Below are 60948 nucleotides of genomic sequence, written 5' to 3'. Positions count from 1 at the left end.
TAACAAAACAAAAAGCAAAGCAAAACTACCAAAAACACCAGCATAACTGAAAAGCTAAATCAAACCAACAACAACAAAAACAATAAGGAAATTGCCAACAAATGCAAAAATCCAGTGGGCAAAAGTATAAAGGGCATCAGGACATTTATAGTCTCAGAATATTCCCTTATAGAAGAATAACTTATTATTATGGAGGACGCCGTGTGTCTTTGCTAAGGTTTTATTGCTGTGAAGAGACACCAGGGCCATGGTAAAGCTAATGAAGTACAGAATTTAACTGTGGCTGGCTCACAGTTTCGGAGGTTTAGACTATTATTGTCGTGGCAGGAAGTATGGCAGTGTGCAGACAGACAGACAGACATGGTGCTGGAGGAGCTGAGAGGTCTACACTGAAGACTGCAGATTACATACTGCACTGGGCAAGGCTTGAGCGTAGGAGACCTCAAAGGCAGCCCCACAGTGACACAGTTCTCCTAATGGTGTCACGCCTTACGGACCAAGCATTCAAATACATGAATAGGAGGCCATTCCTATTCAAACCACCACACATAGACAGCACATGCCTATAATCTCAGTACTAGGGAGTTGGAGGTATATTCAAGAGCTCAAGGGCAGCCTGGGTCACACTGAGTTCAAGGGGAGTCCGAGCTACACACAAAGACCCTGTGTCAAAACACCAAGGGGAGTAGTTCATTTGGTAGAGAAGTTGGTTGGCGTGCTCAAGGCCCTAATCATCACCTCAGTACTGCAAAATAAATACACAGAATATTGAGATAAGAGGAAGAAATCTTCCACAACTTAGCCCAAGCCAGCAAAGCCCATTACCACCAATATCAGGGAAAGATGGTAGGTACCCTGATAGTATGTCCAGGAAAGGATGTAGGGATTCTGCCAAAGATGCATAAAGTTAATCTTGTAGAACTTGCAGGTCATCTATCTGAGAGGCATCCTTTCACAACTAAGGCAGAGGAACAACTTTGGTTGAAGATCTGGGATCCAGTTCTGGGTCAGCAAAGAAGCTATAAAGGGTGTTATTGGGAATAACCAGAAAACCGCCGAATATAAACTTGAGTGAGGGGTGACGATGTGGTTTCATGGCAGAGTGCCTCCTTAGCATACTGGAAACCCCAGGTTCCATTCCCAGCATCACAAAAATCAGGCATGGAAGCACATGCCAGTCATCCTAGCCAGAAAGATTGGGACTTGTGAGTTTTTCTGGTTCCAGTGCATTCCAGGCCAGTCTGAGCTGCCTGAAAGAACACACACACACACACACACACACACACACACACACACACACTAAAAATTGTATTCCTGGCTGTCCTGGAATTTGCTATGTAGACCAGGCCGGCCTTGAGTTTGCAGATCTATCTATCTGCCTCTGCCACCGGAGAAGGCATGCACCATGACACCCTCCCCAATTAAAAAAAAAAAAACACATTTATTTATTTATTTATTATGTATCCAGTTCTGGGCGGTGGCGGGGGGGGGCGGGGGGGGCAATGTGATTAGAGGTCAGAGGCCAACTTGTGAAGTTGGTTCTCTCCTTCCACCACAGGAGTGTCTGTGTATGCCCTTCCAGGATTATGTGAGTCCTCTGTCCCAGCCCTGAGGTTTCCCAGCGATGGGGATGTTCAAGAACAGCACCCTCCAACCAACTCTTGAGATTTCCCCTACCGGACCTCTAGAGTTTCCATTCTCACTCCAGACAGAGGAGGCTTTTAGAAGCCTTTGCAGGTTGCCTGGTAGTAAAACTCAATTAGTTAATGAAATGAGAGGCCTCATGGTAAAAACCACGTAGAGTGTGGGGTGTGCTAGGAGCTGGTGTGGACTTTTAAAAGTGTTTTATCTTACTTCTTGCGCTTGCGTGTGTGTGCGTGCATGCGTGCGTGCGCATGCTTGTATGTGAGTGTGTGTTTGCAAGCATTTGAGCACAGTGTGTGCAGGAGCGCATGTATCACAGGGTGCATGTGGCAGTCAGAAGACAATGCATGTGTGCTGGTTCTTTCGTCTTACCATGGGAGTCTCAGGAATCGAACCCAGGTGTCCGCGGTTGGCAGCAAGCACCTTTCCCTCTAAGGTAGACCTTTGTGATCCCCAGCCACACAGTGGGAAAAAGGAGACTGCTTCTTGGGAGAGTTGTGCACATGCATGAGACTCCTGGCCAGAGGATAAATGCTGCCCCGGATTTATGGCCAAGTTGGGCTTGAGTTTAGTCCCCACGAAACTTCTACACGGTTTGCATGGGTGCGGCAGCGGCTACTTGTTTTTTAGCTTCTCTACAACTAGGTGTAGAGGGTTTGGAGTCCGGAGTGTTTGCGTTTGTGTCATGGCTCTGTTTGTGTGCCCTGGCTTTGGGTGTGTGCTGGTGAGTGAGGATGGGTGTGCTCTCGAGCTGGATAGTTGTCTTGTCACGCACGTTAAGCCTGCATCTCTTGTAGCGGACGTGAGAGTACCAAGGTCCGTAACTCCCAGGCTTGGCGGGTAGAGGGGTCGGACCCCAGGAGGCCGGGCAGGGGGCGGGGGCGCTCAGAGCCGGCCCCGGGGCGGGGCGAGCGGTCCAGGCCTGGGGGCGGGGCGGTCCGACAGCCTCACTTCAGCGAAGTTGGCGGCGCGGAGGCTGGCCCGGGACGTGCCCGGAGCCCTGGGAAAGAGGGAGGAGGGAGGAGGGAGGGTCGCGGCTGGCCGCCATGGGGCTGGGGGCCTGGGGCCGCCGCCGCCGTCGTCGCCTGATGGCCCTGCCACCGCCACCACCGCCCATGCGGGCGCTGCCCCTGCTGCTGCTGCTAGCGGGGCTGGGGGCTGCAGGTGAGGGATCAGGGACTCGGAGGGTGGGACTGGGTCTGCAGGGGCGGGGAAGCAAAAAAAAAAAAAAAAAAAAAAAAAGAATATATATCCTAAGTTTGGAACTTAGAGGACCTGCCACCCCAGGATTAAAGCCGGGGCAGAGGCGCAGCAGCTGGGGGTTGTATACCAGTCATAGGGTGCGCACAGATTCATGATGGGAAGGCAGGGTCCTAGAGGCCGGAGGAATCGAGACCCTTGAATGAATCAGGAGTCCAAGACTAGGAGTTGGAGTTGTGGGAATCTGTGGCTGAAATTCGGAGGCGAGGTGTACCAAAAGTTCCAGGCTCACCCCATTCTACTTCTGCCTGGAGTCCTGGGAAGGTTAGGATGGGGGCTCAAGGACCCCCAAGGCCTAGGACCCCTTGCACAAAAGCGCCTCCCCTATCCCGGCGGGCCGTGAAGGGGGGGGCGAGGAGGGGGCGCGAAGTTCTCGGAGCTCTGAACTCAGAGAAAACTTCTCAAGCTGGAGCGCTGCAAGACCCGGCGCTGGAGCGGGAGAAGCAGGAGCTGGAGCCCTTGCGGAGCCCGCGCCCCCTCCCCCGCGTGCCGCCCGATCTCTCTTCAGGCCGCCGGGATCCCACAGTCTCGGGACCCCGCCTCTGTGCCGGGAGGAGAAGGGGCGAGGTCCACGTGCTCATCGCGGGCTTCTGGGCCCCCCTCCCTGTGGCTGGAGCCCCTCCTCAGCCGGCCTGGGGTCCCCGCCTCTCCTCCTCCTCTCTGAGCTCCCCTCCCCCTCTCGGGACAATGGCTTCGCCGTCTAGACACCCCCTCCCCCCCGGCCGGCCTCGCGCTTTCTTTGCCAGACAAAGCGGGACCCACGGAGGGCCTGAGCTGGGACTGAGGGGGCGCCCCCACCCCTGCCCCGGGAGGCCTGATCAACGGGGGAGGGGCATGGGCCGTTGGCTGTGGCCAGGGGTTCTAGGGCGCCCGTGGTAGGACTCAGTGCTGGGCCGGGTGAGAGTTGCATAGAGACCGGCGTCCCTAGCTTAGCCTCTAGGCTCAACTAGGCAGGACTGGGCAAGAACCACCGCCCCCGCGGGGCCAGCGCAGACTCATGGCCTGTCACACATAGAATGGAAAAAAAATGCTTGTGCACAGGTTTAGCACACCTTAGATGCACATACCTATGTGTTTGCTGCTCACTTGCTGATGTACAGGATCAAATATGATCACACAGGCGTAGGTCACCCAAGACTGGGTAGGCATTCATGTTCAAGGTCGCATTTATAGCTGCCAATACATGACCCATACAGGCACGCTAGTGGCCACACAGCTGTGTGCTTGGATAATGCTGTTCATATAGGTGGATGCACAGTGCATGCAGCTCTTGTGCACATGGAATACACGCCTATGCTGTTTAAAGATACCAGCATGGGAACATGCACTTTCACTATTAGTCACACTGTGGTCTGATACTCTCAAGTCTTCACACAGACTGTCACACCAACTCACAGGCATATTACACACCACACACACACACACACACACACACACCACACACACACACATGCCCCCCACACCACACACACACACACACACACAGGCCACACACACACACACCACACACACACCCCCCCACGCCCCCCCACACCACACATACACACACCACACACACACACACACACACACATACACACGCGTGCGTGCCTCACATGGTTGTGTCTCCCCTAACATAGCTTCCAGTGTGATGTCATAAAAATGAATAGGTCCTTCATTTTTAATTCATCCTCTTACAATCTTTCTGTTTTTCTTTCCTCCTTGCAGTTTCTGTCCGTTCCCAGTTTCCCAATTCTCCCCAGTCCCCCTTCCTTCTCTCTCTGCGGAACAAAACTACAGGGGCCCACACCTGTCTGAGCACATTCTCCACTAGCTCAGACCTGGCCACACCTCTCACCCATCTGGCAAGACTGCCACACCCAAAGTGGGATACAGCCCTGAGGGATGGGGACGCTGGAGGGCGGTACCCGTTCTCGCTCCCTTACACTACATGCCCTGTCCATCTAGTACCCAGAGCCATCTCTCTCTTGCTGCGGTCAGTTCCTCCTAGGTGCATGCTTTGCCTACTCTTTCAAGAGCTAGCAGGGACTGTAGACACAGAGGCCCACCATCTTTGCTGCCATCCCCTTTAACACTCAGCGCCCTGACTTCCTTCTCTGTACCCCTTCTCTGTTACGCACATCCTCATCAGGGTAACTTCCTGAGCCCCCACATCTGGCACAAGTCAACTCCCCCTCCTTCCCACCCCTGCCTTGTGGTTCCCAGGGCTTGAGCTGGCAGGGACAGCTGCAACCTCAACAGCTGGAGCTGGGGCAGGAGGGGGGCGTGGGAACTGTAGATAGGGGGCCTCTCAGTACCACAGATACCCTTCTAGCCCGGTGCAGCTGTTGCCTGGCAGACAGGAGAGGAGGGTCTGTCCTTAGGGGTTGGGGTTCTGGGTGCCCATCTGACCTTCCCACCTTCTTTTGCCCCCACACAGCACCCCCTTGTTTGGATGGAAGCCCATGTGCAAATGGAGGTCGGTGCACGCACCAGCAGCCCTCCCGGGAAGCTGCTTGCCTGTGAGTGTCTGGTCCAGTGGGCCCTGCGTGGGGAGGGAATCTGTCCTCTTCCTCTGCCTCTGAGTCTCCTGGGGAATGCTGGTATCACTTCCTCCATGTGTGTGGTTTGAGTAACCTCCTGAGTTTCCTTACTGGGAATGAGACAGCTTTAAGAATGGAGGCTCCGGGGTCGTTCTGGCCTGAGTTCAAATCATACATCATCTTGCTAAGTGACTGAGACTTACACCAGTTAGTTAAGCCACAGTATTCTTGAATGAAAGATTGATTTCCAAGGCCAATGGCAGTGGCTTGACAGTGATAAGGACATCCACACCCTCCCAAATGTGCCTCTTTTTACCGTGTTCTGGTTTGTGTGACCTTTGGTTAGTCATTTCTCTTTTCTGAACCTCACTGCATCTGTGAAACAGGAATGCTTTCCCTGGCATGTGAACCCAAGAGTTACTTGGGAAATGCAGGTTAAGGAAGAAGAGGACGGTTTGGGAAAGAGCCACCAGAGACAGACCGAGCTCTAGATTCTGTGACATCTGGGGCAAGTGCTGGGGACCTTCCCAGCCACTTTTGCATCTACAATGGCTTTTCTTTCACCAAGTTGGCTGTGAATATTTGAAAAGAACCTTTAACTGGGTGGTTTACATTGTATTTCCCAGCTGAAGCAGGAGGACTGCCTTTAGTTGGAGGCCAGTTTGCATTCCATAGAGTTCCAGGGCAGCCTGTGCGAGGTTGTCTCAATGTTTTGTTTTGTTTTCTAAAGCTTGCGGGGGTGGGAGGGGGGCACAGCTAGAAAGCTTAGTAGGTAAAGGCATTTGCTGCCAAACTTGTCAACCTGAGTTAAATCCTGGGAACGCAAAAGATGGAAAGAAAACCAATCTGCACAAGCTGTTCTCTGACCTCCACATGAATACACACACACACACACACACACACACACAAAGGTCAATGTAATAAAAATTAAAACAATGTTTAAAAATAAGAGAAAGTTTTGAACCTTTTGAGAGGTGGGGATGTTCAGTAGTGTTTGTTCAGTACATACAAATATACGAGTTTTGTGGGTTTATTGGTTGTTTTCTCTGTAATAGTAATAGCACTCCATCCCGCAGTTATTAATTAGTTCGTTCATCGATGTGTTCGATTACTCAATACCGTGTGGGTTAGCCAGTGGATCGGCCTCAAGCTAGGCGGGAAACAGGATGACTTCGGATATAGGAAAGCCCCCCTTTGAAATTACAATGGCTGGAATCCCATTTAGCTTCATTTGGGAGTTACTGCTCGACCCAGGGCATCCCGAGGCTGAGGGCTTACAGAGTGTGTCCTTACTTGGAAGCAGTGACTTGGAAGGGAGGCTGAGCGGCGGGGCGGGGCGCCTGCGCAGTGGAGCTACACGCCTGGACAGATGCCGACAGGTGAATTTGCCCGAGGCTGCCCCGCCCCTCGACAGGTGAATCACCGGCTGCGGCGGCCTCCGGGAGCCCGGATCGCGCGGAGTGGAGCTCGCGAGCCCCACAGTAGAGAGCTTTTGGGGAACCTCACCCTATGTCCCTCTCATTCCAACCAACTCCTTCAGTTTCTCAAATCCTCCTGTCCTCTTAGGAGTGACTCCCCCCCACTTTCTTCCACAGAACCCCCCCCCCCAGTCCCCCAAGTTTTCCTGTCGGGAGAAGGCTCCAGAGTTTTCGGTCGCTTGGTCCTTGTCTGTCTTGCTGGTCCGTTCCCTCCTTGGAAGTTGCTCCCCCCACCCCCGAAACTCCCCTCCACCCCGCTACGTCTCCCCTAAAGCTAAGGCCGCGGGGCGGGGCGCGGGGCCCGAGCTGGAACCGGCCCGACCGGTCGGCGGGGGCGCGAGGCGCAGAGCGTGGGAACCCGCCCGCGGCGCGGGGAGGGTGCGGCGCCCAGCCTGGCGAGGATACCCGTGGTCCCCAGCGCCCTGCACGCAGCGCCCCCTCCTGGCGCATCATTGTCGCGGCCTTGCAGGTCTTTGGGGAGGGGGGCTGAGAGCATCACCTCCCAGCTTAGAACGCCACCCACACCCAGCAGGTCTGAGCCTCGACTTGTTTGTCTGGGAACGGCATTTTGTGTGTATGTGTGTGTGGGGGGAGTGATATTGTAGGGTGACGCTAAGAACCTCCATTGCGTGCTGCCCCTGGCGTTCGAGACTAGACTGAGCTAGGAGATCCGGAAGGGTAGGGCAGAGGAGAGGAGGGCTGAAGTAGGTTGTGTCTTTGCAGAGCCAGGATCTTTTGACTTCACCAATCCTTTTCCTTCGCTCTCCTCACCTCTGTCCGTGGAAAGGTTACACACTTAAATCGTCTTTCAGTTTTTGTTTTCTAACACTCAGGAGTACCCTGATGGGTTTGGGGAAGGGGCCGCAGGCCCTCCTTCCAGCATGAGGGCTGAGGTGCTCGTGCCAAGCCCCACCCAGTCCATGGGAGGAGGGTTGCATATGTTTGGGAGAAAGGAGTTTATGATTTATGGCTATCTTCCTGCCTCTCCATGTGAGTGAGAGTTTCCCATATTCACGTGGGAGGCTGTGGCTTGGTGTCTGCCAGGCCAGTATGCCCAGTTGTATGTGTCCATGTGGTTTCTGGGTCTTTCTGGGTGTGTCCACCCCCTGGAGTCTTGAGGCTTTTCGTTTGTTGTTCGTTCCCACTACCTGGAATGCCCTTCCCCGCACCACCCTTGGCTCACCCTTTTTACCTTCTCCAGTGTGCGAAACTGCGTGTGTTTGCTGTGGTGGCTGTACCAGATTACCACAAACGGGGGTGGCTTAACACAACAGAAATGTGCTCTGGAAAATCCTGGAGGCCGGGAGTCTGAAATGAAGGCGTTGCCAGAACTGGCTTTCTCTACTGACCATCCAGGGGGAGACTTTCTTAATGTCTCCTCCAGTTTCTGATTGGTTTAGGCTTCTGGCCGCCTCACCCTGCTCTCTGCCTTTGTCTGCACGTGACCTTTCTTCTCTCTTTAGTTTCGATTTGCCTCTCTCCGGTGCCCTGGGAATGGAACCCAGCCCCCTGCACATAGGAACTCCCACATCCCTGACTCTTCTCTTCTGAAGATACCGTATGTTGGGGCTGGTGCGACTCAGTGGTTTAGAACACAGTCCGACCTTTAGCTCTCATGGGCTTACTCTCCTGCAACTCCAGCTCCAGGGGTTCTGGCCTCTGAGGACACTGTCCTGAGGAGCACACATACTCACATACAACCACATACAACCACACATGTATACGCATAAATAAACAGGGACTGAGAAATGATTCCGCAGTTAAGAGTGTGTATTGTTCTTTCAGAGCACTTGGATTTGGTTCCTGGAACCCACATGATAGCTCACAACCATCCTTAATGTCAATGTTCTCTTCAGACTGCCATGGGCATCATGCATGTACAGCATGAACCATGTATACATGCAAGAGAAACACGTATCCACATAAAAGTAAAAGAAATCTTTAAGGAATCTGCCATTTGAAATGGCGTGGGGAAGACAAAGTGAGCTCATCCCGATTCTTCACAATTACACTGGCAAAAATTCTTTTCCTTCCCTTTTTCTCGTGCTGGGGATTGAACCCAGGGCTTCATACATCCTGGCAAGTGCAATACCACTGAGCTATATTCCATATCCTCTTGTTACTTATTTAAAATATGTGTATTGATTTTGAGACAGTGTCTCATGTAGTCAAGGCTAGCCTCAAACTTGCTATGTGGCTAAGGCTGGCTTTGAACTCTTCATCCTCCTGCGTTTTCCTCTAAGTGCCAGGTTTGTGTGAGCCACCTTGCCTGGCCCGCCCATCTCCTTGAAAACGAAATAGGGTGATAGTCACAGCTTCTAGGACATAGGCATGTACTTCAGCGGGTACCACGTTCTTTACTGTGGTATATACAAGCTGTTTTTGGCATGTTTCGTATTAATTTGTTACTTGTCTATGTTTTCTTTGCCTGACCCGGCTATGAGGACCAAATGGGTAAGAATCACTTTTATTTTGTTTGCTGCTGTGTTTTAGTATGTAGTAGGTGTCAATAATATTCGTTGTCAGCATAAATGGGGATGACTGGGAGCAGTGGTTCTCACCTTTAAACCCAGGGCTAGAGGCAGAGAGGCAGAGGCAGGCAAATTACTGTGAGTTCCAGACTAGCCAGGGGAACGGAGTGAAACCCTATCTAAAAAAAAAAAAAGGAAGGGAAATAAATGGAGGTGTTTGGCAAGCGTGTGTCTGTTTGATGAGCGCATCCTGTGCTGTCTGTCTGGCAGCGCATTGCTTTATACTGTTCCTACCACACATCTTCCCACAGGTGTCTGCCGGGCTGGGTGGGCGAGCGGTGCCAGCTGGAAGACCCTTGCCACTCAGGCCCCTGTGCTGGCCGAGGCGTTTGCCAGAGTTCGGTGGTGGCGGGCACCGCCCGGTTCTCCTGTCGATGTCCCCGTGGCTTCCGAGGTGAAGGGGTGGGCCTGGATGGGAACCCATGGTAGGCAAGGATGTGGTCAGTCCCAAGCTCACCCTCTCCTGCTTTTTCTAGGCCCAGACTGCTCCCTGCCAGACCCCTGCCTCAGCAGCCCCTGTGCTCATGGTGCCCCCTGCTCAGTGGGGTCAGATGGCCGATTTGTCTGTGCCTGCCCACCTGGCTACCACGGTCGCAACTGCCGAAATGACGTAGATGAGTGCCAAGCTGGTACGCCTTGTCGTCATGGTGGTACCTGCCTCAATACACCTGGATCTTTCCGCTGCCAGTGTCCACTTGGCTACACAGGGCTGCTTTGCGAGAGCCCCATCGTGCCGTGTGCCCCTTCCCCATGCCGTAATGGTGGCACCTGTAGGCAGAGTAGTGATGTCACGTATGACTGTGCTTGCCTTCCTGGTAAGTAAGGGGTCCTCAGGGAAGGCAGTTGGGGACAATAGGCTAGCCTCCTAGTGACCGTTGCTACCTTTCCTATCCTGCTAGGCTTTGAGGGTCAGAACTGCGAAATCAACGTGGATGACTGTCCTGGACATCGGTGTCTCAATGGGGGGACATGTGTGGACGGTGTCAATACTTACAACTGCCAGTGCCCTCCTGAGTGGACAGGTGGGCATCAGGGCTGCAGGGAGCTGGGGGGCTGACCTCGGGTGGGCACTCGGGCGACTTGGACTGGCACATCTTTGTGCCCTAGGCCAGTTCTGCACAGAAGATGTGGATGAGTGTCAACTGCAGCCCAATGCCTGCCACAATGGGGGCACCTGCTTCAACCTCCTGGGTGGCCACAGCTGTGTGTGCGTCAATGGCTGGACAGGCGAGAGCTGCAGTCAGAATATCGATGACTGTGCTACAGCTGTTTGCTTCCATGGGGCCACCTGCCATGACCGAGTGGCCTCTTTCTACTGCGCCTGCCCTATGGGGAAGACAGGTGAGTGGCCATCTTTGTAGGCAACAGAATGGTTTCAGAATGAAAGGAAAAGACAGACTCTGTTCTCAGTATTCGAAAGATCGGGGGCTAGGGATGTTTCTTCTTGGTACAGTGTGTGCTGAGTGTGCCCAGGCTCCGGGTTTAACACTTAGCATGAAGGGGAAAAGGAAGGAAGGAGGGAGGAAGGGTATGCTGTAGGCTGTCTGTGAGGAGGCCGTTGGAATGGGGGAACTACTGAGAGCTCTAACTGGGAAAAAAGCAGGAGCTAAGGAAGTCACAAAGGTCTGTTTGTTCTTTACATCATATTTCTTGGTGGGGGCTCAGACTCCTGTTGTCAGGCTAGGTGGCAAGTACCTTGATTTTATTGTTTTTGTTGTGTTAAGACGTGGCGTCACTGTGTGTACATCAGGCTAGTCTCAAACTCACAAGAGATGGTCCTTGGGCTTCTGTGTTCTGAGTTGTGGGTTTAAGGACTTGTGTTACCACGCCTGACTAGAGTCTTGATTTAGTATCTTTTAAAATATTAAAAAAAGGTGTGTGTGTGTGTGTGTGTGTGTGTGTGTGTGTTGGCTGCATTTATGCCTGCTACATCATGTCATGCTACATACATGACTGGTACGCTCAGAGGCCAGAAAAATTCACCAGATCTCCTGAGACTGGAGTTGCTGACGGTTGTGAGCTGCCATGTAGGTGCTGGGAATCGAACTTAAGTCTTTTGGAAGACCAGCCAGTATTTTTTAGCCGCTGAACATCTCCAGCCCCTAGTGCCCTGTCTGTAAAACGTTTCCAAGTAATTTTCAAATGGTATAGAAGAAACAGATTATCAGATAATACTGAACCAATATTCCATATGTGAAGCATTCTGTATGTTTCTTTTTTTTTCATAATAAATGGCTTAAAAAATAAAAACAGATACTAAATACACTGCTGGTTAATGTAAGCAAGAAACAGGAAGCAGGGAATTGGCCGGTGGGATGTTCAGGGCGTCAAGGTACTTGCTGAGTAGGCCTGACAAGCCTGTTTCTATCAGTGGACCCGCTGGTAGAAGGAGAAAATCAAACGAGAGATCCTCTGGCCTCTACACGTGCACCGTGACACGCCCACACTCCCCAGATAAGTGCATGAGTAGTGAAAATAATAGTAATAACAATAACACCAACAAAGCAAGGAGCTGGAAGTGTGGCTGAGCAATGTTTTCCATGCTTTGTACGTCCACGATCCTGGGGTTCCATTCCCAGCCCCAGCCTTTTTCTCAAACGCTAAGTCTGGGGGACCTTTGGGCCGACCATGGGCCCAGCTCTTCATTCTGCTGACCTTTTCTCAGGCCTCTTGTGTCATCTGGACGATGCATGTGTCAGCAACCCCTGCCATGAGGATGCTATCTGTGACACAAACCCCGTGAGTGGTCGGGCCATCTGCACCTGTCCACCTGGCTTCACTGGAGGGGCATGTGACCAGGATGTGGATGAGTGCTCTATTGGTGAGAAGAGATGAGCCTGAAAACAGGGAGGGGTGGGGCTGTGAATGGCCACACCCATACTGATTATGTTTTCCCCTCCCCCCCTCCCCCATCTACAGGTGCCAACCCCTGCGAACATTTGGGTCGGTGTGTGAATACACAGGGCTCATTCCTGTGCCAGTGTGGCCGTGGCTATACTGGACCTCGATGTGAGACCGATGTTAACGAGTGTCTGTCCGGGCCCTGCCGCAATCAGGCCACATGTCTTGACCGAATTGGCCAGTTCACTTGTATCTGCATGGCAGGTGGGTATGGCTTGGGTGGGTTACGAAGGCTGGGCCTGGGGTAAAACTTGGTTTATTTTTATTTACTTGAAAAAAAAATTCTGGACATAGAGGCAAATGCCTGACATCCCAGCACCTGGGAAGCAGAAGTAGGCTCATCTCTGTGAGTTCAAGGCCAGTTTGGTCTACGTGGTGAGTTCTAGGGTGGCTGAGGTTATAAAGTGAGATCCTGTCTCAAAATAAAATAAAATAGGGGCAAGAGACATAGCTTAGTGGTTAAGAGAAGTACTTCCTGCTTTCTGGAGGACTGAGTTTGGTTACTAGCACCCATATGGGGCAGAACACAACTGTCTGTAGCTCCAGTTCCAAGAGATCTACCACTCTCTGACCTCTGAGGATACCCACGTGTTTGGGACACACACACACACACACACAAACACACACACACACACACACACACACACACACACACACACGTAAATAAACAGACATTTCAAGCCAGCTGTAGTGGCACAGTAAACTATCTGGAACTCACTCTGTAGACCAGGCTGTCCTTGAACTCACAGAGATCCACCTTCCTCAGTTTCCCAAATACTGGTTTGAGTGGCACGTGCCTCCGTGCCTAGTCCACTTTAGCCATGAGGGTTCTAGGTTGTCACGCTTGGCAGCAAGCATCCTTATTTGACTTTTAAAGTTTAAAGTGAAGCTTCCTGGCTGGAGAAAGGGAGAGAGTTACATGTTTTTAAGATGAAACCTTGTAACCCTCGATAAGGAAGGTGCAGGGCCAGGGTAGAATGCTAACAGATAATATCAGAGGGGAGCTCCCTAAACCTTAGTCCATGTGAGACCACAGCTGGGTGAGGGTCCCGCTTGTTTGAAACGGAGTCTAAGGCTGACCGTGTTCATGCACGCCTGTTACCCAGAACGTGAGTGGCTGAGTCGGGAGGCTCATTAGTTTGAGGCCAGCCCAAAGTCCACAGCACGAGTTTATCTCAACAAACCCACAACAGAATCGAAGCCCTGAAACAGAAGTGAAGAGTTCTCCTGAGGGAACTTTCGGTGCCTTCATCCCATCCCCGTCTAGGTTTCACGGGGACCTTCTGTGAGGTGGACATCGACGAATGTCAGAGCAGCCCGTGTGTTAATGGTGGTGTCTGCAAGGACAGAGTCAATGGCTTCAGCTGCACTTGCCCATCAGGTGAGGACAGGGAGCCTGGCATTGTTAGGTTATGACAACATTGAACTTAAAAAAAAGAAGTCACTAGTTAGTTAGTCACTTCTTTTGTGTACATGGGCTCTCTCTTTTCGCTATGTTATGTACATCTTAGGAATTAAAGTCAGGTGGTCGAGCTTGCCTGGCAAGCACCTTTATCTTCTGAGCCGTCTCTCTGGACTAGTCTGCATTGAAATTAATTAAAAAAGAAGCAAAGGGGGTTTTCCACTCAAATAAGGCAGGTTGCCCGCTTTAACTCTCCGTGTCGCTTCCAGGATTCAGCGGGTCCACATGTCAGCTGGATGTGGACGAATGTGCGAGCACCCCCTGCCGGAATGGTGCCAAGTGTGTGGACCAGCCCGACGGCTATGAGTGTCGCTGCGCAGAGGGTGAGCGTGGACCGTGAGACTGTGGCAGGAGCCAGAAGGTGGGCTGGTGGGCCGATGGGTGTCAGGGACCGATAACAGACTTGGGGCTAGCCTCAGAGCCAGGCTTCAGTGAGGCCAGGTCAGGGCCAGTGACAGCCGGGGTGTGAACGGGGCGTGAAGCTGATGATGAAGGTAGGCAGAGATTCGGGGTGACGTTGGCAGTGGGAGGTTCTGGAAGCGAGTAGGGGTGAGGCCTGAGAGCTGAGCTAGACTTGGGCCGAGACGACCATGGACAAGTGGGCAGACGCTGACCTCCCGTTCTTGCAGGCTTTGAGGGCACCCTGTGTGAGCGAAACATAGATGACTGCTCTCCGGATCCCTGCCACCACGGGCGCTGTGTTGATGGCATTGCTAGCTTCTCATGTGCCTGTGCCCCGGGCTACACGGGCATACGCTGTGAGAGCCAGGTGGATGAGTGCCGCAGCCAGCCCTGCCGATATGGGGGCAAATGTCTAGACTTGGTGGACAAGTACCTCTGCCGCTGTCCTCCCGGAACCACAGGTGGGGATTGGGGCGGGACCATGACAGTACATGGGGGCGTGTGGGTGTCTACGACGAGTTTGCAAGTGGTGCTTGATGATTGCAGCTACTCCTGCCACACTCCCTCCCTCCCTCGCTGTAGGTGTGAACTGTGAGGTTAACGTCGATGACTGTGCCAGCAACCCCTGTACCTTTGGAGTTTGCCGTGATGGCATCAACCGCTACGACTGTGTCTGTCAGCCTGGATTCACAGGTGGGTAGCTGGCTGCCGTGGAGTGGAGCGATCAAGCCGCAAGTCTCTTGGGTGCCCCCACTTTATTTGAAAAAATATTACGTTTTATTTACTTCGTGTATGTCTGGAGGTCAGAGGACAAGTGCAGTCAGTTCTTTCCTTCTGGGATCCAACTCCGCTCAGCAGGCTTGGTGGCAAGCATTTGTTCTCAGTGAGCCATTTAAGTCCCCCTTTTCCCTTCATCAAGGTTATCCCCAATAGTCAGAAGACGAAAGCAGGAGGATTACTGCCTGTCTGAAGCTAGCCTAAGCATCACTGTGAGCGTAGGCCAGCCAGGGCTGTGCAGCAAAATCATGTTTCTAAATAAGAACATATGGAGAGGCTGAAGAGAGGGCTCTGTAGTCCCAAGCTCCTGCTGCTCTTGCAGGGGACTCATTGCAGGGGACTGAGGTTTAGTTCCCAGCATCAACACGCTAGCTCACAACTGCTTGGTTTTTTGTTTTTGTTTTTAAATAATAAAATAAAATAAGCTAAAGCAAAACAACACATCAGAATTGGACCAAACAAAGCAAACTCAGGAGGGCAAAGAGCCTAGGAGAAGACATCAGGGTCAGAAACTCATCCACACACTCGAAACCCCACCAAACTGGAGACTAATACTCAGGCAGAGGGCCTGGGGTAGACCTGGGCAGGCCCTGTGCATGCTGCCGCAGTCTTGCTGAGTTTCATCTTTTGGGGTGGCCCTAAGTCAAATCAGACATCAGTTGGTTATTCTCACAAGCTCTGTGCCAGCACTGCGATAGCATATCCTGGAGACAGGATGCCATTGTGGATCAAAGGGCTGGTGGCTAGCTCGGCAGCATGCAGAGTACCTACCTTTCTGCACCAGAGACCCTAGACTGTAGAAGGCTCTGTGTAGGCACAAGTTTGACTTCTCCATGCTCAGTGAGTCTCACAACTGCTTGTAACTCCAATTCCAGGAATCTGACATCCTTTGCTGGCTTTCATGGGCACCAGGAACACACCACAATGCACTAATATACATGCAAGCACTCATAAAATAAATAAATAAACAATGATTCTTTTTACAAAGCAGAGAGTGAGAGAAAAAGGGGAGATGGAGGGAGGGAGACAGGCACACACATGCACACACACACAGAGAACGAGAAAGTGAGTGTGAAAGACAGAACGAGAACGAGAGAGAGGGAGAGAGGGAGAGAGAGAGAGAAAGAATGAGAGAGAGAGAGGGAGAGAATGAGAGAGGGGGAGAGAGAGAGAGAGAGAGAGAGAGAGAGAGAGAGAGAGAGAGAGAGCGCGCGAGAGAGTGACATACCTTGGATCGTGGGCTTGCTTGCTCACTGGTATGGGGTTGTCATTTTGTCAGCAAAGTGAGGTCAGGACATAGGACAGAGTGTCCCCTCTCCTTCAGTTGTCACCATTGTCTTTGTTCTGGAATGAAGTTGCCTGTATGCTTGCCAGGGCCCCTCTGCAATGTGGAAATCAACGAGTGTGCGTCCAGCCCTTGTGGAGAGGGTGGCTCCTGTGTGGATGGGGAAAATGGCTTCCACTGCCTCTGTCCACCTGGCTCCCTGCCTCCACTCTGCCTCCCTGTGAACCATCCCTGTGCCCACAAGCCCTGTAGTCATGGAATCTGCCACGATGCACCAGGCGGGTGAGGCCCCTTCCCAGTTCCCGGCCCCTCTTCTGCTGTCCCCAGCCACCTGCCACACCTCACTGCCTCCTCCACCAGGTTCCGATGTGTGTGTGAGCCCGGTTGGAGTGGCCCTCGATGCAGCCAGAGCCTGGCTCCAGATGCCTGTGAGTCCCAGCCCTGCCAGGCTGGTGGCACCTGCACCAGTGATGGAATAGGCTTCCGCTGCACCTGTGCCCCTGGATTTCAGGGTGTGTGTCCCCATATTCCTCCCTAGGGCACCCGACACCCTTGTTTCTCATGTTTCTTTTCTGTTCTTTTTTTGTTTTTAAAGCTTTGCATAATTCCTTTTGTCTCGTATGTCTGTGTCACATATGTCTGTGTGTGGAGACCAGAACCAGAAGAGGGCATACCTGTCATCCTTTATCACTCTACCTGTTCCTTTGAGACAGGGTCTCTCTCTGAACCTGGGCTTTGTGCTTTCCTGGATAGGCTGGAAGCCAGTGAGTTCCTGTGATCCTCTTGTTTTCTTCTAACTTGCAGCTGGGGTTACAGTTTGTTATTTAGCTGGGAGCGTCTGAGTTCTGGTCCTCATGACTGGGCATGAGGTGCTGTTAACTACTGAACCATCTGTCCAGCCCTTTTTGTATTTCCTTCCCTCCCTCCCTCCCTCTCTCCCTCCCTCCCTCCCTTCCTCCCTTTCTTCCTTCCTTCTTTAATCTCTTCTCTCTCTGTCTCTGTCTCTCTGTCTCTGTTTCTCTGTCTGTCTCTCTGTCTGTCTCTGTCTCTGTCTCTGTCTCTCTCTCTTGTCTTTCCTAAATATCAGGTTGGGACTCCAGGGATGGGGAATTGGGAGCAGTGAGTCTTCAAGACTGTGGACGGTCTGCTCCCTACAGGCCGTCAATGTGAGGTGCTGTCTCCCTGCATACCAAGCCTCTGTGAGCATGGAGGCCACTGTGAGTCTGACCCTGACCAGCTGACTGTCTGTTCCTGTCCTCCAGGCTGGCAAGGTACATCAAAGTCCTCCTCCTCTCCTTCCTCTTCTCCTTCCTCTCTTCTTTCTCCCCCTCTTCTTCCTCCTCTGCACTTTGCTGCATACTGGGTAATGCCAGGGAGCCCAGAGGGGACTCAGCCTTGCTCTGCCTTTGAAGGTGTTTTATTCTGGGAAAAGACAGTTGGATCCAGACATTCTCAGCCCATCTGAGTCAGCTCAGGAGAAGAGGGAGCCATATGGGGCTGAGGATGCTGGGATGCCTGAGATTGATGACAGGTTTTTGAAGAGGTGACTTTTCGGAGTGTGTATTCAATGGATACAGATAAAGAGATAGGCAGAATACAGTTCAGGAGTGACATGTGCCAAATGCCTAGGGACAGCGGCTTGCCTTTGCCTTTCCTTGCCTCAGCCTGCAGGTTCTTGAGCTGAGGCATTCTCAGTCCTCATTTTGTCCCTGTAACCTTAACTGCTTCCCCTCTCACCTCCAGGCCCACGATGTCAGGAGGATGTGGATGAGTGTGCCAGTGCCTCACCCTGCGGCCCCCACGGTACCTGCACCAACCTGCCAGGGAGCTTCAGGTGCATCTGCCACGGGGGATACACTGGTCCTTTCTGTGATCAGGACATTGACGACTGTGACCCCAGTAAGTGCAGGGATCTCTGGGGTGCTTCCTTCCCCAGGGAACCCACCCATCAAGTCATACTAGATTCCCGGCACTATGTGGTTCTCTTCAGTCTGTTACGGCATGAGGGACTTAGTTCCATCCCCAGCACCACTATGTAAATGAGCAATAGGCTGGTGGAATGACTCTGCACAGAAAGGTGCTTGCCTCTAAGCCTGATGAACCGAGGTCAGCACACACACACACAGAATAATAATCCAAAAATGTAATAAAAAGCTAAAAAATATGTTTTATTTAAGTCAGTATAGAAAATATTTTAGGCTGTGGAGAGATGGCTCAGTGGGTTAAGAGCACTGACTGCTCTTCCAGAGGTCCTGAGTTCAATTCCCAGTGACTACATGGTGTGGTTTCACAATCATCTGTAATGAGAACCGATGCCCTCTTCTGGTGTGTCTGAAGACAGCTGTAGTGTACTCATATAAATAAAGTAAATTAAAAAATATTTTTATTTCCACATATAAAACTTCAAAAATTTGAATTTTGCTAAAAGTATTTTACATTTGCAGCTTATCTTCTTTGGACTGGCAGCAATATCAAGGGCCCATTAACCTCATGTGGCTAGTGGTAGCTCCACTGGTCACCACAGGCCTGTGCCAAGCACATGAATCAGAGCAGGGGTGGCACTTCAGGTATTTCTTTGAGATGGCCACAGCCTCTATGGATTACAGACTCTGTGGGTGTTTAAGTCCCTTATTGTCAAATGGCTTAATGGTTGCAAATAGCTCTGCATTTCCTCGAATTTCCTCTCAGATTATTCAGATCTCTAGATAGCTAACTTCTTATTTTAAGGCATTTACATTTGCTTATTATTGTGTGCACGTGTGTGGGGCGTGTTGCACTATGTGTGGCGGTCATAGGACCTTCTACCTTATGGGATCTGGTGCTCCAGCTCTGATGTTAGGCTTGGTGGCTGGTGCCTTTACCCATGCTGAGCTGTGTCATCAACCCAGACTTTATTTTTAATTTAAATGAGAGAGGGAGGGAAGGACGGATGGTGGGTGGGAGGGAGGGAGAGAGAGAGAGAAGGAGAGAGAGAGGGAGAGAGAGGGAGAGAAAGGGAGAGAGAGAGGGAGAGAGAGAGAGGGGGAGAGAGAGGGAGAGAGAGAGAGAGAGGGAGAGAGAGAGAGAAGGAGAGAGAGAGGGAGAGAGAGAGGGAGAGAGAGGGAGAGAGAGAGGGAGGGAGAGAGAGAGGGAGAGAGAGAGAGGAAGAGAGAGGGAGAGAGAGGGAGGGAGAGAGAGAGGGAGAGAGAGAGAGAGAGGGAGAGAGAGGGAGGGAGGGAGGGAGAGAGAGAGAAGGAGAGAGAGGGAGGGAGAGAGAGAGGGAGGAGGTTAGAGGACAGCTTGCAGGAGTTAATTTTTTTCCTTCCACCACGTGGGTTCCAGGGATTGAGCTCAGGCAGGCCGTCCTGCGTGAGCAAGCACCTTTACCTGCTAAAGTCATCTTGCTGGTCCCTCTAGATGGCGTGATGCACCAAGTCCAATGGGCATTGCATGTATGTGTTTGTTATACTCTATTGTTTAGAGAATAACAAGAAAATACTGTGCATGTTCTGTCCTTGGGTAATAATCTAAACTTTGATCTCTGACCAAGAGTGTCCCTTGTGGGCTGGAACACACACACCTTTACACTCTGCACTCAGAAGGTGGAATGCAGGCTTATCTCTGAGTTCAAGGCCAGCCTAGTCTACATAGTGAACTCCAGGCCAGTCCTGGCTATATTGTAAAATCCTGTTTTAAAAACAAGCAAGCAAACAAAAAGGACTGTGCCCCCCCCCCCCCGGCTTCTTCCTGAGTCTTCCCCCTTATGAGGATAGCTAGGTGAGGCCTGGCTGATGTGGGCATAGGGAATGACCAGATGTCTTTCCTGCTCTCTGCAGACCCGTGCCTCAATGGTGGTTCCTGCCAGGATGGCGTGGGCTCCTTTTCCTGTTCTTGCCTCAATGGCTTTGCTGGTCCTCGCTGTGCTCGAGATGTGGATGAATGTCTGAGCAGCCCCTGTGGCCCTGGCACCTGTACTGATCACGTGGCCTCCTTCACCTGCACCTGTCCACCTGGTTATGGAGGCTTCCACTGTGAGAATGACTTGCTGGACTGCAGCCCCAGGTGGGTGGAGCATGGGCTGGAAACTCAGGGCCCTGCCATGGAAGGGGAACCAGAGAGGGCTTCCTGGACTCGGCATCCGTTTCAGGGCACATGGCTGAGGAATGGGCCAGGCCGGTTGGAAGTCACAGCCTCCCATTCTTTTGAGGCCTAGACTGAGGCAGGGTTCGTAGGTGAAGGGACCAGGTGAGCTCTTCACAGGCTCTAGCTTGTTGAGGATAGCTAGGGTCTGACACTGGGAAGCACTCAGTTCTAGGTTGGGTGGTTTCTACGGGGGGTGGAGCTTGACCTTCTTGTCCTACTCTCCAGTTCCTGCTTCAATGGAGGGACCTGTGTGGATGGCGTGAACTCCTTCAGCTGTGTGTGTCGTCCTGGCTACACGGGCACACACTGCCAGTACAAGGCGGACCCCTGCTTCTCCCGGCCCTGTCTGCACGGGGGCATCTGCACCCCCACCCACCTCGGATTTGAATGCACCTGCCGGGAGGGCTTCACTGGGAGTCAGTGTCAGGTGAGTGGTGTCTGAGGTCCTTGGGGGGAAGTGTCCAGAAATGAGGGGGGACCTGTGGGGCAGCATGAAGGGATAAGCCCATCTTGTTTCTAGGGTCCCTCCCAGCACTGACCCTGAAGGTTTCTTTTGCAGAACCCAGTGGACTGGTGCAGCCAAGCACCCTGTCAGAATGGGGGTCGCTGTGTCCAGACTGGGGCCTACTGCATCTGTCCGCCTGGGTGGAGTGGCCGCCTGTGTGACATACAAAGCCTGCCCTGCATGGAGGCCGCAGCCCAGATGGGTGAGGGGAGCGTGTGGTGTGTGTCGGGCTGAAGGGTGGTGCCCACCTCTTGCTGTACAAGCCGAATGAGAGCCACACAGCATATGGGACTACTGAGGTGTGTGGTTCAGTATGTGTCACAGTGGGCAGCTGGGTGTGTATGTGTGACTAAGTGAGACACTGGGGGTCATCACTGCCAGCAGGGATGCTGGATGTTTGTGTGATGGCGGTCGCAGTAGGAAAGGTGGCAGGCCCACTTCTGTGCCTGACGTCACTCTCTGCTTCTCAGGGGTGCGGTTGGAGCAGCTGTGTCAGGCAGGTGGGCAGTGCATAGACCAGGAGCACTCCCACTACTGTGTGTGTGCAGAGGGCCGCACAGGCAGTCACTGTGAACTCGAGCTGGATCCCTGCACAGCCCAGCCTTGCCAGCACGGCGGCACCTGCCGTGGTTACATGGGGGGCTATGTGTGTGAGGTAAGTGTGCATCTCGGGGAGAGGGAAGAGAAGCTGACCATTTCTGGGTGGGTTTCTGTGTCCTGGTGTCTCCCTCTCCCTCTCCTTCCCCTCCCCCTCCCTGCCCTTCCCTCCCTCTCTGTGGGAGAAAGGAATGTTTCATGTGTGGTAGGTAAGCACTCAGCTTCACTCCTAGCCTGCATGTATGTATGTATGCATGTATGCATGCATGCATGTATGTGTGCATGTATGTATGCATGCATGCATGCATGCATGTATGTATGTACGTGCGTATGTATGTATGTACGTATGTACGTGTGTATGCATGCGTGTATGTATGTATGCATGTATACATGTATGTATGTGTGTACTGTGTATGTATGTATGTATGTATGTATGTACGTGTGTATGCATGCATGTATGTATGTATGTACGCGTGTATGCATGCATGTATGTATGTATGTACGTGTGTATGTATGCATGTATGTATGTGTGCATGTATGTACGTGCATATGTATGTATGTACGTGTGTATGTATGCATGCATGCATGTATGTACGTGTGTATGTATGCATGTACGTGTATGTATGCATGCATGCATGTATGTATGCATGTATGTATGTACGCGTGTATGTATGTATGTACGTATGTACGTGTGTATGCATGCATGTATGTATGCATGCATGTATGTATGTGTGCATGTATGTGTGCATGTATGTATGTATGTATGTATGTATGTATGTATGTAGTGTGTATGTATATGTGTTTATTTATTTATTGGCTAGTGTTTTGAGACATGGTCTCTTTATGAAGCCCTGGCTGTCCTGTAATTTGCTATGTAGTCCAAGCTGGCCTCCAACTCACAGCAATCCTCCTGCCTCCAGCTCTAGAGTGTTAGGAGTAAAGGCACCCACCACTCTATTTGTCTGCCTCTCTTTTCTTACCTCTTCTTTCCCTTTTCCTTTTTCTATCCTTTCTTTTTTCTTTCTCTTTCTTTTTTTTGAGACAGTCTCACTAAGCTCTGGTTGTCTTAAGCTGTTGAGATCTACCTCTCTCTGCCTCGTGAGCAATGGGATTAAAGCAGTGTGCAACTGGGTTTAGCAATTTTGTTCCCCTCCCTTACGGATATGTCTGTGTGTGTGCAATGGGTGTGCACAGGGGTGTGTGTACAGAGGTCGGGGGAAGACATCACTCTACTGTGTTCCCTTGAGGTTCTCTCACTGAACCTCAGGTTAGGCTGGTAGTTGGTGAATCCCAGTGATCTTCCTGCCTCCCCCACCCCACACCTGGGTAAAGACATGGAAGACCACACCTAGTGTCTCCCCCACCCCACACCTGGCTTTTTCAGTGGGTCCTGAGGATTTGAACTCATATCCTCATACTTGTGCAGCAAGTGCTCTAACCACTGGGCAATCTCTTCAGCTCCTTACCCTCACGTCCTTGTAGATGGATTTGGGGGATGTGAGTTTCTGTCTTCCTTTCTGTGTCTCTCTCAGGGTATGAGTGACTTCTCCAGACATGTGATTTGGGGGTACCTGGGTATTTTTCCTGTGTGTTTTCATGAGCATATGCCCTTCTGTACTGAGTGTGCTGGTGGCCTTCCCAGTCTCACCCTGGCCAAAAGCAACTTGAGGGAGAAAAGGAGTTGCTTCAGTGTACACTCCATCATTAGGGAAGCCAGGGAAGGAACATGAAAGTTCTCTGTAAGTTGCAGTGCAGGGAACTACAGACCAGAACTGAAGCAGGGACCACAGAGGAATGTTGCTTACTGGCTTCCTTACATAGCTCAGCCCACCAGAGTGGGCTGGGTCCTCCCATGTCAATCAGCAGACAAGACAACGCCCACAGACATGCTACAGGCCAATCTGAAGGAGGCAATTTCTCAAGTGAGATTCCCTCTTCCAAGATGTGTCTAGGTTTGGTTCAAGTTCAGACACACAAAAATAACAAGCACAGAGTGTACTGGGTAAGTCTGCCCATGCTACTGGCTGTTAGTTAGAGGTCTATGTGTGTCCTTCCATGGTGGGATTCTGTGTGCTCACAGGTGTGCCTAGGCATAGCTCTCAGGTGTGCTCACAGGTGTGCCTAGACATAGCCCTCAGGTGTGCTCACAGGTGTGTGCCTAGGCATAGCTCTCAGGTGTGCTCACAGGTGTGCCTAGACATAGACCTCAGGTGTGCTCACAGGTGTGCCTAGACATAGCCCTCAGGTGTGCTCACAGGTGTGCCTAGACATAGCCCTCAGGTGTGCTCACAGGTGTGCCTAGGCATAGCCCTCAGGGCTAAGGGAATTCCTTTCTTGCCTCAATTCAGTGTCCTTCTGGCTATTCTGGTGACAGTTGTGAGGATGATGTCGATGAGTGTGCGTCCCAGCCCTGCCAGAACGGAGGCTCCTGTATTGATCTGGTGGCACGCTATCTCTGTTCCTGTCCCCCGGGCACACTGGGTACGTTAAGACCAGGGTTGAGGGGTGCAGGATAAGAGGCCGAGTCTCTAGCCTCTACTGACTACTCTCCTATACCCTAGGAGTTCTCTGTGAGGTCAATGAGGATGACTGTGGCCCAGGCCCGTCCTTGGACTCGGGCCTCCGGTGCCTGCACAACGGCACCTGTGTGGACCTGGTGGGTGGCTTCCGCTGTAACTGTCCCCCGGGATACACAGGTGTGCACTGTGAGGCAGACATTAATGAGTGTCGACCAGGTGCGTGCCATGCAGCACATACCCGGGACTGCCTCCAAGATCCAGGTGGGCACTTCCGCTGCATCTGCCATCCTGGTTTCACAGGTAAGTACGGCAGACAGACTGCCCAGGGGCTCCTGATGTGGCTCTGCCACCGTAGTTGATCCTCCTGCATCCATCTGTTCAGGGCCTCGCTGTCAGACTGCTCTGTCCCCCTGCGAGTCCCAGCCATGCCAGCATGGAGGCCAGTGCCGTCCCAGCCTAGGCCGTGGAGGTGGGCTGACCTTCACCTGTCACTGTGTCCAGGTAGGTGTGACCGGTATGGGTGGAGGCCCTTGGGGAAAGAGAAGGCTTCAGAGAAAGGAGGAAGGCAAAGAGGTCCCGAAATGCTGAGTTATAGTTTGGAGTCTAACTTAGTGAAATCGTGACTTTGTTGCGTCCTGGGGAAGGTATGGCTTATCTTCAAAATGAGGCCAACAGAGGAAAGGGGCAGCTGCTGGAAAGGTTGGGAGAGGGAGGGTCATCATTTTTCAAGTCTTGATGACTCCCACTCTTCTCTCTCTTTTCCACCTATCCGTTTCTTCTCGCTACCAATTTTTCTTTCGGTCACCTCACCCCCCACCATTAGCCATTCTGGGGTCTGCGCTGTGAGCGGGTGGCACGCACTTGCCGAGACCTGCAGTGCCCAGTGGGTATCCCATGCCAGCAGACAGCCCGTGGGCCCCGCTGTGCTTGTCCTCCTGGGCTGTCGGGGCCCTCCTGCCGGGTTTCTAGGGCGTCACCCTCTGGAGCTACTAACACCAGCTGCGCTGCTGCCCCTTGTCTGCACGGGGGCTCGTGCCTACCCGTACAGAGCGTCCCTTTCTTCCGCTGTGTATGCGCTCCGGGCTGGGATGGCCCGCGTTGCGAAACCCCTTCCGCAGCCTCTGAGGTCCCCGAGGAGCCACGGTGCCCGCAAGCCGCCTGTCAGGCCAAGCGAGGGGACCAGAACTGCGACCGTGAATGCAATAGCCCAGGCTGTGGCTGGGACGGCGGTGACTGCTCGCTGAACGTGGACGACCCCTGGAGGCAGTGTGAGGCACTGCAGTGCTGGCGCCTCTTCAACAACAGCCGGTGCGACCCGGCCTGCAGCTCACCAGCCTGCCTCTATGACAACTTTGACTGCTACTCTGGTGGCCGCGACCACACTTGCAAGTGAGCCCCCGACTTCTTCTGTCCATCTTTAAGTTGCACTGTCAGTGAGCAACGTCTGTCCAGTCTGCCTGTCAGTCTGTTTTTGGATCGTCCGATGGTCTGTCCCTTCATTTTTCACAGCTGCTACCACCAGGGCACTGGGGGTTCCACCCACCCGTGTCCACCTATGTGATTGCTCAGTTCTGCCGTTTATGTTTTCACCTACCTCATCTTGCCCATTTGTTTCTGTCTGCCCGCAGTTACACACTCCTGTGGTGCACGCTTAATGACTTGTTAATCTGTCTCTCTTAAAATCTTAAAAAGCAAGCTGGGTATAGTTGCTCACACATTTAATCCCAGCACTCGGGAGGCAGGACTCTGTATGAATTCAGGGCCAACCTGGTCTACATAGTGAGTTCCAGGACAGCCATGGTCACACGGTGAGACCCTGGCCTCTCCTTTCACCGTCTGTATGACCAGCTCTCTGTCCTTTTATCCACCTGTGTGTAAGTCCCCGTCTGTTCTGTGTGTACCCTCTGTCTGTCTGTCTGCGTCACCTGGCCGTCCTTCAGTCCCAGGACTCTCTGCCTCCCTCTCTGTGCCTCCCATCTCCTTGCCTGTCTGTCCAATCTCCTGCCTCCGCCCTCTCTGGCCCATACGTTCCCTATTTCTGCATCCTCTGTGTGCCCCCGTGTTTGTCTGGAATCCTCTCCCACCTTTGACTCCATACCGTCTTCATCCTTCCCCTTCCTCAGAGCTCTGCAGTCACCTGACCTCAGACTTCCTGTTCCCTGGGATTTCTCTGCTTACTCCATCACGGAACTGTTCCTCCCCTAAGAAGTTTCCCCCTTCCTTCAAGCCTTTGCTTAGATGGCATTATCTACATTGTGAACTACTCCTAGGTGACCCCCAGCACTTCTCTTGCTTTCTAGTATTGAATTCCAAGTAGAACCCACGTATATGCCTCTATCTACCATTTACTGAACTCTAAGGGAAACCCTGCATGTTTTCCTCATTTGGCTCCCACGACATCTGTCTCCCCCCACAAGAATGCCAGTTTTTCTGGGGCAGGGACTTGTGGGTGGGATCTTGGTGCCTATGGTTGCATGCAGCAGGCGCTCAACTAATGCCTGTTGTACTGATACTGGTTGAACATCCCAAATCCCAAACCTGGAACCCTGAACTATGTAGTCCATGGTAGGATGATGCCACAGTGGAAAATTCTATCCTTTGCCTCACTGATAAGGAGCAGCCAAAATTCAGACACAGTGGCAGAGCACCTGCCAGGACAGCATGAGGCCCTGGTTCAACCCCCAGCATAGAAATAAAACAACCCCCAAAGTCTATGTAGTTACTTTGGCTCTGTGTATTTTTGTCTTTAGACTTGGGCTTCATCCCTGAGGGGTCTTATATAAATTATGAATAGAGGGCTGGGGGTGTAGCTGAACTGTTGGAGAGCTTGCCTGACACCCACCTAAACTGTGAGCAGGTGGGGCAGGAGGATAAATTCAAGATCACCCTCAGCTACATAGCTTTGTTTTGTTTTTTAAGAAACAGAGTTTCACTGTGTAGCCCTGGCTGGCTCTGAACTCACAGAGACATCCTTGCCTCTGCCTCTGGAATACTGGCATTAGACATATTTGCCAGTCTATCTGGCTAACAGAGTTTGAGGCCAGTCTGAGATACATGAGATCTTATTTTAAGATATTTATAAAAAGATATTGCATTGCATTTACGTGCATATACAATACTTAAGCATATATGTAGATATTCTAAAACTCTAATTTGAATCCCGAAATAGTTTTAGTCCCAAGTATTTCAAATTAGGAACAGAGAACTTGTGGTTATGCAGCCAGCGACTTCGTTTGCAGAAAGTCTGACATGTGTAAGGACATCTCCCCACCCCACCCCATGCAAGCACTGTCCAGTACTGACTGCTCTTCTCTGTGTGCATTTAGGTGACCTGAGGAATCTCTAACTTTGTGTTCTCTGCCCCCAGCCCGGTTTATGAGAAGTACTGCGCCGACCACTTTGCAGATGGCCGTTGTGACCAGGGCTGCAACACTGAGGAGTGTGGCTGGGATGGGCTGGACTGTGCCAGCGATGTCCCGGCTCTTTTGGCCCGAGGGGTTCTGGTCCTCACGGTTCTTCTGCCTCCTGAGGAGCTGCTGCGCTCCAGCGCCGACTTCCTGCAGCGACTCAGCGCTATTCTGCGCACCTCGCTGCGCTTCCGCCTGGACGCGCGTGGCCAAGCCATGGTCTTCCCCTACCACCGGCCAAGCCCTGGCTCTGAATCCCGGGTTCGTCGAGAGCTGGGTCCTGAGGTGATCGGGTGAGTGACTGTGCTCCAGGGCTGGGTACAGTGGTTAGGGCACCCATGATCTGGAGCTTCTGTTTTAAGCTTCTTAGTTGAGAGCACTCTTGGCAATGGGTCTTCCACAGGTTTTCAATGTCTGTCGGGTTGTTCTTTGCTGTGGGTGGGATTCAGCCTGTGTACATTACAGGGAGCCTACCCACAACGCTGAGATTGTTTTTTTTAAATCCTTCAAACGCAGGTGGCAGCACCGTCTTGCGGTGACAATGAGAAATGCCTCTTAAATAGGAGTGTGCCCCTTGGGAGAGTAGTGGTTACAAAATTGCACCTCGGGGTTAGTGTTACTTCATCAGAAGAGGCAGGTTGTTTTTAGAGCACTTAAAGGCATGTGTGGGCTTTAAAAAAAGCTTTAATTACTAAAGCATTTATTTTCACTGGGCAGTGCTGGCTCACACCTTTAGCCCAGCACTTGGGAGGCAGAGGCAGGTGGATCTCTTGAGTTCCAGGCTAGCCTGGTCTACGGATCCAGTTCCAGGACAGCCACGGCTACACAGAGAAACCATGTCTTGAAAAATAATAGCAAAAGAACCACAACAAAAAAGGATTTATTATTGTGTGTATGATGTGTGTAGCCCTCAAGTGCCATGGCACTCATGACACTGAGAACAAGTAGAGGTTAGGGGACAACTTTCATTAGGTTGTTAGGTCTGTGGGACAAGCGCTTTGCACCGTGAGACATTTTTCTGGCTTGTTCGTTATTTTCTTCTTGTTGTTTGCTTTGTTTGTGTATTATAGGCACTGGCCTGAAATTCAGTCTCTAGCCCAGGTTGGCTTTGAACTCATGGCTCTCCAGCCTTAGCCCTCCCAAGTACTAGGATTATAGGCACACACTATCACACGCACACTCATTTTCTTTCCTCCCCTCCTCTTCTCCCCCTCCCCATCTCATGAAAGTTGTAGAACTTGCTCACTTGTGACCTGGTGGGGGAATCTGAGGTGGGAAGAGGCTTTTGTTGAGGGTGGACCAGGACCCGAGGATTGGGCCCTGACAAGGAAAGGCCGGTTGAACTTTAGAGATACTGTGATTTGTAGGTTCTGATTGAATGCAGGCAGAGGTCAAGAAGATGGGTGTGGGCCCTTTCTGGGCTAAAAGCAGGGGCTACCTTGGAGCTCACTATTCTTAGGGGGTCTTGAGGTATGGGGAGGTACCCCAGGAGATGACTGAGGGCTGAAGATGCAGACAGGACAACTGGGTATAAAGGTCATCGGAAGGGAAGATGGGAAAGTCAAGGAAGCAGGAGAGGAGGAAATGAAGAAAGAATCTAAGGACTCTTAGAGACCTAAGGGTTGAGGGACATTAGGGGATGTGGTTCAGTGGTAGAGTACCTGCCTTGTACATTCAGGGCCCCGTGTTCATCTCCAACACCATAGAAAAGGACAGAGGAGAAAAACAAGCTCTCAGAGAAGCTGTCATATGGTACCCCGTCCCAGCAAAGGGCTACACCAACAGACTTCATTAGGGTGAATGAAGACATTGAATTCATAGCTTTGGGACACTGGTGACCGTTAGGACCTATTGGGAGAGACACCTTTCTCTCCAGGAGAGTTGGGTTTGTGGCAGAGACATGGAGAGTGGAGACGGAAGTAGCTCTCTGAGGTTGGGGGTCCGTCTGCTCTGCTCCCGTAGCTCTGTAGTGATGCTGGAGATCGACAATCGACTCTGTCTGCAGTCAGCCGAGAATGACCACTGCTTCCCTGATGCCCAGAGTGCAGCTGACTACCTGGGAGCCTTGTCAGCAGTGGAGCGACTTGACTTCCCGTACCCTCTTCGGGATGTGCGAGGTGATGTGGGAAGGGGGGCATTAGAGCACGTAGCCCCAGAGAGTGGTTGAGACCTATAGCATGGCTGAAGCCTGCCCTATGGGTAAGAGCCACTTAACACAAGCCTTACCTGTAGCCCCGCTCCATGGCTTCAGCCGTGTTACGGCTGAGCACTGCGCGTGACTGATATCCCACTTGCTTGCCCTGCCCTTGGCTGAATGCTCCTCTGCTGCTTCCATCCTGCAGGAGAGCCCCTGGAACCTCCAGAGCAGAGCGTACCACTGCTGCCACTGCTGGTGGCAGGGGCCGTCTTTCTACTGGTCATCTTCGTCCTGGGTGTCATGGTCGCCAGACGCAAGCGAGAACACAGCACCCTCTGGTTCCCTGAGGGTTTTGCATTACACAAGGACATAGCTGCTGGCCACAAGGGCCGGAGGGAGCCTGTGGGTCAAGATGCACTGGGCATGAAGTAAGGACCGCTTCTGCTCCGTATCCCCGACTACGGGGCCCTTGCAAGCTCCGGATCATACCCACCTTGGTCATATTCCAACTTTGACCCCAACCTAACTTTAACTACAGATTGCATCTCAGGCTTCAGTGTTAATCCTCTTGACCTATGAACCCATGATCCCTGAGGATTGCCCCTGACCCCTGACCCTTGACTTGATTTTCTATTCCTATCAATTTCCTATCTCCCTCTGACCCCATCCTGAACTAGATTCACAAAATTCATCCCGATTCATTCCCACATGACTGCTGATCTCAAGACTTTTGCCATTTCAACCTGTCCCTGACCAGGAGGACTGTATTCTTGACCATTCCCGAATCACCTCTGGCTTCAACCCGCCTGTACCTTTGACCTCACCTCAGACCCCTGTTTCCTCCCAGTCCTGTGTTAATTCCCCTGTGATCCTCAGTCCCAAGCCCTCAATACCTATAACCACATTCTGATCTTACCCTTCCCTATGACACCGTGACTCCTGACTCCTCGTCATGATAACTTCCTCTGTCCCCTGCAGTTTGTGTCACCTGTCCTCATCCGTCCACGTTCCATTGTGTGGGCCACTCCTGACTCTGAGCTCATCTTAAGACTCTGGCCAGATGTCTGTAGTGTGCTTTCTCACGCCTTTTTCTTCCTGTTTTCCCCAAGGAACATGGCCAAGGGTGAGAGTCTGATGGGGGAGGTGGCCACAGACTGGAATGACTCAGAATGTCCGGAGGCCAAGAGACTGAAGGTATTGCCTGCTTCTCTGACTCTTCCCTTCAGGGTTCCAAGTTGGGAACCTGGGCAGCTGGGGAGTCCGGGGCGGTCTCTAGTCTCATTATTGCCAAAGCTCCAGAAAATTACTGCATCTGTGTGACCTCATTTTCTTAATGTGGCTCTGTTACCGTGTTAGGAGGAACAGAGATTTGCTATGGGTTCCCTGTGTGGATGGGAGTTCCCCTTCTCCTTCTGGTTCTTCCTCACACAGATTCCTGCTCCCAGGTCTACCTAGGGTCACCCTAGAGCAGCAGTTCTTGACTTGTGGGTTGTAAACCCTTTTGTGGGGGGTGTTGAACGACCCTTTCACAGGGGTTACCTAAGACCATTGAAAACCACCGATTTTTACATTATTATTCGTAACAGTAGCAAAATCGCAGTTATGAAGGAAAATAATTTTAGAGTTGGGTCATCACACCATGAGGAACTATATATTAAAGGGTTGCAGCATTAGGAAGGGTGAGAACCACTGCCCCGGAAGGAACACTCTCTCCCACAGACTGATTGTTTTTCTGCTTTGTCCAGCAGGCCCAGCCTGAAAATGTCCCCAGCTGGTCTAGGGTTCCATCCACCCAACTTTAGGAGCCACACCCATTTGGGCTGTGCTTTCCTGCTTCAGATGGCTCAGTCAGTAAAGAAAAGAAAGCCAGGTGTCCTGTGGTACACTGGTAGTCTGCTGAGGTGGAGAGAACCAACTCCTGGCTAAATATTTTTGTGTATATCTGCACATTTTGGTCTGTGTGGCATGTGTACCTTGACAATGTGTGGAGAGCCACATTTAACCTGGAAGTACATTTACCTGTCCCAACTTCACTTTGTTTTTTTTGAGACAGCAGGCTGTCCTTGGTCTCCTACACCTGGATACAGCTTTATCAACACCTGTGGGAATGCCCACCCAATGGGAGATGAGAGCCTGTATCTGTGTCCCTCCAGGTAGAGGAGCCAGGCATGGGGGCTGAGGAGCCTGTGGATTGTCGCCAGTGGACCCAACACCACCTGGTTGCTGCTGATATCCGTGTGGCACCGGCCATGGCACTGACTCCACCTCAGGGAGACGCAGATGCTGATGGTATGGATGTCAACGTACGTGGGCCTGGTGAGTGTCTTCACTGGTCTCCCTGCTGGACTACATGTGGGGATTCTGGGAGTGTCTGGGCTCCTGTGTCTGGTGTGTGTGTTAATTAGGTTGTAAGTGATTAGAACACCATGTGAAGTAAGACAGCATAAGCCAGCACACCACGAAAAACCTTGAGGATATTTGGATCCTGGGCTTTTTCTTTTATGAGAGATTTCTGTCTTTTCTTTCTTTTTCTTTTTTCTTTTTGTTTTTCAAGACAGGGTTCTCTGTCCTGGAACTCACTAACTCTGTAGACCAAGCTGGCTTCAAACTCAGAGATTCACTTATTTCTGCCTCTTGAGTGCTGGGATTAAAGGTGTTTGCTCCCCTACCCCCAGCTTTTTCTTTCTGCTTTCTTTCTTTCTTTCTTTCTTTCTTTCTTTCTTTCTTTCTTTCTTTCTTTCTCTCTCTCTCTCTCTTTCCTTCCTTCCTTCCTTCCTTCCTTCCTTCCTTTCTTCCTTCCTTCCTCCCTTCCTTCCTTCCTTCCTTCTCTCCTTTCCTCCCTCCCTCCTTTCTTCCCTCTCTCCTCTTTCTCTTCTTCCTTTTCTTTTCTTTTTTCTCCTGAGTCAGGGTTTCTCTGTATAGCTCTGACTATCCTGGAACTTACTCTGTAGACTAGGCTGGCTTCAAACTCACAGAGATCTGCTTATTTCAGCCTCCAGAGTACTGTATTAAAGGCTTGTTCCAGCACCACTTCTGCCCAGCTCCTCCTCCTCCTCCTTCCTCCTCTTCTTTGTTGTTCTTTTATACACGGTTTCACTATATAGCTCTGGCTATCCTGGAACTCATTTTGTAGATCGGGTTGTGAAGTCACAGAAATCCCCCTGGCCTCCCACCCCGAGTGCTGGAATCAAATGTGTATGCCACCACATTCAGCTGGGATTTATTTAAAAATCACATCTCTGTGTGTGCATTAGTGCCCTTGGAAGTCAGAAGACAGACACCTTACTGGAGTTGGTTATCTCAAACTATCTTGGTCTGGGCCCCAGGGATCACATTCACAATGTCTGGTTTTCCCCAGTTCCTTTGTCCACCTGGATCCTGGACGCTCAACCCCACCCTAGCCTCCTTAGCTTCAGCTAGACAGCTTGTCAGAAAAGTCTCAGAATAATTCTGATAGGGTGGACTAGAACCCCACGCATACTTATTACTTTGACCAGTCGATGTGGCTAGGGCCTATAATGTGCAGATAAACCAGTCCCTGTCTGTCTAATTAGGCTTGCTACTCGGGAATGTGTGAGAAGGAAAACTAGGGGAAAGGTGTACCCTTCCCTTTGTTCTAAGTGCTCTGCTTCCTGATCGCTTTTGCAATGAATCACGTAATCTTTGTGGGGTGGCTTTGCAGTTGGGAGAATGTACCTCTGTCTTGTGGTGCTGTGCGCTCCAGTCACATTTACTACAGTGCCCCTGACATTTGCCCCAAGAAGACCCCTATGCCTGTGACACACTACTGGTTCCTGCAGATGGCTTCACCCCACTTATGCTGGCCTCCTTCTGTGGGGGAGCCCTGGAGCCGATGCCTGCTGAGGAGGATGAGGCAGATGACACGTCAGCCAGCATTATATCAGATCTGATCTGCCAAGGGGCCCAGCTTGGGGCACGAACTGACCGCACTGGCGAGACCGCCCTGCATTTAGCTGCCCGCTATGCTCGAGCGGATGCAGCCAAGCGCCTGCTGGATGCTGGCGCAGACACCAACGCCCAGGATCATTCCGGTCGCACCCCTCTGCACACCGCAGTGACAGCTGATGCCCAAGGTGTCTTCCAGGTGAGACAGGCTTGTCTCTTCAGACTTCTGGGTGGGGATCAGACACACCTAGATTTGAGCCTGGTCTGTCTTGCAAAGCCTTTGTCATTTGGAAATAGGAATATCTGGGACACATAACCTGTCAGGAATAGGTAGTGTCTCACCTAGATTTTTTTCTTTTTTAGGACAGGGTTTCTCTGTGTAGCTCTGGCCATCCTGAAACTCACTCTGTAGACCAGGCTGGCCTCGAACTCAGAGATCCACTTGCCTCTGCCTCCGGAGTGCTGGAATTAAAGGTGTGCACCACTAACACCAGATAGATTTAAAAAAAAAATATTTATTACATATAAGTACACTGCTGCTGTTTTCCGACTGACCAGAAGAGGGCATCAGACCCCATTACAGATGGTTGTGAGCCACCATGTGGTTGCTGGGAATTGAACTCAAGGCCTCTGGAAGAGCAGTCAGTGCTCTTAACTGCTGAGCCATCTCTTCAGTCCCCTGTTCTTGACATTTTTAAGATGGCTGGGTACCTACACTCTGGGTTTAGCTGGTTAGGGTTGTTAAGACATTGTTTTAGCCTGGGTATGGTGGTACATGTTTTTAATTCAGGCAACCAGGAGGCAGAGGCAGGTGGATCTGTGAGCTCAAGGCTAACCTACACTGTGAATTCCAGGACAACTAGAGCTACATAGTAAGACTCTCTCTTGGCAACAATAACAAAGACCCATCATCTTTCTTAGTTTTAGTCTATAGTAATGTCTTTTATTATGACATTACTTTTTATTTCCATTTTGTGGTTTTGTTTGTTTGTGTGTGTGTGTGTGTGTGTGTGTGTGTGTGTGTGTGTGCACTCGCCCATCATCCTGCTTGCAGAAGCCAGAGGAGGCTGTTGGATGTTCTGCTCTATTGTGCTCCTCCTAAGCTTTGGAGACAGAGCCCATGAGTGAGCCTGGAGTTAAGCTGGTGATCCTCTTGTCTTCTCCCACACGGCCCTGGGGTTACAGGCACACATGGCCAAGTCTGGCTTTTTACATGGACTTTGGGCTCTGAAGTCAGGTGCTTGTCCCCTGAGCCATCTCCCTGGCCTTCCACATCATACTGTTATTTAAATCCATTTCTAATGAGCAAATTTTTAATTTACAATGTGCTTAGCAGGAATATCACCTCATTTTAAGTCAGGAAATATCTGTAGCCCATGGGTTCCAAAGCTGTGGTGTTTGGGGCCCGAAGGATGCTTTACATCCTTCCTGCGGTAACACCTCCTCCTTGGCATGTTTTGCCATGGCTTCTGTTGCTGTCGGTAGATTCTCATCAGGAACCGCTCCACTGACTTGGATGCCCGAATGGCAGATGGCTCTACTGCACTGATCCTGGCAGCCCGCCTGGCCGTGGAGGGTATGGTGGAAGAGCTCATTGCCAGCCACGCTGATGTCAATGCAGTGGATGAGCTTGGTAAGTGCTGGGTAGGGCCAGTGGTACTGCTGCCCTCTCAGTGTAAGCTCACACATATGTTGACAGCAAGTATATGGTTAGGTATGCACAGTAGAGTCCCCACACAGATGGGACAGGACCCATAAGGTGTCTCTAGTTCAGAAAAGATGTAAACTCCCCAATAATACTTTTTTCTTCTCCTTCTTCTTCCCTCCCTTCCTTTTCCCTCCCCCATCACCTTGACCCCATGCCCTCCTTCCATAAGTCTACCCCTACTTTCACATGTGATACTCCCCTTCCTCCTCTTCCTCCCCTTCCTGCCCTTCCTCCCCTTCCTGCTCTTCCTGCCCTTCCTCCCCTTCTTCCTCTTTCTCTCCTTCCTCCCCTTTCTGCCCTTCTTCCCCTTCCTGCTCTTCCTCCCCTTCCTCCCCTTCCTCCCATTCCTACCCTTCCTGCCCTTCCTCCCCTTCCTCCTCTTCCTTCTCTTCCTCCCCTTCCTCCCCTTCCTCCCTTTCCTCCCCTTCCTGCCCTTCCTCCCCTTCCTCCCCTTCCTCCTCTTCCTCCCCTTCCTGCCCTTCCTCCTGTGCTTCTGTCTATAGTCCAAATACTAAGTTTCTTGATCAAATCTGAAGAGCTTGTCTTGGAGTCTGACATATTTCACTTAACGTGATGCTCTCCAGTTCTATCAATTTCTGGAAGATTGTTTAATTTGACTCCCCCCACTTTAGAGACAGGATCTCATGCAAGCTAGGCTTGCCCCCAACTCACTATGTAACCAACACTCTTGAAATCTGGATCCTCCTGCCTGTTTCCCAAATTAGGCATTTGTCACCATATTCAGCTCAATTTCTTTCTTTGTTTTGGCTGAGTAGCGTTCCATTGTGTGCAGTATTGATGGGCACCTAGGCTGCGTAACACTCCGTTGTACAAAGTATGCACTGACGCCTAGACCGACTCCATAGTGTGGCTGCTGTGAACAGCGATGTGGATGCTGCAGTTGCCATGGCTGCTGAGATGTTGCTTATTGTATACTGACTCAGATTCCTCAAGTATAGACCCAGGGGCACAGGAGTGCTGTATCTGCACCTACGGTAGTTCTACACTTACTTTTGTGAGGACCCTCCACAGCATTCTCTATACTAACTAGTATATCTCTAACTAGTAACTGCTATACTAGTTACTCTAACATCAGCAGTGCACAAGGACCCCTTTCTCTAGGATTTGTTTTCTTTCTCTTTCCCTGTTTTGGCTGTTTTTGTGATTAAAGCCATTCTGGTAGCATCTCGGTATAGGTTTTGTTTGCTTGTTTTGTTTTGCTTTATTTTGAGACAGGGTTTCTCTGTGTGGCCCTGACTATCCTAGAACTCACTTTGTAGACCAGGCTGGCTTTGAAATCAGAGATAACCACCCTCTGCAAGTCTCTACCTCCCAAGTGCTGGGGTAAAGATGCGCCACCACCATCTGGGCATCTCAGAATAGTTTGGTTTGTATTTATGCACTTTTTTTCATTTTTTGTATTTTGTAAGTTTTCTTTATGGCTAAAATTGCATGATAAAGGTTTTTTTTTCTTGTTTTTTGTTTTTTGTTGTTTGACACAAGGTCTCACTGTGTAGTCCTCAGTGGCCTGGGGCTTGCTATGTAAGCCAGGTCGATCTCAAACCTACAGAGACCCACTTTCCTCTGACTCCGAAGTGCTGGGATGAACACTGTCAAGCTAATTGGTTTCTTTTGTGTGTTATTTGTTCTTTAGGCATTTAATATTTTAAGTTCTTTATATATTCTGATTATTGATCCTTTGTTAGATAAATAGCTGGCAATCCCCCCCCCCCATTCTGTGAGGAGGATAGTATAAAAGTATGGGGCTTTTCTATGCCCTTCCTTGTTCTTGCACAATGACACAGACACTTTTATATTTATTAAAAGCTCAGGCCCTATAGCTGGGCAGACACTCAGCTCTTCTGACCCGACCTTGCTGGCCTTAGACTACTTCCCAGCCATGTGGCCCATCCCCTGCCATTGTAGGTTTGCTCTGGCACCTCCTCCTTCCTTCGTGCCTCACCTGAGACCCTCTCCTGCCCGGACACTTCCTCATCAACTGGGGAGAAAAGCTAATGCTTTGCTCACACTAGCCGAACACTGCAGCTTGCTTCTTAGTGTGCAGCTCCCTGAGCCTGTCTAGCTGCTTTGTTAGAGACGTGGACTCCCCTGTGACCTGCTAGACAGTGGGGTGAACTTGTATGTGATGATCTGTGGGGCAGCTGCCTGGTAGTGGCCGGCTTGTCAAATTGTCCTTGTAGCCAAAGACCTCACATAGCTGTAGACACTCTAAGACACTCACAAATGTTTGCAGTATCCTTGGCTCTCAACTTCATCACCAGAAGAGGCCATCGGATCCCATTACAGATGGTTGGGAGCCACCATGCCGTTGCTGGGAATTGAACTCAGGGCCTCTGGCAGAGCAGCCAGTGCTCTTAACCACTGAGCTATTGCTCCAGCCCCAGAGATCTTGTCTTAAACAACAACAACAACAATTAGTAATTAGCAGTTAAAGCACATGCTGTTCTTATAAAGGACCTGACTGAAGTTCTTACCCCCTAAGTTGGGCACCTCACAACCACCTGTAACTGGAGTTCCAGTGAGTCTGGTGCCCTCTTCTGGACTCTGCAGATAACTGCACTCACATGCACCTCCCCTGTGCAAACACACACATACACATAATTTAAAAAATCTTAAAAGAAAAAGCCCGCCCGGAACAGGCAGTACAAAGACAGAAAGATGGACAATCACCTAAGGCTGGGGGGGACAGGGACAGGCTAACGATGGATGACTAAAGTGATGAAGACGTTGCAAATATTGATTAATTGATTGTAAATCAAGGCAACAAAAATATTTGTCTTGTATATATACAACAAAAGCTATTACGAATAAAAATTCTGGGACATAGTCCTAGTTAGTGTCGACTGTCAACTTGACATAGTCTAGAGTCTCTGAGAAGTGCGATTTACTTGGGGGATCGCTCAGATCCATGTGACATCGTCTCGATTGTTAACTGATAGAAGAGGGCTCAGCCTACTATGGGCAGCATGTGATCCTGACCTAGACAGGAAAGTTAGCTAGGGATGAACCTGCAAGTGAGCCGGCTGGCACGCACCATACCATGTGTCTGTTATACATGGGATTTCCTTGAAGGTATGCTTGGAAGAATAAGAGTTTCCGTTTTAGTGATGGGTTGTTTATTTTGTTGTTATTACTAGAATTCCCTCTTATGTGGGTTTTGGGGCCACGCAGGTCTTCAGGTATATACAGTGAGCACCTTTGCTTGTTTTGAGTCAGTTCCACATGCACACTCATGCAGAAGGCACGCCTTGGCCAGAGGAACGCTATAGATCTGCACACACTCAGACCTAACCGAAAGGGCTCAGATACTCAGGGCATGCCTGCAAATGTCCTTCCTGCTGTCAGCCCATTTTTCTTTTCCTTTCTTTCTCTTCTTCCTCCCTCCCTCCTTTTCTCCCTCCTTCCCTCTCATTCTTTCAGATTTATTTATTTTATATATAATATACATTGTTGCTTTTTACCACCAATTAAAAATATTTAATATTTATTTATTTTATGTGAGTACACTGTAGCTGTCTTCAGACACACCAGAAGAGAGCATCAGATCCCATTACAGATGGTTGTGAGCCACCATGTGGTTGCTGGGAATTGAACTCAGAACCTCTGGAAAAGAGCAGACAGGGCTCCTAACTGTTGAGCCATCTCTCCAGCCCCCCCCTCCAATTTTTTTTTATTGGAAATTCTCTGCATTTACATTTCAGATGTTATCCCTTTCCCACAGTCCCATCCCTTCTCCCCTTCCCATTGCCTCTATGAAGGTGCTCCCTCTCCCAACCACCCTCTCCCACCTCAGCACCTTGGCATTCCCCTACTCTGGGGAAAACAAGCCTTCACTGGACCAAAGGCCTCTCCTCCCTTTGATGTCAGAAAATGCCATCCTCTGCTGCATATGCACCTGGGCCATGGGTCTTTCCATGCAAACTCATTGGTTGGTGTTTTAGTCACTGGGAGCTGCGGTGGTTTTGGTTAGTTGATGATTTTTGAGTTTTTTTTTTTTTTTCTTACAACTTTATTTTTTTTTAAAAAGAGAAATACATGTACAGATTTTTAAAAGCACTTTGGCATAAAACTATATGAATATATTTTTGCCAGTATTTGATTTTTTTAAAGGTTTGATAGTATGCATTGAAATCTTACTAGTTACCATAAGCATAAAGTACAGGTAAAACAAAACATAACATGGAAATAGTCAAAGTTTTCTTGGTGTGTATAGATTAAGCATAATGATTTTTAAATACCAAAAATTGCCACAAGGCTATCTTCTTAGCTCTTGAGTTAATAGTGATTTAAGGTCTAGGTGCACCCCACTCTGAGAGGGTGCTATACACTTGTTGTTGTTATTTTTTTTCTAAGAAGGACTGAGGCTTCCACTTTTTGGCCTTTCTTTTTTTGAGCTTCATATAGTCTGTAAGTTGTTTCTGGGGTATTCAGATCTTTCTGGGGTTAGTATCCAATTATCAGTGACTGCATATTATGTCTGTTCTTTGTGATTGGGTTAACTTACTCAGGATGATAGTCTCTAGATGCATCCATTTTCCTAGGAATTTCATAAAGTCATTGTTTCTAGTAGCTGAGTACGTACTCCATTGTGTAAATATACCACAATTTTTGTATCCATTCATCTACTGAAGGTTAGTTGATAATTTTGTTCTTCCCATGAGGTTGCAGACCTTTTCAGCTTCTTCCGTCCTTTCTCTAGCTCCTTCATTGAGGTCCTCATGTTCAGTCTTATTGTTATTATCCTCCTCTGTATCACTATGGCTCTGGCAGAGCCTCTGAGGAGGCATCCATGTCAGGTTCCTGCCAGTAAGCACTACTTAGCATCAGCAATAGTGCTTGGGTTTATTGGGCGCATATGGGGTGTATCCCCAGGCGAAGCAGTCTCTGAATGATCTTTTCTCTGATTCCTACTCCTCTATTTGTACCTTTATTTCCTCCCACAAACATTTTGTTCTTTCTTCTAAGAAAGACTGAGGCATCCACTTTCTGGCCTTCCTTCTCTTTTAGCTTCATAAGTTTTGTGGATGGTTTCTTGGGTATTCCGAGCTCTTTGGGCTAGTATCCACTTATAAGTGAGTACATACCATGAATGCTCTTTTGTGACTGGGTTACCTCACTCAGGATGATAGCTTCAACTTCCATCCATTTGCCTAGGAATTTTCATGAAGTCATTGTTTTTGTTAGCTGAGTAGTAATCCATTGTGTAAATGTACCACAGTTTCTGTATTCATTCCTCTGTTGAAGGACATCTGGGTTCTTTCCAGCTTCTGGCTATTATAAATAAGGCTGCTATGAACATGGTTGTACATGTGTCCTTGTTATATGTTGGAGCTTCTTTTAGATATATGTCCAGGAGTGGTATAGCTGGGTCCTCAGGTAGTACTATGTCCAATTTTCTGAGGAACTTCCAGATTGATTTACAGAGAGGTTGTACCAGTTTACAGTCCCACTAATAGTGGAGAAGTGTTCCTCTTTCTCCACATCCTCGCCAGCATCTGCTGTCACCTGAGTTTTTGATCGTAGCCATTCTGACCGGTGTGAGGTGGAATCTCAGGGTTGTTTTGATTTGCATTTCCCTGATGAATAGGGATGTTGAGCATTTCTTTAGGTATGTTCTCAGCCATTCGATATTCCTATATTCCTCAGTTGAGAGTTCTTTGTTTAGTTCTGTACCCCATTTTTTAATAGGATTGTTTGATTCTCCAGAGTTTAACTTCTTGAGACTTTCTTAAGGCGCACCAGAAGAGGGCATTACTGGGAATTGAACTCAGGCAGAGCAGTCAGTGCTCTTAACCACTGAGCCACCTCTCCAGGCCCTGCCAGGTCATTTCTGCACACGTTTGCCTGTTCTGCAATGGAGAACCCGACATGAGCCTGACTGACGTTTATCTCCTTACAGGGAAATCGGCCTTACACTGGGCTGCAGCCGTCAACAACGTCGAGGCTGCCTTGGCTCTGCTTAAAAATGGAGCCAACAAAGACATGCAGGACAGCAAGGTGAGCCCTGGGGGCCAGTGGTGGTACAGCCCCTGCATGTGACACAGCAGGGATAAGCCTTTTGGGGATTCTGGCCTGAAGCCTGTGAGAGCATCCATGCACTTTAGCTGAGCTTCATCAAGCCTCCTCATTTGTCAAGCACTTAGCGGAGTCTCAGGGAAAGGGAAATGTTAGGGAGAAAAACTTGCCAAAGGGCCGGTCCATAGTCTCTTCTATTTGTTACATGTATGGAAGTTAGAAGACAACTGTGAGAGTCAGTTTCCTCTACTCATTAGATCCTGTTGCTTGGACTCAGGTCATCAGACACCTTGACCTGTAAAGTCATTTCATTAACCCTTCCTTTTCAAAACAGGAAATATATACATAATATATATATATATATATATATATATATATATATATATATATATATATATATATATATATATATATATAACTTTTTAGCTTGTTTCCTTCCTTCTTTCTTTTTGAGACTTTCTTTGGGCTTCCTACCCCAGGTTGGCCTTGAACTCACAATTCTCATATTTCCACTACCTAAATGCTGGTATATGCTCTCGTGCCTGGCTATTTTTTTCAGTGATGTATCTTATTTTTAGATAGTGTGTGCCTGTAAGTATGCAGACAAAAGTTGCAGGTACCCTTAGGAGGGTGTTGAATCCCCCTAGAGCTGCAGTTACAGGCACTGTGAGGGCCCGTGTGGGTACCAGGGATGGAACTGAAGTCACCAGGCTGAGTGACAAGCGTGCCGTCTTCTCAGTCTTTGCTTCCTTTTCTTTTTGAGACCAGGTCTTACTGTTGCTCTACCTCAAACTCTTGGTGAATCTTCTTCCTCAGCCTTCCAAGTGCTCAGGTTCTCGCTCTTACTCCCTCCTCCCCCTTCTCTTTTCAAAAGACAAGGACTGACTTTGTAGACCAGGCTAGCCTGGAACTAGAACTCAGAGACCCATTTGCTTTGCTTCCTGGATGGCAGGAGCAAACATGACCCCCAGAGCCCAGCACCCGGCTCTTTAATCTTTTACAACCCATCGCATCAACATGCAGTTCATTTTGATGACTGGAAGTTTTGATGCTCCTTTAAATTTTATGCCTAAGAAAGTCCTGGCCAGATGTGCCTGCTACAGGGGCATGGTTGCAAGGAGAACTTATTTCTTCAACAGAGCTGGGATCCGAACCCAGGTCCATCTATTTCCAGGGTACCAACTCTTAGTTTTCAGGCTGCCCTAGAATTAGAAAGCTAGGTGTTGGCCAGAGTGACTGACCTCTGTGGGTTCTGTCCCCTCACCTCAGGAGGAGACTCCACTGTTCTTGGCTGCTCGCGAGGGCAGCTATGAGGCTGCCAAGCTGCTGCTGGATCATTTTGCCAACCGGGAGATCACAGATCACTTGGACAGGCTGCCCCGGGATGTGGCCCAGGAGCGGCTGCACCAGGATATTGTGCGGTTGCTGGACCAGCCCAGTGGCCCCCGCAGTCCCTCCGGTCCCCATGGCTTGGGGCCGTTGCTCTGCCCACCAGGGGCCTTCCTTCCCGGCCTCAAAGCGGTTCAGTCTGGGACCAAGAAGAACAGGAGGCCACTGGGCAAGACCGGGCTGGGGCCACAGGGAACTCGGGGTCGGGGCAAGAAGCTGACACTGGCCTGTCCAGGCCCCCTGGCAGACAGCTCTGTCACACTGTCACCAGTGGACTCGCTGGACTCACCTCGGCCTTTCGGTGGGCCCCCTGCTTCCCCGGGAGGCTTCCCCTTGGAGGGTCCTTATGCCACCACAGCCACCGCGGTCTCCTTAGCACAGCTGGGTGCAAATCGGGCGGGTCCTCTGGGGCGCCAGCCTCCTGGAGGCTGTGTGGTCAGCCTTGGTCTGCTCAACCCTGTGGCTGTTCCCCTCGACTGGGCCCGGCTGCCTCCGCCTGCCCCTCCAGGGCCCTCATTCCTGCTGCCCCTGGCTCCGGGACCCCAGCTGCTCAACCCGGGAACCCCAGTTTCTCCCCATGAGCGTCCCCCACCGTATCTGGCTGCTCCAGGACATGGAGAGGAATGCCCTGCAGCAGGAACCCACAGCAGCCCCACCAAGGCCCGCTTCCTGCGGGTTCCCAGCGAGCATCCTTACTTGACCCCATCTCCTGAGTCCCCAGAGCACTGGGCCAGCCCGTCCCCTCCCTCCCTCTCAGACTGGTCTGACTCAACGCCTAGCCCAGCAACCGCTACTAGTGCCACAGCAGCTGGAGCCCTGCCTGCTCAGCCACACCCCATATCTGTTCCCTCCCTCCCTCAGTCCCAGACTCAGCTGGGGTCCCAGCCAGAAGTCACCCCCAAGAGGCAGGTGATGGCCTAAGTTCTTGGATTTTGGAGGGGCGTTGAACAGACACCCCTCCCCAGCTTCTCTCTCCCTCCCTTTTAATCTTCCTCCCGACCCTTTATCTCTGTACCAGCCTTCCTGAACCTCTGTCTTGTATTGTGACCCCAGTCTTCCTTTATTTATAATGGGTATGGGCTGATCTCTCACCACCTCGGCCCTCTAAGGGGTCTGGGACCTCCTCTTGATCCCTCTCCCTGCCTTCACTCCCACCCCCCTCCTGCTTCTTACTGTCTCACACTCTGACATGAGTGAGTTATTTTTTTTTTCTTTTTTACATTTTGTATAGAGACAAATTCATTTAAACAAACTTATTATTATTATTATTTTTTACAAAATATATATATGGAGTTGCTCCCTTCCCCCGCTGCAAATCCCCCCAGCGCCCCCGTGGGGCTGAGTCTGTGGGCCCGTGTGGCCAATCCGGACTCTGTGTACCGAGTACACAGATATGACTAGGGTCCCGCGTACTGAGTATGTGGCCCTGGTATGTACCAAGCAGTCAGCCTTGGGCACACCCTCCCCTGGGGTCAGGGGACACTTGGGAGCCTCCTTCCCCCTCCCCCTCCTCCTTCCTCACTTCACTGCATTCCAGATAAGACTTGTAGACTAACTGGGAAAGGGGTCTTTCCTGCCCACCTCCCAGAGCCCGAGTGTGGGCGTGTCAGGGGAGATGTATTTTGTATGCACTCCACTTCTAATTGTAAATACAGGGCTGAAGGTGGGAGTGGCGCCCCCTCTTCCTGTTGCTCCCTTGGCTCAGCCTCACTGCCTGATAGAAATGTTCTTAGGCTGTTTTTTATAATATGGCACCTGGTCACATTCCATTGTAGCTGAATTCCCACCCAGGTCCTGCACTGTACAACCCTCACCTTCCCAGTTCCCTTACCACCTAATAAAGGAATAGTTAATACCCAAGTGTCTGGTTTCTGTGCAAGGTCTAAAGTGGGTGTTTCTGAGCCTCTGCCTCCATAGGGCTAACTTGAACTCCCTTCTTGGGGCAAAGCCAGTCCATCCTTGATTCCTTTTTGCTCAGGTGTTCAGCTTCATTTCTGTTGCTTTAAGCGAATACCTAACAAAAAAGAAACTTAGGGGGAGAGAGGTTCTTTTTTTCTAACTAAAAATTCCAGGCTGCAGTCCAACATTGTGAGGATATCAGGATGAGTACTTAAAACAGCTAGTCACATCACCACACAGTCAAGAGCCGAGAGAGAAATGAATGCATCTGTACTTGCTTCTTTGTGTTACACCGTTTAGAAACCCTTGCTTAGGGAATGATGCCACCCACAGTAGGCTGTGTCTTCCCACATCAGTTGACCTAAGACAGCCTCCTAAAGATATGCTTTCAGGTCAACTTGATATGGACAAGTTCTCTTCCCAGGTGATTTGTAAGTTCTGTAACCATCGTATCAGGTGATTCCAATTTTTGGATCTTGGGTTGATACATGCCTTAAGGAACCAATAGAGTGACTCAAAATAAAACAAAAACAGACAAAGCAACCAAAAAGGAAAAAAAAAAAAACAAAAAACTCATAAAACCCAATAGTGTCTTAGTCTGTAGTCCATGCTGGCCTTGAACTCACAGAGATCCACTTGTCTCTGCCTCCCCAATGCTGGAATCTAAGGTGTGCACTGCCCAGCAGGAGTGGATAAAGTTAAAGGAGGGTAGATTTGCAGAAACATGGACTTTTTTAAATATTATGTGCTTTAGTATATGTGCATGTCTGAGTATGCGCTGGAGGGGTGTACACCTGTGTATACAGGAGCAAGTGTCCTGTGTGCACCTATGGGAGCCAGGGGTTCATGTCATGTGCCTTTCTCTATCAGCCTCAGCCCCTGCCGCCCCCCAGAGAGTCTTACTGAAACTGTGGCTTGAGAGTTTGTACTAGCCTGGTGGCCAGGGAGCACCAGGATCCGCCTGTTTCTGTCTAGTGGAGCTAGAGTTCCTTCCACCCCAGGTTTTACATGGAACTGGGGATCTGAATGTGGGCATTCATCTTTCCAGAAAGTCCATGGCCTGCTGAGCCATCTTCCCACTCTGGTTTCTTTCCTTCTTTCTTTTTTTTTAATTTTTAATTTTATTTTTTGATTGTTTAGATCAAAATACAAAGTAATGGGCCCAGCCCATTATGGGTGATGCTATCCCTGGCTGGTGGTCCTGGGTTCTATTAGAAAGCAGGCTGAACAAGCCATGAGGAGAAAGCCAGTAAACAGCACTCCTCCATGGCTTCTGCAGCAGTTCCTGCTTCTAGGATCCTGTCCTGCCTGAGTTCCTGTTCTGATGTCCTCCAATAGTGAATAGCAATGTGGAAGTGTAAACCAAATGAACTGTTTCCTCCCCAAGTTGCATTAGTTACAGTGTTTCATCATAGCATTAGAAACCTTAACTAGCATGGGAGGGGTGGGGGGGGAGGGGAAAGGGGAGGGGAAGAGGAGGAGTGAGAGAGGGAGGGAGAGGAGGTGGTTGTTACAAATGTACAACTTGTAATCAAGGAGGAGACAGGAGGGCTAGAGAGATGGTTCAGTGGTTAAGAGCACTGACTGCTCTTCCAGAGGTCCTGAGTTCTATTCCCAGCAACCACATGGTGGCTCACAACCACCTGAGATCAGATGCCCTCTTCTGGTCGGTCGGAAAACAGCAGCAGTGTACTCATATATAATAAACAAACAAACAAATCTTTTTTAAAAAGTACCTAAAATGTGCTAGGCATGATAGCACATACCTTTAATCCCAGTACTCATGAGATACGTATAAAGGGATGTCTGTGAGTTGAAGCCTTTTATGCTGGGGTAAAGAGTTCAAGGCTAATTTGGCTATATAAAGACAATGTCTCAGAAACAAAGCAAACAGAAACCCAGAGAGCAAACAAACAGCTACAACAAAGACACGCAGCTCCTCTTTAAAATGAGACCACTCTGACGAAGGTGGGGGAGCGGTGGGGGGAGAATGAGGTCTGCACCATGTCTGCATGCACACTGCCATGCTTTCCTACCCCCATATAACCCTTCACCCACATTCACGTGAACAGCCGTAATTAAACTCACTGAGCCAACAATGACAAGGACATGAATGTGGAAAGGGAGGAAAATAGTTGGGAAACACGGCTGAGCTTCTTCAGCACAGGCGCAATGTCACAGAAGTGCTCCACATCGCCTGCGCCACAGAAGGGCGAGGCGAAGATCATGCAGGTCTCGATCAAGGCCACTGAGAAACCAGAACAGAAAACCAAGGCTCCCAAACACAGGCAAACCGTGGGCCTCATGATCACAGAGTAGCGCAGGGGATGGCAGATGGCCACATACCTGTCATAACCCATCAGGGTAAGGAGGAAACAGTGGCTGCAACCCAAGCCTAGGAAGAAGAACATCTGGGCCCGACAGCCTGCGATGGAGATGGCCTGGCTCTCCCTCAGCAGATGAGCCAGCATGTGATCAGGGGATGGTGACCAGTGTGTAGCAGGTCTCAGAGAGGGACAGTCTGGGCTACAGAGCGATCTTCTGCCTTCAAAAGACAACACAAAAGACATATTTTCATACAACCCTAGAATTGCTACTTTTACTTTAAATCAGCTTGAGATTACATTTATAATATAATTTAAATACTATGTAAGTAGATGAGCCATATTGTTCAAAGCAATAATGATTAAGAAGTCTAAATCTGTTCTATACAGATGTCACTGTAGAAGGCCTGACTATTCTTCCTCTTCCTTTAATTTATTTAGTTTTTGAGTGAGCGCATGTGCGTGCAGGTGGAGGCTGGAGGTTGCTGTCGGGTGTTTTTCTAAATTGCTCTCCACCTTATATGTCAGGGCAGGGCCTCTCATTACCCAGACTCACTGACTCAGGTAGAGGAGGAGTCAGGGAATAAACGGGAGGAATCGGAGGAGGGGAGGAGTCAGGGAATAAACGGGGAGGAGTCGGGGGAGGGGGGAGTCGGAGGAGGGGAGGAGTCAGGGAATAAACGGGGAGGAGTCGGAGGAGGGGAGGAGAGGAAAGAACAGGAACAGGAGGAGGTTAACAGCGAGTTATAAGGGATCTCCTAGGAGGGGAAAAGAGAGCGTAGTTGTAAATCTTCCCAAAATGAACACAGCTTGTTTTCCTAATGACTGTGTTGTGCTTTCATTGAGTGGGTTTATTTGGGTTGAAGAGGAAAATGTAACAAATTGGTGATTTGGGTTGAAGAGGACATTGCAACATACTCAGGATTTCAATGAACTGCCTTAGCGCCAAGTCTCTCCTCTTCATCTCTTGCATGCTGAAATGACAGGCAGGCCACCATGTCCACATGGAACATACATGGTCCTGTTTTCACACATACACAAAACCTGCATGCACGCATACAGACACCCACACCCATACACCATACACCAACACACAAAAAATATAAAGTCATTGAAAACAAACAAAAAGGAGAAAGTTCTACTGACCACCTAATGCCCTTAGTTAAGAAACACACTTTTGTGTTGACCCAGAAAACTAAATTCAAACATATAACTCAAGTTCCAATCTATTGCAAAAAAAATATTATTAAAGAAGCCAGATGTGGGGTTACTTTCATGCATCTGAGGACCACGCATGTTTCAGGTAACAAGAGATAAAGAGAGGGAAGACTTGAAGCTAGCTGGCCACCTGAATCAGTGAGTCTGGGCTCATGTGACCACTTTCCTGGATGACAGACACACAGCCTTTATATTTTAATATGCCTTATGCAGCACAATAGCTGGGCAGCTGCCCACCCTCCTGCTACAAGCCATTAGACTCCACCGCCTATCAATAACCCAAGTTATTACTTCATCTGGGCTGCTCTTAGCAACAAGGCGCGTTGGGCCACGTTCTCTTGGCCCACCATGGTGACTCTTCTTGTTTCTCTATCCCATAGCCACTCTTTCTCCTGCATGTTCTTACCATCACATTATGGCTTCCTTTCTCCACTCTCTCCTTCCTTGTCCCTAGCCCGGGACACCTAAACACTGCCTATATCTCTTCTCCCCAGCCATTGGCTGCTGACATCTTTATTTACTAATCAGAATTAACCGGGGGCCGGGTCCCTCAGGTTAAGTGCAGACTCCAAATCTTGGAGGCCAACACTTAGCATTACAATAAACAGCAAAGACAAAACATCCTTACCAATCATGTTAACATTTCTATTTTATTGTTTGATTGCTCTGACTGCTGTCTGTACCTGTGCTGTGCTCACAGAGTCTCTAGGATTTCCTGGAATTGAAGTTGACAGACATGTTGTGAGCCCATCATATGGGTGCTAGGAATGGACCCGAGTCCTCGGCAAGAGAAACAAGAACTCTTAACTGCAGCGCCATCTATCCAGGTTCAAGTTCCATTGCTCTGAAAGCTAAAAGAGCCTGGCCCAGGGCAAGTGAAACAGGCCCTGTGATCTTCGTCGCTCACCCGGAGCCCATGGAATCTGCACCCTGTGAAGGTCCCAGAACAGTGCTTGCTGGCACGGGTTATCTGTGGGTGCTGAGTTCAGGGACCTGGCAGTGTCATCCCCACTGTGACAGCCAGAGGTCCAGGGTCCTTTCTGAGAAGTGTGGGAAGGTAGAGAGACCAAGAAATGTTGGGGAGAGGGTCTGGACCCTCCTGCCCTATTTCTTCTCATCAGGAACCCCTCCCCTGCTGCATTCAGTTCTCATCCTATAGGATTCTCTCTCTCTCTCTCTCTCTCTCTCTCTCTCTCTCTCTCTCTCTGTGTGTGTGTGTGTGTGTGTGTGTGTGTGTGAGCTTGTGCACACGTGCTCTGGGCTGCATGAGCATGTAGCCCCACACTCCCAAATCCACTTGTTCCTGTCTTGCTACCATCTGTGTACCAGGGTTCTGTGTCTACAGGGCTCAGAGCTTGGAGGGGCTCCCTCCCGTTCCCTTCTGGGCCCATTACAGATTCTCCATTCATTTTTAGACCTCTCCCTAAGGTGGAGATGGTCAGATGGCTTCTGTAGCCAGAATGTAATTCACCATAGTTCTGATAGATTCTCACATCCCTGTGAATGTCCCTCTCTGCTCAAGAAGGGAGGGGCTGAGGACCCACATTCTCACAATCTCGGGTCTCTGGAGCTTCTACCCCAGAGCCTCCACAATCATTAACAAGCCTCCCAGGGCCAGGTTAGTGTAATGAGAAATTCTCTTTCCTGGAATTAGAGATCCCAGGGTCTTTCCCCCTAGCATCTAGCCCTAAACCTCAGAGCAGGGAAGGATTAATTGGAATACTACTCTGGGGACTATTGATTTTGCTTTTTCCCCCTCAGATGGAGGGAGGGGATGAGAGCTGTATCCAAGCTGTGTAAATACACAGCTTGGGCTGAGCCCAGAGGTTTCTTCCTTTGTTTTAACTATCCCCAGGCCTAGGTCTTATCTCTCTATATAATCTAGTCTTCTACACTGACTGATTCGATCCTGCTCCTCTTGGCTTCTCACTGAATTGTTCTGTCTGGCCTCATATTACCTTTGGCAATATGTTCTAATCTTTTAGCTCCTTTTTATCCTCTGACTCATTGTTTCTTCACCTGTGTCTAGCTTATTCTCTCTGCCATTTGTCTTTATAAAGCTGTCCTGCTAAAACCACCACACACACACCCTCTCCCTGTGCTCCTCTAAAATAACCTCTCCTTCCTGTGCTGTTGTCATGAGAGCTGGGCATATCCTACCTCTGACCCATTCTGTCAAGTCTTTCCCTGATTTGTCTGTCTGCCCCTCAACTAGATGTTATTTCAAACGCGTCTGCTTCCTTCTACAAACCAACCTGCTCCGTTGTCAGTGTCTCTATTCGAGCCAGATCATACTGTTATCCAGAGCATGTCTGCATTCTGATCACATGGACCTAGCTGGTCTTTGGATGTGAACCCTTGCTGGGGCAGCCATGTTGGATTACAATTCCTCTACAGGGGGCAGTCACAAATTCATTCCTAGTTTCATCGGTGCTTCCAATGACCTGCAAAGAGTGTCACCTCAGCAGGTCAAGGCTGCTTCCCCAAGATCCCGTCTTTGTGGGAGGAAGAAGTAGATGATTTGATGTTTTACTCAGGGTACCAAAGCCTGGTTTAGGGTCCCACAGGCCTCAAATGCTTGCTCACTGGCTCACTAAGCTAGACCTGATTGGGATCGTTTCTCCAGGTTGCTGCTGGCATCCCATGTGGGGTAAGTTGACACTTAAGTCTCTCCACAAAAGTCAACAATTAATGCCCGAGGAGAGACAAAGAGAAACAAAGATGAACTGAAGGATGCAATGCGGTGCCTGCTGAGACCTGTGGTTGCCATGGTCTCTGTGAGGGCAGAGGATCCACAGAGGCTACCTCCATCTATGTTCTGGGGGATGGTGTATCTCCTTGCTGGCTGTTGTGGTGGCTGCAAGCTTCCTGGGATGCGTGATTGGACATGCAACTGAGACTTATTTCCCCAGAGTGGAAACGAGTCTCTGGTGACTGGCTCACTCTTACCATGACTGGTGGTTGGTTATTTCTGTATGAGATCCCTATTTAAGGGGAACCCCAAAGTATCTGTCTTCCCTTATGTGAAATGGTGTGCCACGCATCCCTGATGAGTGGGATCTGCCACATGAACGTAGAGATGCCCCGATAGAGATGAAGGACCAGAGAAAGCCTCGTGTTCTCTGAGAGAAGCGTGCACTGAGCAGAATTGTTGGTTGGTTGCTGATGCATTTGCATGGTCACTGCGCTGAGTCATGAAACAGGAAGCTGAGGGTGGGATGGCTGCAAGTGGGAACTTCCTGTTTAAGGAGTAGCCGAAAACGGGAATGACATGAGCTGCCGTCTTCTAACTTGGTGCACAAATCGGATGGAAAAAGGGCGAAACAAAAGTACTAGTTTGCATTTTTAAAAAAGTTCTATTTCTCCCTCCCCCTTCTCTGTCCACCCCCACCTCGTGTGTGTGTGTGTGTGTGTGTGTGTGTGTGTGTGTGTGTGCGCGCGCGCGCTCGTGTACATGCACGAACATGTGCAAACATGTTCTCCCAGTCAGAGGACAACTTCCAGGAGTCAATTGTCTGCTGTTACCACGCAGGCTTCTGAGCATGCTCAGGTCATGGCTTGGTAGCGAGCGCCTTAGCCTCTGAGCTGTTTTGCCTGGTTTGCATTTCCTGTATCTAGGTAGGAGGTCAAAGTAAAATCAAATCCAAGTTATATCTGTGCTGAGGAGTCCTTCCTGGGATCCACATACTGAGGAGGGAAAGGACACAGTAGAAGTAATTAATAGAAGATACCTTGAAGGTCCAGCCTTTTCTAGGAAGGAAAAAGTCACCATATAGACAGCGGCTGGGTGGACAGCTTAGCAGACAAAGGTGCCTATTGCCAAGTCACATGACCTGAATCTGACCCCTATGACCCACATGGTGGGAGGACAAAACCATTGCCTGTAATTTACCATACAATATGGTGTACTTGTGCATACATGCGCACACACACACACACACACACACACACACACACACACATGTTTGTTTTCAAGACAGTTTCTCTGTGTAGTCCTGGCTGTCCTGGAACTCTCTCTGTAGACCAGATTGGCCTTGAGCTCAACAAAATTTGTTTTTAAAAAATGAAAAAGAAAACACGCATAGAGGATGATAACAATGGAAAATGAGGAAGGGAGTACAATAGTGACAAAAGATGTCCTTCAGGCCCAAGTTTTAGCAGCGAGGAAGAGAAATCCATGATTCAACCTGCAAGATGGGAGCCCTAACAATGGCCCAATGTCATGACATGGGACTGGAGAGATGGCTTAGTGGTTAGGAGCACTGGCTGCTTTTGCAGAGGACCGTGTGTGTGTGAACCTGTCTCACACCTGCGTATAGATCACAACCGTCCAGGGGATTTAATGTCTTCATTTGACCTCTGTAGCACATACTCAATGCATATACATACATGTAGATAAAACATTCATTCACATAAACAAATCTTTTTTCTTTTTGATATTATAATTACAACATTTCTCTCTTGTCTTTTCTCCCTCCACATACTACCGTATATCCCTCCCTGTACTCCTTCACATTCCTGGTCTCTTTTATCACTAATGGTGATTGCACGAATATATGTCTATTCACATACACACGCACACACGCACACACGCCTAAATATAACCTGTTTAGCCTATATAATGTTACTCATGTTTATTAGGGAGAGAGAGAAAAGAGGAAAGAAAGGAAGGAAGGAAGAAAGGAACGAAGCAAGGAAGGAAGAAAACTTTGACAGCCAGGGAATAATTTTCTTTTATTCATAACTTTATTTTATTCTAGTTCTAAAGGCTTGGCCAGGGAATGAATATTTAACACCTGATTTGATATATATATATATATATATATATATATATATATATATATATATATATATATATATATATATATATATCAAAGCAGGTTTATTGGGTAAGCTCTCAAGTGGATTCACTGGTCTCAGAAAATGAGGCCAGGAAAATCGCCATGCAGACTGGAAGACAGAGAGAGAAAGCCTTTTAAAGAAGAATGAAAGAGGCAGTCGCATCCTGCCTTGTGAGGATGTACAGGTGGATGGAAGTGGTTAGAGTGCTCTTAGACAGAAAAGCCAAGGACAACTCCTCCTTCCTTAAGGCAGAGGCTGCATGACCTAAGGCAAGGGGCTGGCTTACAGAAACTACAGGAGACATTGGTTACCTGAGTTCCGTAAGGACGTGAAGATGGGGACGTCCAGGCATTACAGCGGTGGGTGCCCAGCTTCCTGGGCTGCATAGGACTGTGTTTACAGAAGGGTTAGAAAGTGACTCAGTGAGTTTCTTGGGGTAGGTCTGGGACTTTGGCAGCTTTGCTGAGCCTGTTGAGGGACAGATAGGAGAGGATCTAGTAGATGGATAGCATATGAACCTGGTCTGTAAAGTGCAAAAGTGATCGGGAGGAGATGAAAAAAGACAAAGCTGGCCAAGTACACGTGTCCTGGCCACACGAATGCAAATATGGTGGTCATGTGTGTAGCCAGAGTTCAGTCTCAGTGCTCCGAGAGACCCCACTGGCTCTGCCTCCAGAGTGTCGGGATTCAAGGCATGTGCCACTATTGGCCAGCCCACTATTGCTTTGTTTTGTTGATTTCCTTGAGACAGTCTCATTCAGTAGCACAGACTTGTCTCAAACTTGTAGTAATCCTCCTGCCTTAGTCTCCCCAGAGCTGTGATGACAAGAATGCACCACCACATTCAAATTTCACCTTATTATCAGTCTATAAAAAGGTGAACCAGGTCCGACCAGAACAGAGGCCAGATTTCAAAGGAAGGAGACAGAATGTTGGGTTTCCTGGAGTTGTAGCTATTGGGAGTTAAGCTCAGGTCCTCTGGAAGAACAGCATCTGAGCTAAGCCATCTTTCCAGTCCAACATGGTCAGCTTTGCTGTGATGCCAACGGTGAGGCAGGACAGGTATAGTGGCCAGCCAGAGTCTCATCTGGAGCCTGGTGCGGAGGATGGACAGGAGATGGCAGCAGGGGTGGGTCTTTATGGATTCCGTTGCATCAGGTCAGAACATTAATTAGTGTAGTTCTGAAGGCTGGGGAGAAGTTGAGAAGAGCACAGATGTGGTGGTTTGAATGAAAATGGCTGCCAGAGATGCACAGGGAGTGGCAGTATTGGAGATTTGGTTTTGTTGGGAGTAGGTGTGGCCTTGTTGGAGTAGGTGTGGCCTTGCTGGAGTAGGTGTGGCCTTGGAGTAGGTGTGGCCTTGCTGGAGTAGGTGTGGCCTTGTTGGAGTAGGTGTGGCCTTGCTGGAGTAGGTGTGGCCTTGTTGGAGTAGGTGTGGCCTTGCTGAAGTAGGTGTGGCCTTGGAGTAGGTGTGGCTTTGTTGGAGTAGGTGTGGCCTAGTTGGAGGAGGTGTGGCCTTGTTGGAGGAGGTGTGGCCTTGGAGTAGGTGTGGTCTTGCTGGAGTAGGTGTGGCCTTGTTAGAGGAAGTGTGCATGTCACAGGGGGTGGGTGTTGAGGTTTCAGGTGCTCAAGCTAGTTACTTTCTCCTTGATGCCTGCAGATTCAGACGTAGATCTCTCAGCTACTTTCTACCTCTCTAGCACCATGTCTGCCCACACGAGGCCATGCTTCCTGATGTGATGATAATGGGTTAAACCTCTGAACTGTAAGCCAGTCCCAATGAAATAGACATGGTGTCTCTTCACAGCAAAACAAAAACAACAACCACCCCCCATAAAAACCCTAACTAAGATGTTTAGTGACTAAAAAGTAGCTAGAAAGAACAGACATGTGGAGGCTGTGGGACTCTCAATTAGTCCTGAGCAGCCCAAGTAACAACACCAAACCATCTTCCTTTTTCTCCCACAAAGGAGAGCCTTTGGGAAGCAGCCTTGACCAGCTGAGGTGACACTCCTGGTAGATATCAGAAGCACTGATGGAGTTAGGGACGCATTTGTTATTGCTGTTTCTAAAGGAGGGTTCCAATTATTCCTTCCCTCTGCAGAGGCTTAGGGCTGGGTGCTGGGAAAAAAGACCCCAGGGTTCTAGTTCCAGGAGAGAGAGTTTTTCATAGCATCAGCCTGGCCCTGGGGGGCTTGTTAGTGACTGCAGAGGCTCTGGGACAGAAGCTCCAGGGACCCCAGAATGTGAGAACATGGGTCCTCAGTCCTGCCCTTCGTAGGACATTCACAGGGATGTGAGAGCCTGTCTTGTCCATGGTGAGTCACCTTCTGGTTGCAGAGCCACCTGTCCATCCCCACCCCATCCCCACTTTAGAGAGAGGTCTAAAAATGAATGGAGGGAGGGAACATTTTCAGATGGTCTGAGCAGTAACATACTTCCATAGAGTTTGTTTCAAAGGTGTTTAATTCCATTTCTGAGTTGAATTTGCAGCATCCAGGAGAATCTGTAATGTGCCCAGCAAGGAACAGGAGGGAGCTCCTTCCGGCTCTGAACCCTGCAGACACAGAACCTGTGCATAGGTGGTGGCAAGACAAAGAGAGGAGAGGGCTTGGGAGTGTGGGGCCACATGCTCACGCAGCCCAGAGCCACAGGGGCATGAGCACACACACACACACACATGCACACACATAGAATCTCGTAGGGTGAGAACTGGAAGCAGCGGGGGAGGGACTCCTGCCTAAGGGGTTCCTGATGAGAAGAAATAGTGAAGGAGGGACCAAACCCTCTCCCCAGGATTTCTAGCGTTCTGCCTTCCAATGCTTCTCAGGATGACACTTGGCAGGTCCCTAACTCGGCAACCACAGGTAACCCCTGCAGACAAGGACTGTTCCAGAATCTTCGTTGGGTGCACATTTCATTGGCTCCAAGTGAGCAGATGAGGATTGCAGGTCCCATCAAGTGACTTCTTGGACATGTCCGTCTTCCTGTCTAAGAGGTGGAAACATGAATCTGGTCCTGAGTTCACACCACGTCTCAGCCAGGTTCTTTTAGCTGTCAGAATGCTGGCTCCTTGAGTTCTGTGTTTGAATCGGATTTCCAGTTCATTGGGAAGATATGTCTTAATGGAAGGTCTTAGAATTCTGGTAGGCAGGTCCTCACACCTGAACAGCAGGCATTCTTCTCCCACCGAGCATCTCCTCAGCCCACTGTGCACCTGGCTGTCTGCCTTCCCTGCTTCTTTTCTTTCTCCATACACTGTTGGGTCATGAGTTTTCATCTAGGATCTTTTTCTGGATTTAAACAAGCCAGCGATGGCCTTACTGTCTTCTTTCTCCATCTAAAGATCTATAATCATGTTGCCCTGAGTGTGCCTGATTTTGTTTGTCCTCAGAAGCTAAGCAAGATTAGATCTGCTTAGAACTTGGATGAGAGACCTAGAAATACTGGCTTAGAATTTTTTTTTTTTTTTGCTTTGTGATTTTTTTAAAAAAAAGATTTATTTTTATGTGTGCGCCACCCACTGTTGGATCTGTGAAGCAAACTCTCATCTTCCAAAAGAGGAGCAAGTCCTCTTAACCACTGGGCCATTTCTTTAGTTCTTTATTTATAAATTGTTTCCCCTTTCTTTTGTTTTTATTTCATGTGTGTTGCATGTGTGTTGGTGTAAGAGTGTTGGATCCAAGAGAGTCGTAAACTGCTGTGGGTCCTGGGAACTGAACCCGGGTCCTCTCAAAGAACAGCTTAACATCAGAGCCGTCTCTCCAGCCCCTCTTTTCCTCCTCTCCTCTCCTCTCTTCCTCTACCTCCTCCTCCTCCTCTTCTCCCCCCCTTTTCTCTGTGTAGCCCTGGCTATCCTAAAATCACCCAGATGAAGTTGGCCTTAAATTCAGAGATCTGCCTGTCTCTGCCTCTACCAGTCTTAAAGGCATGCACCAGCACCAACTGGTAATTCTTACCTTCTTCTGTGTTGAGGAGATACCTTTGCTGTCTGGGTAATAACTGATCATTTCTGAGTCCCCCTGTCCTGTCTGCAAACCACTGAAGATTCTCCTACCCCACACCAGATGCCTAGCCAAGCCTCACTGCCCTGCCTTGTTCCAGTAACCCTCTCTCCTCCCAGGCTCCCGAGAAGCACCAGGACAATGGGACCTGGTTGGTGACAGAGTTCGTGCTGGTGGGGTTCTCCAACCTCCCAGAACTGAGGCCCACTCTCTTTATCCTGTTCCTCCTCACCTACCTGGTCACGCTCAGTGGCAACGCCACCATCATCAGCATCATCCAGGTGGATCGTTCTCTCCACACACCTATGTACCGCTTCCTGGCCGTGCTGTCCCTCTCTGAGACCTGCTACACACTGGTCACCATCCCCAACATGCTGGCTCATCTGCTGATGGAGAGCCAGGCCATCTCCATCGCGGGCTGTCGGGCCCAGATGTTCTTCTTCCTAGGCTTGGGTTGCAGCCACTGTTTCCTCCTTACCCTGATGGGTTATGACAGGTATGTGGCCATCTGCCATCCCCTGCGCTACTCTGTGATCATGAGGCCCACGGTTTGCCTGTGTTTGGGAGCCTTGGTTTTCTGTTCTGGTTTCTCAGTGGCCTTGATCGAGACCTGCATGATCTTCGCCTCGCCCTTCTGTGGCACAGGCGATGTGGAGCACTTCTTCTGTGACATTGCGCCTGTGCTGAAGCTAAGCTGTGCTGAGAGCTCGCTCAAGGCGCTTGGCATCTTCTTCCTGAGCATCCTCGTGGTGCTGTTCTCCTTTCTCCTCATCCTCCTGTCCTACGCCTTCATCGTGGCAGCCATCGTGAGGATCCCTTCGGCCGCTGGTCGGCGCAAAGCCTTCTCCACCTGCGCGGCCCATCTCACGGTGGTCATCGTGCATTTTGGCTGTGCCTCCATCATTTACCTGCGGCCAGACTCCGGGGCAAACCCCTCCCAGGACCGCCTGGTGGCAGTGTTCTACACAGTGGTGACGCCGCTGCTGAACCCTGTGGTATACACCCTGAGGAACAAGGAGGTGAGGGTAGCCCTGAGGAAAAACCTGGCGCGGGGCTGTGGCGTATTTAAGTAAGAACTTGTATGCGTGTGTGAGCTTCTCTAATAATTAATACAAGTATATTTAAAAAACAAGACCTTCAACCCTGGTTCCTTATTGGGAAAACAGGAGGCAATCCTATGCTAGATGAAGTAACTTCTGTTATCTGTCAGTGCCTGAGACAATGTAACCACAAAAAAGGGTGCCTTATCTTTGTCGTGGGTTCTTGGACTTGATGTGGTCCAATGTGGTCTGCAATGCCTAATGCTTGCCAGTGGAGGGCGCCATTGGTACAACCCATGGATGGAGAGGGGCCGAGGGCAGTTTTTCTTTAACATTTTGACATTTAAAATAACATTACTAAAGTTTTAGTTTCTTAATTTTTTTCGTGCAATATATTTTTATTATATTCTTTCTCCTCACAGATCCTTCTCACCTCCTTGCCCACTCAGCTTCCTGTCAGTGATCTACCCCCCCCCCCCCCCAGAGCAGTGAAAAAAAAAAAAAAACAAAACTCTGGGGTTTAAATTTTTATTTGAGAACTTCATGTATGAGAACTACATGCACACCACTTCCTTTCCCCACCCTATTTCAGTGTCCACAAAAAAGCTTTACCCAGGAGAGGGAGTGAGGACCACAGGCCAGAAGTGTAGCTCAGTGGGAATGCATGCCCATTACATGCAAGGCCCTGGGTGGGTTTTTTTTTTTTTTTTTTTAAATTTAATCCTTCTGGCTGTTCAAGACTGCCTATTGGTCAGAACCACACATTTAAGTGCAGTTTTTTTAAAAAAAGTACTTTTAGTTTAGTTTTGATTGTTTGTTTTTCAGGACAGGGTTTTTCTGCATACCCTTGGTTGTCCTGAAATTCTCTCTGTAAACCAGGCTCTTCAATTTACAAAGATCCACCTGCCTCTGCCTCCTGAGTGCTGGGATTAAAGGCGTGCACCACCTCTGCCTGGCTGGAAAAAGTACTGTCTAAATTAGAATTTTAAGTTAGCATACAAAATAATAAACTTAAAAAATTATTTTTCTCTTAAATATTACACTCTGACTCCAGTCCCTTTTACCCACCTCTCCCCTTCCCCAGATTCGCTCCTCCTATAGTGGATTTCTTAGTAGCGTCTCATACATATGTGTTGCTGAACCTTTTTCAACATTCAATCTCCTCCCCCACTTCCACCCCAGCCCTTCCCCCCATCTTGCCCGTCACCTTCCCCTCCGCCCTTCTGCTTTTGAAAGTCAGATGTACCTCATTATTCTGTATCACACCCTAAATGTGCATTCACTCGGATGTACACACACACACACACACACACACACACACACACACGCACGTACAGGCACACAGGCAAAGAGATCTTTTTCTCCCGTCTCATGCTCCCATTTCTAGTTTCACCACAGCAGAACCCCTCGGTGTGCACACCTGTATCAATTTAAATCTAGGGTCACTCATGAAAGAAAACATATGGTTCCTGTATTTCTCGACATTTTCTTCAAAACCCTAAAAATGTGTGTGAGTCTTATGCTTACACAGATCTGTGCACCGTGTGTGTGTCTGGTGCCCGGCACGGCCAGAAGAGTTGTACTGATTCTTCTTCATCTACAGTTAGAGACATTTGTGAGGGGCCCAGTGGTTGCTGGGATCCCAGGACCTCTGGAAGAGCAGCCAGTGCTCTTAACCACTGAGCCATCCCTCCAGCCCCAGGGCCACTTTTCTCTTTTCTTTTTTCTTGGATGTTTTATGTCTTTACATTTCAAATGTTATCGCCTTTCCCTGTTCTCCCCTCTCCCATACTCCTCACTTGTTCCTGTGAGGATGCTTTCCCTCCCACCCACCTGCTCCCACCTCACCACCCTGGCATTTCCTTACACTAAGGAAACAAGCCTTTGAACCAAGGACTTCTCCTCCTATTGATGCCAGACAATGCCATCCCCTGCTACGTATGCGGCTGGAGCCATGGTCCCTCCGTGTGTACTCATTGGTCTAGTGTCTGGGAGCTCTGGGGAGTTTGGTTGATTGATATGTTGTTCTTCCTATATAGGGTTGCAAACCCCTCCAGCTTCTTCAGTCCTTTCCCTAGCTCCTCTGTTAAGGTCCCTGTGCTCAGTCAGATAGTTAGCTTCAAGCATCCTCATCTGTATCAATATGACTCTGGCAGAGCCTCTCAGGAGACATCCATATCAGGCTCCTGTCAGCAAGCACTTCTTGGCATCAGCAATGGTGACTGGGTTTGGTGGCTGCATATGGGATGGATCCCCAGGTGAGGCAGTCTCTGGATGACCTTTTCTTCGGTCCTCGCTCCACTCTCTTCCCTGTACTTCCTCTCCTGAGTATTTTGTTCTCTTTTCTAAGAAGGACTGAAGCATCCACATTTTGGTCTCCCTTGTTTTTGAGCTTCATATGGTCTGTGAATTGTTTCTTGGTTATTCTGAGCTTTTGGGTTAGTATCCACTTATCAGTGAGTGCATACCATGAGTGCTCTTTTGTGACTGGGTTACCTCACTCAGGATGATATTCAGAGTCATTTTTCTAAGTCTGGCTATTTCACTTAATACAATGACCTCTACTTCCACACATTTTTCCCGTATACACAACGATTTCAATTTTCCTTATGGCTGAATAAAATTCCAGTTTGTGTGCGTGCCAGTTTTCTTTACCCTTCATTCGTTGGTAGGCATTTAGTCTGTTTCCATTTCCTTGCTATTTTGAATAAATCAGCAATAAATATGGGTGTACAAGTGTGTTTGTGCTATGTCTATATAAAGTCCTCCAGGTATGTGCCCATAATGGTAGAGCTGTGAAACCTGCATACTGATTTCCATGGTGACTACACTAGATTCTGCTCCCATGGCTAGTGTTGAGAATTATTCTTTTCCCACATTCTTGCCAATATTTGCCTCAGTGGTTGTCTTGGAGAGAATTGTTCTGACCAGGGTAAGATAGCATTTCAAAGCAGTATTACTTTACATTTTCCAGATGGTTAAGATCACTGCTAACCAGAGCCCCCAAAGCTCCCAGGGACAAAACCACCAACC

The 60948-nt window shown here is 49.7% G+C and overlaps 2 protein-coding genes across 2 annotated transcripts; both read left to right on the top strand.

Moving 5' to 3' along the window:
* Positions 1-2644: 2644 nt before the first annotated feature.
* On the top strand, positions 2645-44441 carry NOTCH3 (notch receptor 3). Its single transcript, XM_080935791.1, has 33 exons — positions 2645-2808; positions 5324-5405; positions 9687-9829; positions 9912-10250; positions 10335-10457; positions 10543-10776; positions 12101-12256; positions 12355-12540; positions 13604-13717; positions 14008-14121; positions 14428-14661; positions 14783-14893; positions 16352-16544; positions 16623-16774; positions 17420-17533; positions 18006-18161; positions 20078-20303; positions 20610-20811; positions 20944-21091; positions 21360-21544; positions 23835-23967; positions 24048-24305; positions 24388-24506; positions 24829-25394; positions 27373-27705; positions 29375-29529; positions 29755-29977; positions 30659-30743; positions 31703-31865; positions 33350-33654; positions 34941-35088; positions 41084-41181; positions 42469-44441. Exons 1-33 carry the CDS (start codon positions 2691-2693, stop codon positions 43507-43509), a joined length of 6957 nt encoding a protein of 2318 aa, XP_080791917.1. The 5' UTR covers positions 2645-2690; the 3' UTR covers positions 43510-44441.
* A 9451-nt stretch (positions 44442-53892) lies between these two features.
* Positions 53893-57948, top strand: LOC308435260 (olfactory receptor 10T2-like; the record flags this gene model as incomplete). The annotated part of the gene is made up of 2 exons (XM_080935937.1): positions 53893-53919; positions 56995-57948. The coding sequence occupies 2 exons, from the start codon at positions 53893-53895 to the stop codon at positions 57946-57948; spliced, it is 981 nt and encodes a 326-aa protein (XP_080792063.1).
* Positions 57949-60948: the final 3000 nt, after the last annotated feature.

This window comes from Micromys minutus, assembly GCF_963924665.1.
Source record: "Micromys minutus genome assembly, chromosome: 22".
Taxonomy (NCBI): Eukaryota; Metazoa; Chordata; class Mammalia; order Rodentia; family Muridae; genus Micromys; species Micromys minutus.
This window is presented reverse-complemented; position numbering and strand designations above follow the sequence as displayed.

Coding starts and splice junctions, on each gene's coding strand:
- NOTCH3 (XM_080935791.1), top strand. CDS start 2,691: ATGGGGCTGGGGGCCTGGGGCCGCCGCCGCCGTCGTCGCCTGATGGCC. Junction 21,545..23,834: donor TGGGGGGCTATGTGTGTGAG/GTAAGTGTGCAT, acceptor GCCTCAATTCAG/TGTCCTTCTGGCTATTCTGG. Junction 35,089..41,083: donor CAATGCAGTGGATGAGCTTG/GTAAGTGCTGGG, acceptor ATCTCCTTACAG/GGAAATCGGCCTTACACTGG.